The 72,089-nt window shown below is 39.7% G+C and overlaps 1 non-coding gene across 1 annotated transcript; it reads right to left on the bottom strand.

Annotated features, from left to right (window-relative positions):
- Window positions 1-53,936: 53,936 nt before the first annotated feature.
- On the bottom strand, window positions 53,937-54,044 carry LOC112724788 (small nucleolar RNA R71). The gene has a single exon (XR_003163934.1). It is a non-coding gene; the product is annotated as a small nucleolar RNA R71 (small nucleolar RNA).
- Between the last annotated feature and the right edge of the window lie 18,045 nt (window positions 54,045-72,089).

The following is a 72,089-nucleotide window of genomic DNA, read 5'->3' as shown; positions in this document are numbered from 1 at the left end:
CAGATGCAATTGAATCAACAACAAGTTCAGCAAGCTCAACCTTCTCCAGCACAGCAAAGCCAACAGTTAGTCCCACACAGAATCTGCGGAATTTGTGCTGATTATAGCGATTATACTGATGAATGCCCGCAGCTCCAGCAGGAAGACAACATGGTGGCATCCACTCATAACTTCTATGACCGCCCCAACCAAGGGTACAATCAAGGTGGATATCATAACCATGGATGGCAGGATAATTCTAAAGAGAATTGGAGGGACAACAATAACAGAAGAGGCAGAGATAATCAGGGAAATCAGAGGTGGAATAATAACAACAACAGGCAGCAGAATCAACCTTACAGAGCACTTCACTTAAGGCAATCCCAAGGACCACAGAATACCCAACACCAGACCTCTCAATTTACTCATCCTTCTTCATCTTCTAATGAAGAGTTACTACAATCTTTTGAGCGGAGGCAACAGACCATAGAAAATAACATTATGAATAATATTAATGCCAGTCTGAATGGTCTGACCTCTACTTTGCAAGCTCTTCTCTCACAGATTGGATCAATACAAAATTCCAATAACCAACCTTCAAGTTCTACTGGAATTCCCTCTCAACCATTACCCAATCCAAAGGGAGGCATTAATGCCATCACCCTAAGGTCTGGAACCACACTGCAGGAGAGGAATCAGGAGGAGCCAAGCCCATCAGAACACGCCTCAGCTGAAGAGGTAGTAGAAATAGAAGATGTTGAAGAGGAAGAGGACATACAGGACATGGATGAAAAAGAAGAAGCCCAACCACAAGAGGAAGCACCAAAAGGCGCAGACACTGCAGAAAACACCACTCCCATTCCATTTCCACAACTTGCAAAAAAGCCCAGGAAGCAGCTGGAACCCGATCCCAAAATGGTAGAAATATTCAAAAAGGTTGAGGTAACTGTTCTTCTTTTTGATGTTATTCAACAGGTACCTAAATATGCAAAGTTTCTAAAAGATTTATGTAGACATAAAGACAAAATTAATGAATTAGAAACTATTCCTTTAGGTAGTTCCATATCTACTTTAATGGGAGGATTACCTGAAAAGTGTAGTGACCTAGGTTCTTGTATAGTTAGTTGTACTATTGGTAGAGTAGTAATTTATGATTGCATGTGTGATTTAGGAGCATGTGTTAGTATAATGCCTTTGTCTATATATGATATTTTGAGGCTCCCTCCCTTAAAAAGGTTGGCAGCTCGTTTTGTGTTAGCAGATAAAATCATTATTACAGTGGCTGGAGTTGCTGAAAATGTTTTAGTGAACATTAAAGGGCTTACATTTCCCACTGATTTTTATATCTTGGAGATGTCCCATAATGACTCAGATAAGCCATCTTCAATCCTACTTGGAAGACCATTCCTGAAGACATCAAAATTCAAATTGGATGCTTTTTCAGGAACATACTCTTTTGAAATAGATGGCCGAATAGTGATCTTCAATCTAAATGGAGTCATAAACAACCCTCCAGAAGATCATTTTATCTTCCAGGGTGATGTCATAGATGAAACTGTAGCTGAAGTTCACAAGGAAGAATTACAAGAGAGGCACACTGGACAAGGTCCAAGTGTGGGGACCCTCTTGACTGACAATGAGGGCACTTCGACATTTTCACAAGCTTCAGACAATCCAGAGCCTGCCCATGATCAGAAGTTGGAATTAAAACCTCTCCCTCCACATCTCAAATATGCTTATCTTGAAGATGAGCAGAAGTTTCTGATGCACAGAAAACTTGTCCCATAACAAATTTCCTTCGGCAAGTGTACCGAATTTGTCGTCAAGTAAAAACTCACAATAGAGTGTGGTCGAATCCCACAGGGATTGATTGATCAAGCAACTTTAATTAGAGGAATGTTCTAGTTGAGCGAATCAGAATTTGGGTTGAGAATTGCAGAAAATTAAATGGCGGAAAAGTAAATAACAGAAAAGTAAATGCTAGAAATAAAGAGCTGAATGTAGATGACGGAAAGTAAATTGCAGAATCTTAAATGGGAATGGGGTAATTGCTCATAAAAGTAAATGACAGAAATTAAAGAGAATGGGTAAGATCAGAAATGGGGAGTTCATTGGGCTCAGGAGATGTTGCATTCTCCGGATCAATTTCATTTTCATCTCTTCCTCAATCAATGCACTCATTGATCTCCTTGGCAATCTTAAGTGATCGAATTACAATTTCTTGTAATTCAATCTCTCAAATCTTGATCAATAGCCAATTCCTTGGTCAATTGCTCATGAGAAGAGATGAAGTATGGTCACTGATTATACCACATGCATTTCCCAAATCAGGTGTTGAGAGGATTATAGTCACATATCCATCCAAACCCAATTTGGTCCAGCATGAGAAAGCATTTCTAGCATGATCTCTTCATTCTTCTTTCAAGGTTCAGAAGAGATCTAAGTTTGAATAGCTTCTTTTCCAAGATAACTACCCAATTGGATGAAGATCAAAAGCTTTCAAGTAAAATCAAGAGAAAAGATAGAAGAAGAATAATGAAAACTAGTATTGATCCATCAAATTACAACAGAGCTCCCTAACCCAATGAAAGGGGTTTAGTTGTTCATAGCTCTGGAAAATGAAAATGAAGATGGAGAATACATGATGAAACTAGAAGTGCAGAGAAAGTAAAATACAGAGAGTAGTTCTATGCCAAGAGGCTCCCTATAATTTCCAACTCCTTTTTTAATTCAAAGCTACTCCTATATATACTACTCTTCTGATCTTCTAGTTGGCTCTTCAAGTCTTGGGTATGGGCCTTTGGATCTTGAGTTTGAAGCAGTTATCTTCTTCATTGGGCTTAGTTTTACTTGCAGAGAGAAAGTGTGAAGTGGGCAGAGACTTTAGCTCAGGACGTTAGTGGTGTTAACGTTCAGTGAAAATATGGGTTTGAGAACGTTAGTGACAATCACCTTTTTCACTAACGTTCCCCACCCAAGTAAGAGCCACGTTAACCTCAACGTTAGTGGCACAATCATTGCCACTAACGTTGCCTCTTTGTCCTTCACACACGTTATTGGTACTTACCTTTCCCAATAACGTTGAGAAGCCTCCTTGGGGCACAAATTGTGAATCACACTTTTCACAACTCGTACCACTGACCGGCAAGTGCACTGGTTCATCCAAGTAATACCTCACGTGAGTAAGGGTCGAATCCCACGGAGATTGTTGGTTTGAAGCAATCTATGGTTACTTGTAAATCTTAGTCAGGAAGTCAATTATGTTTATCAGTTGAATTGCAAATAAACAGGAGAGCATGGATTAAAGGCTACTTGTTATGCAGTAATGGAGAATATGTTGGAGTTTTGGAGATGCTTTGTCTTCTGAATCTCTGCTTTCCTCTGTCTTCTAATTCACGCACGCACATCCTCCTACGGCAAGCTGTATGTAGGGGATCACTGTCGTCAATGGCTACATCCCATCCTCTCAGTGAAGAATATGCTCACATGCTCTGTCACAGCACGGCTAATCATCTGTCGGTTCTCGATCATACTGGAATAGAATTCTTCATCCTTTTGCGTCTGTCACTAACGCCCAGCACTCGCGAGTTTGAAGCTCATCACAGTCATTCGATCATTGAATCCTACTCGGAATACCACAGACAAGGTTTAGACTTTCCAGATTCTCATGAATGCCGCCATCAGTTCTAGCTTATACCACGGAGACTCTGAATAAGGAATCTAAGAGATATTCATTCAATCGGACATAGAACGGAGGTGGTTGTCAGGCACACGTTCATGGTTTGAGGAAGGTGATGAGTGTCACGGATCATCACCTTCATCACAGTTAAGCACGAATGAACATCTTAGATAGGAACAAGCGTGTTTGAGTGGAAAACAGAAATACTTGCATTAATTCATCGAGACACAGCAGAGCTCCTCACCCCCAACAATGGAGTTTAGAGACTCATGCCGTCAAAGAGTACAAAGTTCAGATCTAAAATGTCATGAGATGCAAAATAAGTCTCTAAAAGTTGTTTAAATACTAAACTAGTAGCCTAGGTTTACAAAAAATGAGTAAACTATCATGGATGATGCAGAGATCCACTTATGGGGCCCACTTGGTGTGTGCTGGGGCTGAGATTTAAGCAATTCACGTGTAGAGGCCATTTGTGGAGTTGAACGCCAGTTTTTGTGCCAGTTTGGGCGTTCAACTCCAGCTTTTGATCCTTTTCTGGCGCTGGACACCAGAATTGGACAGAGAACTGGCGTTGAACGCCAGTTTACATCCTCTATCCTTGTGCAAAGTATAAACTATTATATATTTCTGGAAAGCCCTTGATGTCTACTTTCCAACGCAATTAGAAGCATGCCATTTTGAGTTCTGTAGCTCCAGAAAATTCACTTTGAGTGCAGGGAGGTCAGAATCCAACAGCATCAGCAGTCCTTTTTCAGCCTGAATCAGATTTTTGCTCAGCTCCTTCAATTTCAGCCAGAAAAATACCTGAAATTATAGAAAAACACACAACTCATAGTAAAGTCCAGAAATATGAATTTTTCCTAAAAACTAATGAAAATAGACTAAAAACTAACTAGAACATACTCAAAACTATATGAAATTAACCCCAAAAAGCGTATAAAATATCCGCTCATCACAACACCAAACTTAAACTATTGCTTGTCCTCAGGCAACTAGACAAATAAAATAGAAGACTAATAAGTTGAGAAGCAATAATATCTCAGAGTTTTTGAGTGAAGCTCGGATTCTAATTAGATGAGCGGGATTAGTAGCTTTTTATTTGCCCTTGCCTTTTGGTTTTAAGGGTTATTGGCTTTTTGCTCTTGCCTCTTGGTTTTAAGAGCTTTTGGCTTTTTCTGCTTGCTTTTTCTTTTTCTTTCTATTTTTTTCACCTATTTTATTATATATATATTTTTTTTTCTGCAAGCTTTGTTCTTTGCTGCTTTTTCTTGCTTCAAGAATCATTTTTATGATTTTTCAGATTATCAATAACATGTCTCATGTTCATCATTCTTTCAAGAGCCAACATATTTAACAGTCTTAAACAACAAATTCAAAAGACATATGCACTATTCAAGCATTCATTCAGAAGACAGAAAGCATTGCCACCACATTTAACTAATTAGAATTTCTCTTATTAAAACTCAAAATTTTATTGCCTCTTATTCAAAAGATCTACTACTTTATTCATGTTTGCTGATGATGAGAAAAATAAACTATAGCTTAATTGGAGATAAAATCAAAATAGATACTAATTACTACTATATGACTCCTAAGGTAAACTTCTATAAGGACACTGTCACAGAGTTAAGGCAGAAATTGGAAATTAACAACCTTTATTCTGGGGGAACGGGGGTTCCTCTGATCCTTGGGGTGCTTAGTCCTGCAAGAGAAGACTTTTGGCGCTTCAATTCCCTTAAGTCACGCCCTTGCTCCTCTTGTTCTTTAAACATATAGGTCAACATTTGACTGTGTTCCTTCTGTTCTTTTATTATTTGCTCCATAGCTTCCCGTATCTTGGTAACAGACATCTCAAGATACTCCCAGTATTCAGATTGAGGGATCTCTGGGAGGAATTCCTGTGCTCTCTTCTTGATGAGATCATCCTGTTCTTGTTGTTTTTCCATTGATGCTTTGGTGATTGACTTCTCAACTGAGATATACTCAGTTATTCCCATCCTTACTCCAGCGTCCTTACAGAGCAGAGAAATCACGCTTGGATAAGCCAACCTGGCCTCTTTAGAATTTTTGTTAGCAATTTTGTAGAGTTCAGCTGAAATCAGCTGATGAACCTCCACTTCCTTTCCCATCATGATGCAATGGATCATCACTGCTCTTTTAACTGTGACTTCAGAACGGTTGCTAGTAGGCAACAGAGAATGCCCAATGAAGTCTAGCCATCCTCTGGCGACTGGTTTGAGATCCTCTCTCTTGAGTTGATTTGGGACACCCTTTGTGTTGGTGGTCCACCTGGCTCCAGGGATACATATATCCTCTAGAATCTTATCCAGGCCCTTGTCTGCTCTCATCATCCTCCTGTTGAAGGAGTCTGGATCATCCTTCAGCTGAAGTAGCTTTAAGATCTCCCTGATCCTATCAGGGTGGGTATGAACAATCTTCCCTCTGACCACGGTCCGATAGTCATAGAGAGCAGTCCCAGATAGTTTCTGCTTGTCAGTTTGCCACATATTAGCATAGAACTCCTGGACCATGTTCCTTCCCACTTTCGTCTCATGATTAGCTAGGACTTTCCAGCTCCTGATTCGAATTTGCTCTTGGATCTCCGGGTATTCATCTTCTTTCAGATCGAATCTAACTTCCGGGATCACTGATCTCAGACCCATTATTTTGTTATAATGGTCCGAATGTTCTTTAGATAAGATCTTCCCTTGATTCCAAAGTGGTTTTGGAACGCTCTCTTTCTTGCCTCTTGGAGTGGGTTGTTTTCCTTTGGGGGGACATGATCTTAGTGATCGCGGATAAACACAGCAAACTTAGAGGTTTGCTTGTCCTCAAGCAAAAGAAAAGAAAGGAAAGGGATAGAAGGAGAGCTAGGGGCAATTGTTGATGGGAGAGGAGGGAGGCCGAACTCAAATTTATAAGGGGGGAGGGTGGGTTTTTCGAAAAAAGAGATAAAGATATGATAAAAAGATTTATTTGGAAAAGATAAGATAGAAGATATGATAAGAGAAGATATAGTTTAAAATTGAGAGGATATGAAAGATTTTTGAGAAAGATAGATTTAATTTTTGAAAAAGATAAAGTGGAGGTTTTGAAAAGGATATTGATGAGTTGAAAAAGATAGATTTGTAAAAAAAAATTTTGAAAAGAGTTGGATTGAATTTGCAAAGATGCCTGGTGCTTATGGATTAAAATACATTTGATATTTTTAGTGGTAGGGTTTTTAGAAATTATGGAATTTAGAAATCAGGGTTCTTGACATGTTTATGTAAGAAATCATGAATTGAAGTATGAAAATCATGATTTAGAATGAAAAATTTTGAACAAAAATGAGTTTTGTCTCCTCCCTGCCATCCTGGCGTTTGAACGCCCAAACACTGCTTGTTTTGGGCGTTCAGCGCCCAATTGCTGCTCTCCTGGGCGTTCAACACCCAGCTGCTGCCATCACTGGCGTTCAACGCCCAGTGGGTGCCCATTTTTGGCGTTGAACGCCCAGATTGCTACCATTATTGGCGTTTTCTTGCCAGTGAGCTTGTTTTCTCTGTTTTGTGTGCTGAGATCTTCTGTAAATGATTCCTCACCTTAGTGTCAGTGAACTTTATATAAACAAATAAAAATAAAAATAAAAAATAGGGCAAAATGCTTAGAGGATTGTTGCCCCATGGCTGGGTTGCCTCCCAGCAAGCGCTTCTTTATTGTCTTTAGCTGGACCTTGCTGAGCTTTTAATCTAGCTTCAGCCTTGAGCATTCTTGCTCAATGTTGCCTTCAAGATAATGCTTGATTCTCTGTCCATTGACAATGAACTTCTTATCAGAATCAATATCTTGAAGCTCCACATAACCATATGGTGATACACTTGTAATCACGTATGATCCCCTCCACCGGGATTTCAGTTTCCCAGGGAATAGCCTGAGTCTAGAGTTAAACAATAGAACCTTCTGTCCTGATTCAAAGATTCTAGATGACAGCTTTCTGTCATGCCACTTTTTTTATTTTTCTTTATAAAGCTTGGCATTTTCGAAAGCTGTGAATCTGAATTCCTCTAGCTCATTTAGCTGGAGCAATCGTTTTTCTCCTGCTAGTTTGGCATCAAAGTTTAGGAATCTGGTTGCCCAGTAGGCCTTATGTTCCAGTTCCACGGGCAGGTGACATGCCTTACTATACACGAGTTGGTATGGAGAGGTCCCTATAGGGGTCTTGAATGCTGTCCTGTAAGCCCACAGAGCATCATCCAAGCTCCGTGCCCAATCCTTTCTACGGGTATTTATTGTCCGTTCCAGGATTCTCTTTAATTCTCTATTAGAGACTTCAGCTTGCCCATTGGTTTGTGGATGATATGGAGTGGCCACCTTGTGGCGAATTCCATACCGAACCATGGCAGAGTAAAGCTGTTTATTGCAGAAGTGAGTGCCCCCATCACTGATTAGTACTCTAGGGACACCAAATCTGCTAAAGATATGTTTCTAGAGGAATTTCAGCACTGTCTTAGTATCATTGGTGGGTGTGGCAATGGCCTCAACCCATTTTGATACATAATCAACTGCCACCAGAATATAAGTGTTTGAGTATGATGGTGGGAAAGGTCCCATGAAGTCAATTCCCCATACGTCAAACAACTCAATCTCCAAGATTCCTTGTTGAGGCATGGCGTAACCATGAGGCAGATTGCCAGCTCTTTGGCAACTGTCACAGTTACGTACAAACTCTCGAGAATCTTTATAGAGTGTGGGCCAATAGAAGCCACATTGGAGGACCTTGGTGGTTGTTCGCTCACCTCCGAAATGGCCTCCATATTGAGATCCATGGCAATGCCAAAGGATCCTCTGTGCTTCTTCTCTAGGCACGCACCTACGGATTATTCTGTCTGCACATCTCTTAAAGAGATAAGGTTCATCCCACAAGTAATACTTTGCATCAGTAATTAATTTCTTCTTTTGTATCCTGTTGTACTCCTTGGGTATGAACCTTGCAGCTTTATAGTTTGCAATATCGGCAAACGATGGTGCTTCCTGAATGGCAAATAAATGCTCATCAGGAAACGTCTCAGAGATCTCAAGAAAGGGGAGGGACGTCCCTTCCACTGGCTCTATCCGGGACAGATGATCAGCCACTTGGTTTTCTGTCCCTTTTCTGTCTCTTATTTCTATATCAAACTCTTGCAGAAGCAATACCCATCTGATGAGCCTGGTTTTTGAATCCTGCTTTGTGAGTAGATATTTAAGAGCAGCATGGTCAGTATACACAATCACTTTTGATCCTACTAAGTATGATCTGAACTTGTCAATGGCGTAAACCACTGCAAGTAATTCTTTTTCTGTGGTTGTGTAATTTTTCTGGGCATCATTTAGAATGCGACTGGCATAATAAATGACATGCAGAAGCTTGTCATGCCTCTATCCCAATACTGCACCCATGGCATGATCACTGGCATCACACATTAGCTCAAATGGTAACGTCCAGTCTGGTGCAGAAATGACTGGTGCTGTTACCAGCTTAGCTTTCAGCGTTTCAAACGCCTGCAGGCACTCTGTGTCAAACACAAATGGCGTGTCAGCAGCTAGCAGATTGCTTAGAGGTTTTGAGAATTTTGAAAAATCCTTTATAAACCTCCTATAGAATCCTGCATGCCCCAGAAAGCTTCTGATTGCCTTAACATTGGCAGGTGGTGGTAATTTTTCAATTACCTCTATTTTTGCTTGATCCACCTCTATTCCCTTGTTTGAGATTTTATGCCCAAGGACAATTCCTTCAGTCACCATGAAGTGACACTTTTCCCAGTTTAAAACTAGGTTGGTTTCTTGGCATCTTTTCAGAACAAGTTTCAGATGATCAAGACAGGAGCTGAATGAGTCTCCATATACTGAGAAGTCATCCATGAAGACTTCCAGAAATTTTTTCACCATATCAGAGAAAATAGAGAGCATGCATCTCTGGAAGGTTGCAGGCGCATTACATAGCCCAAATGGCATCCTTCTGTAAGCAAACACTCCAGATGGACATGTGAATGCTGTTTTTTCTCGATCCTGGGGATCTACTGCAATCTGGTTATAGCCTGAGTAGCCATCCAAAAAGCAGTAATAATCATGACCTGCTAGTCTTTCTAGCATCTGGTCTATGAATGGTAAAGGAAAATGATCCTTTCTGGTGGCTGTATTGAGCCTTCTGTAGTCAATACACATGCGCCACCCTGTAACTGTTCTTGTAGGAACCAGTTCATTTTTTTCATTATAAATCACTGTCATGCCTCCCTTTTTTGGGACGACTTGAACAGGGCTCACCCAGGGGCTATCAGAAATAGGATAAATAATCCCAGCCTCCAGTAATTTGGTGACCTCTTTCTGCACCACTTCTTTCATGGCTGGATTTAGCTGCCTCTGTGGTTGCACCACTGGTTTGGGATTATCCTCCAATAAGATTTTGTGCATGCATCTAGCTGGGCTTATGCCCTTAAGGTCACCTATAGACCACCCAAGAGCTGTCTTGTGTGTTCTTAGCACTTGAATAAGTGCCTCCTCTTCCTGTGAATTTAAAGCAGAGCTTATGATCACTGGAAAAGTGTCACCTTCTCCCAGAAACGCATATTTCAAGGATGGTGGTAATGGCTTGATCTCTGGTTTAGGAGGTTTCTCCTCTTCCAAAAGAAATTTAGAGGCTCTTTCATGTCCTCTGAATCTTCTAAATCAGGCTGAACATCTTTAAAGATGTTTTCCAACTCTGATTCAAGACTCTCAGCCATGTTGATCTCTTCTACCAAAGAGTCAATAAGATCAACTTTCATGCAGTCTTTTGATGTGTTTGGATGCTGCATGGCTTTGACAGCGTTCAGCTTGAACTCATCATCATTGACTCTCAGGGTTATTTCTCCCTGTTGGACGTCAATGAGGGATCGTCCAGTTTTTAGGAAGGGTCTTCCTAGAATGAGAGTAGCACTCTTGTGCTCCTCCATTTCCAGCACAACAAAGTCAGTGGGAAAGGCGAATGGCACAACTCTGACAATCATGTCTTCAATCACGCCTGATGGGTATTTAGTGGAACCATCAGCAAGTTGGAGACATATCCGGGTTGATTTAACTTCTTCAGTTAAGCCAAGCTTCCCGATAGTGGATGCAGGTATTAGGTTGATGCTTGCCCCAAGATCACATAAAGCTGTCTTGGTGCAATTATCTTCTAATATGCATGGTATCAGAAAACTCCCAGGGTCTTTAAGCTTTTCAGGAAAGCTCTTCAGAATGACTGCACTGCATTCTTCAGTGAGGAGAACTTTTTCTGTTTCTCTCCAATCCTTTTTATGACTCAAGATCTCTTTCATGAACTTGGCATAAGAAGGTATTTGCTCAAGTGCTTCTGCAAATGGAATCTTTATTTCAAGAGTCCTGAGATAATCTGCAAAGTGAGCAAATTGCTTATCCTGCTCCTCTTTCCGGAGTTTTTGAGGATAAGGTATCTTGGCTTTATATTCTTCAACCTTAGTTGCTGCAGGTTTATTGCCTACAGAAGTGGTTGAAGAAGCCTTTTTAGAGGGGTTGTCATCAGCACTTGTGTGTGTCTGATCCCTCACTGGCAATTGAGTGCCAGAGTTCGAAGCTGGAGTGACGTGAGAAGCCAACTCCTTGTCTGTTCCTGGCGTTTGAACGCCAGAATTGTGCCCCTTTTGGGCGTTCAGCGCCAGATCCTGCCCATTTTGGGCGTTCAACGCCAGATCCTTGCCCATTTCTGGCGTTGAACGCCAATCCTGCTTTGTTTCTGGCGTTGTACGCCAGTTTTGGCCATGGTCTGGGCGTTCAGCGCCAGCCTTCCACCATTTTTCTGGCCTTTTAGCGCCAGAATTATTTTTCCCTGGGCTCTTACTGTCCTCAGGTGAATTTTGGGTGGTTTGCTCATTTCTAAGCTTTTTGCTGCCTTGAGGTGGGGTATTTAATGTTTTCCCACTTCTTAGTTGAACTGCTTGGCATTCTTCTGCTATTTGCCTTGACAGCTGCTGCTTTGTTTGCTTAAACTGTTCGTCCATATGTATATTAGCCATCCTTGTCTCTTGTAACCTGTCTTTAAATTTGGCTAGCTGCTTTGTTAGAAAGTCCAATTGCTGATTGAATTTAGCAGCTTGTTTTACAGGACTGAGTTCAGCAGTTACTGTTTTAACCCCTTCATTCATGGAAGGGTTGCTGCTTAGGTACAGATGCTGATTCCTGGCAACTGTATCAATGAGCTCTTGAGCCTCTTCAATTTTCTTTCTCATGTGGATAGATCCACCAGCTGAGTAATCTAGAGACATCTGGGCTCCTTCTGCAAGCCCATAGTAGAAGATGTCTAATTGAACCCACTCTGAAAACATTTCAGAGGGGAATTTTCGTAGCATCTCTCTGTATCTCTCCCAGGCATCATAAAGAGATTCATTATCTCCTTGTTTAAAGCCTTGGATGTCCAGCCTTAGCTGTGTCATCCTTTTTGGAGGGAAATATTGATTCAGGAATTTTTCTGTCAGCTGTTTCCATGTCCTTATGCTGGCCTTAGGTTGGTTATTCAACCACCTCTTAGCTTGATCTTATACAGCAAATGGAAACAGTAATAGTCTGTAGACATCCTGATCTATTTCTTTATCATGTACTGTGTCAGCAATTTGTAAAAACTGTGCCAGAAACTTTGTAGGTTCTTCCTGTGGAAGACCGGAATACTGGCAACTTTGCTGCACCATGATAATGAGCTGAGGATTCAACTCAAAGCTACTGACTCCAATGGAGGGTATGCAGATACTACTCCCATATGAAGCAGTAGAGGGGTTAGAATATGACCCCAGAGTCCTCCTGGACTGTTCATTTCCGCTTAGGTCCATGATGGAGAAAGGGAGATGATGTAAAATAGAAAAAATATTTTTATTTATTTATTATATATTTATTTCGAAAATGAAATAAATTAAAATAAAATAAATAAAAATTGAGTGAAGATTTTCGAAAAACTGAGGAGAGAGAAAGTGGTTAGGAAGTTTTGAAAAGGATATGATGATTTTGAAGAAAAAAAAATTTTAAATTTTGAAATAAAAATCTGAATTTTAGAAATATATTTCGAAAATTTGTTTTTAAAATAGAGAGAAAAGATATTTTTAATTTTTAAGAGGAAAGAAAAAAACAATAAGATAGCACAAGATTTAAAATTTTTAGATCTAATGCTCCTTACTTTCGAAAATTTTGGAGGGAAAACACCAAGGAACACCAAACTTAAAAATTTTAAGATCAAGACACAAGAAAACTCAAGAACACTTTGATGACTAACAAGAACACAAGAACATGAAGGAAGAACACCAAACTTAAAATTTTTTTGAAAACCAAAATAAATTTTTGAAAATTTTAAGAAAAATCAACAAGAAAACACCAAACTTAAAGTTTGGCACAGGATCTAATAGAAAAGTTATTTTTGAAAAAGGTTTTAATAAGAAAATAAGGATTCTAAAATTTTAACACGACAATAATACGAGACTCTAAACAAAAAGAGAAATTTTTCCTAATCTAAGCAACAAAATAAACCGTTAGTTGTCCAAACACGAACAATCCTCGGCAACGGCGCCAAAAACTTGGTGCACAAATTGTGAATCACACTTTTCACAACTCGTACCACTGACCAGCAAGTGCACTGGGTCGTCCAAGTAATACCTCACGTGAGTAAGGGTCGAATCCCACGGAGATTGTTGGTTTGAAGCAATCTATGGTTATCTTGTAAATCTTAGTCAGGAAGTCAATTATGTTTATCAGTTGAATTGCAAATAAACAGGAGAGCATGGATTAAAGGTTACTTGTTATGCAGTAATGGAGAATATGTTGGAGTTTTGGAGATGCTTTGTCTTCTGAATCTCTGCTTTCCTCTGTCTTCTAATTCACGCACGCACATCCTCCTACGGCAAGCTGTATGTAGGGGATCACTGTCGTCAATGGCTACATCCCATCCTCTCAGTGAAGAATATGCTCACATGCTCTGTCACAGCACGGCTAATCATCTGTCGGTTCTCGATCATACTGGAATAGAATTCTTCATCCTTTTGCGTCTGTCACTAACGCCCAGCACTCGCGAGTTTGAAGCTCATCACAGTCATTCGATCATTGAATCCTACTCGGAATACCACAGACAAGGTTTAGACTTTCCGGATTCTCATGAATGCCGCCATCAGTTCTAGCTTATACCACGGAGACTCTGAATAAGGAATCTAAGAGATATTCATTCAATCGGACATAGAACGGAGGTGGTTGTCAGGCACACGTTCATGGTTTGAGGAAGGTGATGAGTGTCACGGATCATCACCTTCATCACAGTTAAGCACGAATGAACATCTTAGATAGGAACAAGCGTGTTTGAGTGGAAAACAGAAATACTTGCATTAATTCATCGAGACACAGCAGAGCTCCTCACCCCCAACAATGGAGTTTAGAGACTCATGCCGTCAAAGAGTACAAAGTTCAGATCTAAAATGTCATGAGATGCAAAATAAGTCTCTAAAAGTTGTTTAAATACTAAACTAGTAGCCTAGGTTTACAAAAAATGAGTAAACTATCATGGATGATGCAGAGATCCACTTCTGGGGCCCACTTGGTGTGTGCTAGGGCTGAGATTTAAGCAATTTACGTGCAGAGGCCATTTGTGGAGTTGAACGCCAGTTTTTGTGCCAGTTTGGGCGTTCAACTCCAGCTTTTGATCCTTTTCTGGCGCTGGACGCCAGAATTGGGCAGAGAACTGGCGTTGAACGCCAGTTTACGTCGTCTATCCTTGTGCAAAGTATGGACTATTATATATTTCTGGAAAGCCCTGGATGTCTACTTTCCAACGCAATTGAAAACATGCCATTTCGAGTTCTGTAGCTCCAGAAAATCCACTTTGAGTTCAGGGAGGTCAGAATCCAACAGCATCAGCAGTCCTTTTTCAGCCTGAATCAGATTTTTGCTCAGCTCCTTCAATTTCAGCCAGAAAAATACCTGAAACTACAGAAAAACACACAATTCATAGTAAAGTCCAGAAATATGAATTTTTCCTAAAAACTAATGAAAATAGACTAAAAACTAACTAGAACATACTCAAAACTATATGAAATTAACCCCAAAAAGCATATAAAATATCCGCTCATCACTCCTCCTTCCCTACGTTAGAGTCCACGTTAACTTAGTTAACTTGGCTCCTTAACGTAGGCTTGCCAACCTTCGAGAAAGTTAGTGACACTTACCTTTGTCACTAACGTTCCAATGTGCCCCTAGCTCCCACGTTAGAGTCCACGTTAACTAGGTTAACGTGACCTTTAACGTGGCTGTGCTAGCCATCTCCAATGTTAGTGACAAAGGTGAATGTCACTAACGTTGGCTCATCATCTCTCCTCCTCACGTTAGCTTCCACGTTAACTAAGTTAACATGGGAGTTAACGTGGCTCATTGTGGCTTGTGTGGGCTCCTTCCAACGTTAGTGACAATGTTAGGTGTCACTAACGTTGGCGATCACCTTCCTTCTTCACGTTAGCTTCCACGTTAACTAGGTTAACGTGGAAGTTAACGTGGCTTATTGTGACTTGGCCAACGTTAGTGACAAAGTTGAATGTCACTAACGTTGGCTTCCCCTTTACTTCTTAACGTTAGAGGCCACGTTAACTAAGTTAACGTGGCTCTTAACGTGGCCACTTATGAGCTTGGTCCAACGTTAGTGACAAAGGTAAGTGTCACTAACGTTGGCTCCATTTCCTTTCCTCTACGTTAGAGTTCACGTTAACTTAGTTAACGTGACTCTTAACGTGGGCAATGATGGTTTCGAGAGCGTTATTGGCGATTACTTTTCTCATTAACTTTGCAAGTTACTCCCATTCCACGTTAGGAGTTACGTTAATTAGATTAACGTGGCTGCTAACGTGGTTCTTCCTTGCTTCCTTTGTCCTGAAATCAAGCAATAGAGTGCATCAAAGTTCTAGTCCAAGTCATGGGAAATACAACATCCAATTTGTCATTAAATTCATGTGAAATCCTCATGAAATCATGTAAAGTGCACAATGTATGCTTGAGTCAAGATGTAAGTGAATATCTACCCAAAACTAGCTTATTTTCTAAGGAAATGCATGAAACTACCCTAAAAACAGTAAAGAAAAGGTTAGTGAAATTGGCCAAAATGTCCTGGTATCACAACACCAAACTTAAAGCTTGCTTGTCCCTAAGCAAGTACTGGAACAAGAGAATGATGAATGGAATGCCAAGAGAAATGAGTCATTCTTGTGGAGGTCATGTCCCTGGTTTTATGGTGGTTTCATGCATAGCAACTTAGATTCATTCCTTTACTGGCTTTCAGACCTTTATCATGTCCTAGAATACTCACTGTGATTGCATCCCATGAGACTTTTATTCATTGATCCTTTTGTTGTTATTTCAGGGCTTATTTGTGTTCTTAGGCTAAATGCTCTGTAAGGGGGCGACTCTTTAAGATAAGCTTTCAGCCAACACTCCCGAACCAGTTGGTTCAAGGTGCTAGGTGTTAAGACACCCCTACGGACTTACTCCCTCAAGTCTCTTTTCCCCATACATACACACCACAGGCATATAGTTTATTTATTTTCTTTTCTTGAGACCTTGGTGTCCAGCACCTTTTTGGGTTACTAAATGCTCTGTAGTGAAGGTTACTCTTGATAGTGGACTTTCAGCTGATAATCCCGAGTTAGTTAACCCAAGTTACCAAGTGATAAGGCACCCCTAAGAGCTTATTCATCTAAGTAGATCCCTCACACAGGAGAACCACAGACACATGCCTCAAAATTAAAACCATTGGTGCCTAGCCTTATTGCTTACTCTTTTTTCTTTTATTTTTCAACCTTTATTTGTTCTTTCCCTTTTTCTTATTAGGATCTTCTTATTTAGCTAGTCTCATGGGGTGTATTCAAAGCATAGTATTCATGACAGATAGTTGTCTTCCCACCTGGTGGTTGAACCAACTTAGCTAACTTATGACTATACCATAAACTCATGAACTTACTCTATAGTATGAACTCCTCTCTGGTCTTTTGAAAACACTCATTCTCTTTTTATTTGATTTAAAGGAACAAGCATACAAGTAAGCCTAGTGATGATGCAGTGACATAAAGACTAGCAAGCATAGACCTCTTCAACACAAAACTTAAAAGACAAAATTGAAAAAGGTTCCAATTAATGAGTCACTATTGATCAAAAGTGCATTCGGACTTCCAATTTTCAACATTCTAAGTACAATGGAATTAAGTAATAATACAACCTTCGGGTGATGATTTCTAGTTCCCCTCTTTTTTTTGTCATCATCCTAGTCCTTGCTACCTCACTTCCTTGGGTGAAGGTGCACCATTTCCTCATAAGATTCCTGCAAAGTTATTGGAAGTTGCTTGTTCCCAAAGCACTTGAGAAATAGTTAGCTTGCATGTATGCTTGTGACTTCTGACTTTAATTTGGTGTGTGAACACCAAACTTAGTTCCTTGCTCGGTGCAAAACATTGCATATATGCAGAGAACCTCATATCTTGTTATTAACAAAACAATGATTACCTAAAGTCTAACTACATCTAAGTGGTTTCCCTTGATTGGTTGGAGCTGGCAATGTTCTTTGGGAGTGGGGTGTGATTCTAACTAATATCCTTTGGTGGAACACCAAACTTAGAATTACACTTTCACTCTTGGATTGTGTTGGTGTGAAACACCAAACTTAGCTCCTCGCAATACAGGGGAAACAGCTTGTGACCTTTATTGAAATAAAGCTGAAAAGAAAACTACCTGAGGTTGGGTTGCCTCCCAACAGAGCGCTCTTTTACCATCGCTAGCTCGAAGATTCCTCCTTTACCTGAGATGATACTGTACTCTGGGGTTTTCTCCCATGTTGCCCAGATAATGCTTGAGTCTTTGTCTGTTCACTGTAAAAGTCCTCTCTGAACCTTCATCCATGATTTCGATGTGTCCATATGGCGAAACTTTTGTGACAAGAAAAAGGGCGGACCACCTTGATTTGAGTTTTCCTGGGAACAGTCTCAATTTGGAATTGTAAAGAAGTACTCGCTGCCCCTTTTCGAAACTCCTGGGTGCAAGATGCAGGTCATGTCTTTTCTTTGCCTTCTCTTTATACATCTTGGTATTTTCATAGGCTTGTTACCTGAATTCCTCCATCTCTTGTAGCTGCAAGATCCTCTTTGCACTAGCAGCAATGCTGTCAAAATTTAGTATCTTGATAGCCCAGAGAGCTTTGTGTTCCAGCTCCAGTGGTAAATGACAAGCTTTCCCATACACTAGTTGATATGGGGACATTCCAAGTGGTGTTTTGAATGCTGTTCTGTATGCCCAAAGAGCATCATCCAGCTTCTTCGACCAATCCTTTCTTGATGCACCCACAGTCTTTTCCAGAATCCTCTTTAGCTCTCTGTTGGATATCTCAGTTTGTCCACTTGTTTGGGGATGGTAAGGCATGGCTACCTTGTGTTTTACCCCATATCGTAGGAGAAGAGCTTCTAGTGGTCTGTTACAAAAATGGCTCCCTCCATCACTGATGAGTGCTCGTGGGACTCCAAATCGGCTAAAGATATTCTTCCTGAGGAAGTTCATGACCACCCTGTTATCATTCATTGGGGTTGTAATAGCCTCTACCTACTTGGAAACGTAATCCACTGCTACCAAGATGTACTTGTTTGCATATGAGGTTGGGAATGGTCCCATGAAATCGATTCCCCACACATCAAATAATTCCAATTCCAAGATGAAATTTTGTGGCATCTCATTTCTTTTGGGCAAGTTTCCAGATCTTTGGCATTCATTGCAGCTCTTTACTAGTTCTTTGGCATCCTTGAAAAGGGTGGGCCAAAAGAATCCGCTTTGTAACACCTTTGTTGCAGTTCTGTCCCCTCCAAAGTGGCCTCCATAGCATGAGCCGTGGCAATTCCATAGGACCTCTCGTCCTTCTTCTTCCGAAACACATCTCCTAAGGATTCCATCTGAACACTTCTTGAAGAGATATGGCTCATCCCAGACAAAGTATTTTGCATCATTCATGAGCTTCCTTTTTTGATGTTTATTGATCTCTGGAGGTAAGGCCCCAGTTGCCTTGAAGTTGGCAATGTCTGCGAACAATGGTACTTTGTGAACTGTCATCAACTGCTCATTAGGGAAGAGCTCGTTCACACTTGTATCATGTGCTCCATCTTTATCATGAGGAATCCTGGAGAGGTGATCTGCTACCTTGTTCTCCACTCTTTTCTTGTCTCTGATTTCAATATTGAATTCCTGCAGCAATAAGATCCATCTTATTAGTCTTGGTTTTGATTCTTTCTTAGCAAACAAATATTTAAGTGCTGTGTGATCTGTAAAAACAATCACTTTAGTACCAATGAGGTATGATCTAAACTTGTCAAATGCAAAAACTATTGCTAGTAACTCCTTTTCAGTAGTGGTATAATTTCTTTGAGTATCATTAAGGACTTTGCTAGCATAGTATATCACATGGACTAAGTTGTCTCTCCTCTGTCCTAACACTGCCCCAACTGCAAAATCAGATGCATCACACATCAATTCAAATGGTAAATTCCAATCAGGTGGGGAAATGATAGGAGCAGAGGACAACCTCATTTTCAAATTTTCAAAGGCTAACATGCATGTTTCATCAAAGATAAATGGTGTATCAGATACAAGGAGATTGCTTAAGGGCTTGGCTATCTTTGAAAAATCTTTAATAAACCTTCTATAAAAACTAGCATGCCCCAAAAAGCTCCTAATTGCCTTGACATCACTGGGTGGAGGCAATTTTTTAATAAGTTCTACTTTAGCTCTGTCAACCTCAATGCCTTGGTTAGAAACTTTGTGACCAAGGACTATTCCTCCTGTCACCATAAAGTGACATTTCTCCTAGTTCAAGACCAGATTGGTCTCTTGGCATCTTTTCAATACCAAGGCGAGGTGATGTAGGCAACTAGGGAAGGAATCTCCGAATACCGAGAAATCATCCATAAAAACTTCAATGAATTTTTCTATCATATCTAAAAAGATAGAAAGCATGCAGCGTTAGAAAGTCACAGGTGCATTACATAGCCCAAATGGCATGCGCCTGTAGGCAAACACTCCATATGGGCAAGTGAATGAGGTTTTCTCTTTATCCCTGGGATCAACCACTATTTGGTTATATCCTGAATAACCATCGAGAAAACAATAATATGCGTGCTCTGCGAGTCTTTCCAACATCTGATCCATGAATGGAAGGGGGAAATGATCTTTTCGTGTAGCCTCATTGAGCTTCTTGTAGTCTATGCACATCCGCCATCATGTGACTGTCCTTGTAGGAATTAGTTCGTTCTTCTCATTGGGAACCACGGTAATTCCTCCCTTTTTTGGGACGACATGCACGGGGCTGACCCAGGGGCTGTCCGAGATTGGGTAGATGACTCCTTCCTGCCATAGCTTCATAACCTCCTTCTGTACCACTTCCTTCATGATTGGGTTCAGCCTTCTCTGGGATTGAATGGATGGTTTGGCATCATCTTCCAACAGTATCTTATGCATGCATATGGCTGAACTGAGTCCCTTCAAGTCAGCAAGGGTCCATCCAATGGCATCCTTGTGCTGTCGCAGTACTTTGATCAGTTCATCCTCTTGATCTTTGTTGAGGCATGAGCTTATGATCACTGGGTAATTTTCATTTTCTCCTAAGTATGCATATTTGAGAGTGGGTGGCAGTGCTTTGAGTTCAAGTTTAGGTTCTTCTGACTTTTCGTTCTCTTCCTTTGGTGCACCTGGTATGCCAATTTCTGTTGTTGTAACCTCTTTACTTGATGTACACTCTTCCTCTATTACTCTTTCGGGCTCTTCAGACTCTTCTTCTTCAAAACTCTCCTTCACTTCCTCTTCAAGTGAGTCCAACCTCATACATTCCCCCAGTTGTTCTTGTGGGTAACTCATGGCCTTGAACACATTGATTGTCATCTTTTCATTGTGTAATCTCAGGGTGAGATCACCTTTTTGGACATCAATGACAGCTCCAGCAGTGGCCAAGAACGGCCTTCCCAGGATAATGGAGGTCTTGGCTTCCTCCTGCATGTCCAGCACTACGAAGTCTGTCGGGAATAGGAAGTCTCTCACTTTCACCAGCAAATCCTCTACTACGCCATGAGGGAACTTGAACGATCTGTCTGCCAACTGTAAGGCCATTTTTGTTGGTTTAGCCTCCTCTATCTTCATCTTCCTCATCATAGCTACTGACATCAAATTGAAGCTGGCTCCTAAGTCACAAAGAGCTTTCTCCACTGTGATTTCCCCTATAATACAAGGGATCTGAAAACTCCCAGGATCCTACAATTTCTGGGGCAGTTTGTGCTGAATGATAGCACTACATTCTTTGGTTAGTATCACAGTCTCGTTGTTCTTCCAGCTTCTCTTCTTAGTCATGAGCTCTTTCAAGAATTTGGCGTAGAGTGGCATTTGTTCTATTGCTTCAGCAAAGGGTATGTTGATTTGCAGTTTCTTGAAGATTTCCAAAAATCTCGAAAACTGATTGTCATCTCCCTTCTTCTTTAATTGCTGAGGGTATGGGACTCTTGGGACGTCTGGCTTCAGCACTTCTTCCCCTTTTTGTGAACTCAAAGTGGGAACTCGAGCTTCGTCTTGCTCTTTTTCCTCTTTATTTGAGTCCTCTTTTTGTGGTTTCTAGGGGATTTCCTTCAGTTCCTTCCCACTCCGAAGGGTAATAGCCTGACACTCCTCCCTTTTAGTTGAGTTAGTATTACTGCGAAGGTTGTGGCTGGGGATTTGCTTGAATAAGTAGCCAATTTGTGTCTCAAGTTTCTTGATGGCAGCATCCTGGTTCTGCATATTGGACATCACTTCTTCTCAGAACGCTTTACTGTCTTGAATCTCTTTACCTATGTCTTCAAGTAGATTCTCAATCCTTGAGAGTCTGTCATCAAATGATGGTAGATTGGGATTAGAGGTGGAAGGATGAGGTAAGTTATTTTGGTTTTGATATGAATGTGGAGAGGTGTTGTTATGGGGGTGTTGATATGGTCTAGATGTGAAATGTTGGTGGGCTGCATTGTTGTTGGGATTTGAACGTCTTTGATCTAGGCCTTGGTCTTGTTGATTTCCCCACCCAAAGTTTGGGTGATTCCTCCATCCAGGGTTATAGGTCTTAGAGTATGGATCATGGTTTTGCCTAGGTGAATTCCCAATGTAGTTGGCTTGCTCCTGACTACCCTCTGCTTCTTCATTCACTCCTTCTTGGGTTGTTGATGAATTAGTGATTGCTGCTACTTGCTTCCTCTCCATCTTCTTGGTGAGGTCAATCAGCTGCTGGGTAATGAGCTTGTTTTGGGCCAGCAGAGCATCTACATTGTTTATCTCCATTACTCCTCTAGTGTTGCCTCTTTCAGAAGCATAGAAATAATCATTCTCTGCTACTGTTTCAATGACATTTATGGCTTCCTCAATGGTCTTCTTCTTGTTCAAAGATCCTCCGGATGAATGGTCTACTGCCTTCTTTAATTCATATGACAGGCCATCATAGAAAATGTGCAGCTGCACCCATTCGTTGAACATATCTGGTGGGCACCTCCTTGTTAGGTCCTTAAACCTCTCCCATGCTTCATAAAGAGTCTCACCATCTTGTTGCCTGAAAGTTTGGACCTAAGCTCTCAGCCTATTGATTCGTTGAGGAGGGTAAAATCTTGCTAAGAATTTATTCACCACATCTTCCCAGGTTGTCAAGCTCTCATTCGGGAAAGACTCCAGCCACTTGGCTGCCTTATCCTTGAGTGAGAATGGAAATAAGAGCAGTCTATAGGCGTTAGGATGAACACCATTAGACTTTACTGTGTCACATATTCTCAGGAAGGTGGTTAGATGTTGATTGGGGTCTTCTTGGACACCTCCTCCGAACGAACAGTTGTTCTGAACAAGGGTGATGAACTGTGGCTTCAGTTCAAAATTGTTGGCATGGATGGTTGGCTTTTGAATGCTACTTCCACAGTTTCCTGGGTTTGGATTGATGTAAGAGCCTAAAACTCTTCTATCCTTCCCAGCATGATTTGCTCGACCTCCTCCACCATGGTTGTGAGCCTCTTCTTCATGATGGTTTTCCATGTTGTCTTCCATGTTTGGTTCAAAGTATTCCTCCTCTTCCTCGGCACCAACTACTCTTTTTCCTCTTGCTTCCCTCCTTAATCTAAAGAAGGTTCTCTCAGTTTCAGAATCAAAGGAAGTTGAAGCCCCGCTTCTTCTCCCTGTCATACAACCAACAAAGCACAAGCAAGGAAAGTAAATGCAGAAAGTATTCTGTTAGAATTACTGTTAGTGTGAGTGATGCAATATATCAAACAGTTAGTGGGTTAGTGAAATGAATGGTAAATAACTAAAAACGAAAAAGTAGGGGGAAGGGAAGGAATTAACTAAAACTAAAAGTAAATTACTCAAATAGAAAATTAAATCAAACAAAACAAAAATGCTCAATCTAGTTATCTTCTAATTTAATCATTGTTGATGCACAATCAATCCCCGGCAACGGCGCCATAAACTTGATGCACGGAAAACTTGTCTCATAACAAATTTCCTTCGGCAAGTGTACCGAATTTGTTGTCAAGTAAAAACTCACAATAGAGTGAGGTCGAATCCCACAGGGATTGATTGATCAAGCAACTTTAATTAGAGGAATGTTCTAGTTGAGCGAATCAGAATTTGGGTTGAGAATTGTAGAAAATTAAATGGCGGGAAAGTAAATAACAGAAAAGTAAATGCTAGAAATAAAGAGCTGAATGTAGATGACGGAAAGTAAATTGCAGAATCTTAAATGGGAATGGGGTAATTGGTCATAAAAGTAAATGACAGAAATTAAAGAGAATGGGTAAGATCAGAAATGGGGAGTTCATTGGGCTCAGGAGATGTTGCATTCTCCGGATCAATTTCATTTTCATCTCTTCCTCAATCAATGCACTCATTGATCTCCTTGGCAATCTTAAGTGATTGAATTACAATTCCTTGTAATTCAATCTCTCAAATCTTGATCAATAGCCAATTCCTTGGTCAATTGCTCATGAGAAGAGATGAAGTATGATCACTGATTATACCACATGCATTTCCCAAATCAGGTGTTGAGAGGATTATAGTCACATATCCATCCAAACCCAATTTGGTCCAGCATGAGAAAGCATTTCTAGCATGATCTCTTCATTCCTCTTTCAAGGTTCAGAAGAGATCCAAGTTTGAATAGCTTCTTTTCCAAGATAACTACCCAATTGGATGAAGATCGAAAGCTTTCAAGTAAAATCAAGAGAAAAGATAGAAGAAGAATAATGAAAACTAGTATTGATCCATCAAATTACAACAGAGCTCCCTAACCCAATGAAAGGGGTTTAGTTGTTCATAGCTCTGGAAAATGAAAATGAAGATGGAGAATACATGATGAAACTAGAAGTGCAGAGAAAGTAAAATATAGAGTGTAGTTCTATGCCAAGAGGCTCCCTATAATTTCCAAATCCTTTTTTAATTCAAAGCTACTCCTATATATACTACTCTTCTGATCTTCTAGTTGGCTCTTCAAGTCTTGGGTATGGGCCTTTGGATCTTGAGTTTGAAGCAGTTATCTTCTTCATTGGGCTTAGTTTTACTTGCAGAGAGAAAGTGTGAAGTGGGCAGAGACTTTAGCTCAGGACGTTAGTGGTGTTAACGTTCAGTGAAAATATGGGTTCTAGAACGTTAGTGACAATCACCTTTTTCACTAACGTTCCTCACCCAAGTAAGAGCCACGTTAACCTCAACGTTAGTAGCACAAACGTTACCACTAACGTTGCCTCTTTGTCCTTCGCACACGTTATTGGGACTTACCTTTCCCAATAACGTTGAGAAGCTTCCTCCTTCCCTATGTTAGAGTCCACGTTAACTTAGTTAACGTGGCTCCTTAACGTAGGCTTGCCAATCTTCGAGAACGTTAGTGACACTTACCTTTGTCACTAACGTTCCAATGTGCCCCTAGCTCCCACGTTAGAGTCCACGTTAACTAGGTTAATGTGCCCTTTAACGTGGCTGTGCTAGCCATCTCCAACGTTAGTGACAAAGGTGAATGTCACTAACGTTGGCTTATCATCTCTCCTCCTCACGTTAGCTTCCACGTTAACTAAGTTAACATGGGAGTTAACGTGGCTCACTGTGGCTTGTGTGGGCTCCTTCCAACGTTAGTGACAATGTTAGGTGTCACTAACGTTGGCGATCACCTTTCTTCTTCACGTTAGCTTCCACGTTAACTAGGTTAACGTGGGAGTCAACATGGCTTATTGGGGCTTGTGTGCGTTAATCCCAACGTTAGTGACAATGTTTGGTGTCACTAACGTTGTCGATCACCTACTTTCTTCACATTAGCTTCCACTTTAACTAGGTTAACGTGGAAGTTAACGTGGCTTATTGTGACTTGGCCAACGTTAGTGACAAAGTTGAATGTCACTAACGTTGGCTTCCTCTTTACTTCTTAACGATAGAGGCCACGTTAACTAAGTTAACGTGGCTCTTAACGTGGCCACTTATGAGCTTGGTCCAACGTTAGTGACAAAGGTAAGTGTCACTAATGTTGGCTCCATTTCCTTTCCTCCACGTTAGAGTTCACGTTAACTTAGTTAACGTGACTCTTAACGTGGGCAATGATAGTTTCAAAAGCGTTATTGGCGATTTCTTTTCTCATTAACTTTGCAAGTTAATCCCATTCCACGTTAGGAGTTACGTTAATTAGATTAACGTGGCTGCTAACGTGGTTCTTCCTTGCTTCCTTTGTCCTAAAATCAAGCAATAGAGTGCATCAAAGTTCTAGTCCAAGTCATGGGAAATACAACATCCAATTTGTCATTAAATTCATGTAAAATGCTCATGAAATCATGTAAAGTGCACAATGTATGCTTGAGTCAAGATATAAGTGAATATCTACCCAAAACTAGCTTATTTTCTAAGGAAATGCATGAAACTACCCTAAAAATAGTAAAGAAAAGGTCAGTGAAACTGGCCAAAATGCCCTGGCATCAGTTTCCCGTTATCATTGCAAGGGAACTCACTTCTCAACAAGAAGAGCAGTTACTTGATGTACTGAGGAGGCACAAGAAGGCAATTGGGTGGAGTTTGGCAGACATAGTAGGCATCAACCCTCAAGTATGTGAGCACAGAATATTTTTAGAAGAGGGAGCAAGACCTGTCCGTCAACCCCAAAGAAGATTGAATTTCACTATCTTGGAAGTTGTCAAAAAGGAAGTGACCAGACTGTTGGAAGCAGGTATCATCCATCCTATTTCAGATAGTGAATGGGTTAGCCCAGTACAAGTGGTGCCCAAGAAGTCTGGAGTCACTACAGTGAAGAATGAGCATGGAGAGCTCATAGCAACTAGAGTTCAGAATGCTTGGAGAGTCTGCATTGATTACAAGCGTCTCAACCAAGCCACCCGTAAGGATCACTACCCACTTCCATTCATTGATCAAATGCTGGATCGCCTGTCAGGTAAATCACATTATTGTTTTTTAGATGGTTACACAGGTTATTTTCAGATTCATATAGCTCCTGAGGATCAGGAAAAGACCACTTTTACATGTCCTTTTGGGACTTATGCTTACAAGAGAATGCCCTTTGGCTTGTGCAATGCACCAGCTACTTTCCAACAGTGCATGATGAGTCTTTTCTCTGATCTTATTGAGGACTATATGGAGGTTTTTATGGATGATTTTAGCGTTTATGGTGATTCTTTTAGCCTTTGCTTAGATGGATTATCTAGAGTATTAGATAGATGTGTTAATACAAACCTTGTATTGAATTTTGAAAAATGTCATTTTATGGTAAAACAAGGGATTGTATTAGCACATGTGGTATCTAATAATGGCATTTCTGTAGACCCAGCAAAGGTGAATGTTATTTATAGTTTACCTTACCCCTCCTCTGTGAGGGAAGTCTGTTTGTTCCTTGGCCATGCAGGTTTTTACAGGAGATTTATTAAGGATTTTAGTAAGGTAGCACTTCCCTTGTCCAGATTACTGCAGAAAGATATTGAGTTCGAGTTCATTGAGGATTGCAAACAAGCGTTTGATAAGCTGAAGGCCGCCCTGACTCAAGCCCCAATTGTAAGAGGACCAGACTGGAGCCAGCCGTTTGAAATCATGTGCGATGCTTCCAACCATGCAGTAGGAGTAGCGCTGGCTCAGCGTGAAGGTAAGGATCCTTTTGTTATTGCTTATGCGTCTAAGACTTTAGACACTGCCCAGTCCAATTATACTACTACTGAGAAAGAGCTTCTTGCTATTGTTTTTGCTCTGGATAAATTCCGAGCTTATTTACTTGGTACTAGAGTAGTAGTGTATTCGGACCATGCAGCTTTAAAGTATCTATTAGCTAAAAAGGAGTCCAAACCAAGGCTTATACGTTGGTTACTGCTATTACAAGAATTTGATTTAGAAATAAAGGATAGGAGTGGTAACCAGAATTTAGTGGCAGACCACTTGAGTCGCCTTGAGCACATTAAGGATGATTCTACTCCTATAGATGATAATTTTCCATTTGATAACCTGCAAGCAGTATCTGAGGTATTCCCTTGGTATGCACCTGTAGCTAATTATCTAGTTAGCCGCACATTTCCTCCAAACTTTTCTAAGCATCAAAGAGACAAGCTGAAAAGTGAGTCTAAATATTATATATGGGATGACCCATATTTATGGAGATGTGGCACTGATCAGGTAATTAGACATTGTGTGTCTCAATCAGAATTCCAGTCCATTTTAGAGGCATGTCACTCATCTGAGAGTGGAGAGCATTTTGGCCCTCAATGAACAGCTAGAAAGATCTTAGACTGTAGATTCTGGTGGCCTACTCTTTTTAGAGATGCTGCTGAGTTTTGTAAATCCTGTCTCCCATGCCAAAAATTTGGTAATATATCCAGGAGGGATGAGATGCCTCAACAAATTATGCTTTTCTGTGAAATTTTTTATGTTTGGGGCATTTACAAATTCTAATGGTTATTTTTATATATTGTTAGCTATATATTACGTTTCCAAATGGGTGGAAGCAATTCCTACCCGCACTGATGATGCTAACACTGTTGTTTCCTTTGTGAGAAACCATATTATTTGTCGCTTTGGATCACCACGAGCAATCGTGAGCGATCAAGGCACCCATTTTTGTAACAGGAGACTAACAAGATTGATGAAGAAGCATGGGATAATTCATAAGGTTGCGACAGCATACCATCCTCAGACCAATGGGCAAGCCGAGGTGTCAAACAGAGAAATAAAGCGTATCTTGCAGAAGATGGTCAAACCTCATAGAAAATACTAGAGCACCAGGCTACAAGATGCACTCTGGGCATATAGAACAGCATACAAAACACCCATTGGGATGAGTTCTTTCCACTTAGTTTATGGAAAAGCTTGTCATCTCCTAGTTGAAGTAGAGCACAGAGCCTTTTGGGCAGTCAAGGAGTGCAATATGGGAATTGAGAAAGCCGGAGCTGAAAGGAAGTTGCAACTGCAAGAACTGGAGAGCCTTCGCCTAGAACCTTATGAGAACTCAAGACTATACAAAGAGAAGATGAAGGCTGCACATGATCAGCACATCAAGAAAAAAGAGTTCCAACCTGGAGATTTAGTCCTCCTTTACAAATCTTGACTGAGGCTCATGCCAGGTAAGTTGAGATCAAGATGGGAAGGTCCATACAGAGTAGAGAAGGCCGAACCGTACGAAGTTTATCACCTAAGTCATCCTTCAAGTTCTGAACTTATCAAAGTTAATGGACAACGCCTGAAGCTATACCATGGCGAGAAGATGCCGAAAAACAAGGAGCTTGAGATCTTCCTCTTGGAAGATCCCCACATAGCAGAAGATTGAGCTAGTGGAGCGTCCAACTTACGGACGTTAAAGCAAAGTGCTAGATGGGAGACAACCCACCATGGTATGATCGTTCTTTTCTTTATTTTTAGTTTTTCATATTCAATAACTCTTCTCTTTATCAGTACTTTCGTGCATCTGCATTTGCATATTCTTAATTAATAATAATAATTAAAAAAAAGCCACGCGACGCGACCGCATCAGCGACACGTCCGCGTCGCAAGGAGAGGGGAGAAAAAAAACGAACAGAGAGTCACGCTGGAGCGTGGCTGAAGGCGTGCCAGTGGCACAATTCGACCCATGCGGCCACGTCGTATGGGCATAATGGCCTCCCACGCGACCGCGTGACCCACGCGGTCCCGTGCCCTGATTTTCGACAAAAAAAGGGTGCACAACGAATTATTGTGCGAGAGTGGTGCTGGATTGGTGCTGAATGCACAATTCTACCCAGGTGGACGCATGGCCCACGCGTCCACGTCGTTCCCTTCTGAAGCCCACTCATGCGATCGCATGCCCCACGCGATCGCGTCACCCCAAATTTGGCAAATATACCAATTCGAACAGAGAGTTGTGTAGGCGCGAGGTTGCACTCGCGCCAGAAGCACAACATGGGTCACGCGACCGCGTGACCGACGCGACTGCTTCACTTGAACTAAAGCGCAATCGCGCGAACGCGTGCCCCATGCGGCCGCGTCGCTTGCGCCGCACAGCTCAACCTTAATTGCCAAAATATCTTATCTTTCTCCTCTCCAAATCCTAATTTTCTTTTCCCTCCTTATTTCTTCCTTCTCCCTTCTTCCTTCTATCTCCTCTTTCTCTCTCTCTCTCTCTCTTTCACCTCCATTAACAAGGTTTTATTTTCTTCTTCCCTCTTTCCTTTTCTATCATTCTTCTTATTTTATATGTTATTTTCTTTTCTTTCAAAAATTAGTCTTTTCATTATCCATATTTTCTTTCTTCTTCTTTCCTTTTTACATGGTGTTAGAATTTTATTTGAGTCATTATTCTTCATTATATGCTTGTGGATTGTTGCAAATTGTTTGGCAATTATATATTATTTTCTTTAAAAGGGTTGCTTGCATGTTCACTTTAATACTTTCTATACCTTATTCACCATGCATGTTATGTGTTTGTGAAAAAGCCCATATGGCATTATGCACTTCTCTATGTTATTCTACTATTCAATGCTGCTTTTCATAAACTCCCTTTACTGTTGTATTAATTACAATTAATTGTCAATACAAACGTGATAGTTTGCTACAACGTGATGCTTGATCTATGCTACTCATGCCCTTTGCCGGCATGCCAATAAACACCTTGCATTCACTTGTCATTATATGCACTAGCTATTTTCCATTGATGACTTTTCACATGAACTCATGAGCGTGTGTTAATGTCAGTTACCTCTTAATGTGCATCCATCACCACCTTTTCCGTTCTCTTCCTTGCTATATATCTCTTTGAATTTAATTTACTTTCTCTTCCCTTTTTCAGGATGGCCACCAAGAAAGGAAAAGAGAAAGCTACTCCCAAACCCCCAGCAAGAAGAGGAACTAAAAGAGCACTAGTGGCAGAGCCTTCTTCAACTACAGTCAAGCCCTCAACAAAAAGAGTTAAGAGGATCATAAAGGTTGATGAAAAAGAGAAAGCCTTTCAAGCAAAGGACACTGCGCGATTTCCCAATCGCTACTATGAGCAGATGTTCCCCATCCTGGCTGAAAGGAGCTACAACAACGAACACCTTCTTATCCTCCCGCCCAATATTGCTACTTTTGTTGAGCCGCAAATTGAACAAAGACATTGGGGTTTCCTACAGAGACAACCAAGGCAGGTCAATCTTTCTTGGGTAGTCGAGTTCTACTCTAACTTCTACCTGCCTACCCTGCAGTCTGTCTTTGTCCGTCAGAAGCAAATCCCTATTACAGAAGAGGCCATTCAAAAAGCTTTAGGTCTTCCCCCTATTCCAGAAGGCTTTGACGCCTTTCAAGAAGCCGCACTCAAGCGCCAGATGTACCAATTTGACTGGAAAGCTGTTCTCAGAGTTATCGCACTACCTGGCAGCCGTTGGATCTACGGATACCATCGTACCCGCCCTAAGGGAATATCGGCTTCAGCACTTACCTTGGAGGCTCGCGTATGGGCATAGATCATGTTCCATTACGTCTTTCCGAGCACTCACGGGTCCTCTTTCACTGCGGACATGGCCATTCTACTATGGTGCATCTTTACAGACCAGCCTCTGAATCTACCAAGACATATCCGGAATGCCATGGGACACGTACAAATTGCGGGCAACTTACCTTTTCTCGCTTTAGTCTCAGATCTTGTCTCAGCAGCCGGAGTCTCCTACAGAGCTGGGGACACCAAAGCCATGCTTTCGCGGGATGATCAGTATGTCCCTAACGGGAAATACCTCAGCCCTCCAGCAGCCACTACAAGCCTTCCTACTGCACTGGTTGAAGATATTCCTTCTTCAACAACACAAGCACCTGCAACAGACACACTGCTCCAGCAGATAATCGAAAGGTTGGATCGGCAAGAACAGAAAGCGCAGTTAAGAGAGTGCCGTAACGAGCGCCGATTCAAACACCTCAAGGAGCTACTCAAGGGACACTTCAAGGACTCAGACACCCCAGACTCCACTTCCTTTACCAGCACAGGGAGCTATGATGGTCCCGACCGTGGAGATACTACCGCCAGCCCACCCCTGTTCCTGACAGATGGCACCGAGGACGGTGCAAAGCCTTAAGTGTGGGGAGGTCGGTCAGTACCTAACTTCCGGAGGTAATTTCTCTTCCCTAGCACCAATAAATTAGGATATTTTAGTTAGATTTTCTTTCTTTTATAGAATAGGATAAATTGCATAGTAATAGGTTAGTTGCATGCATGTTCTACTTGATTATAAAGACAATAAGTTTCTTCTAAGACTCTATCTTTGGAACAAAATTTCACTAATTTTTAAAATTTTTTTATGATAAATCTGCTTGAAGTTGTATTTGGAACATGATTTTTGAGCTAAAGAACACACAACCTGTGAAGATTTGAGCCTTTATGCATGGTTACGTTATTTAACCATAAATATTTTATTCTTGTGTGTTTACTTCTCTATGATTGTAATCTATATTTTGTTTCATCCTATATGTCCAATATTTATTATATTTGTATGCTTGCATATGATTGAGGCCATTTTTTGTTTAAACTCACTTATCCAAATTAAGCCGACCCTTTTCAATTACCTTTGTTAACCACTTTGAGCCTTTAAATCCCGTTGTTCTATATTTCACCACATTACTAGCCTTAAGCAGAAAAACAATTGTATATCCCAAATTGAATCTTTGGTTAGCTTAAGATAGAATTGTGAGTGCCAGTTAAATATGGGAAATTGTGGGAACAAAAGTTATTAAGGGAATGTGTCATGATAATACAATGGGACTTTGGATACCTACTCATGTGAAACTATAAGAATTAAAATTCTCTGTGCATTGATAAGCTATGTTTATTTTTATTTTTATGTCTAACAAAAAATAATATTAATAAATAAATAAGGGGACAAAATCACCCCAATGCTGAATTAAGAATTCAAAGATCAATGCACATATGATAAAATTAAAATAAAAAGTTGATACATGAGTATGGAATGAAAAAGAGAATTCTGGGTAGCTAGGTATGAATTCTAAGGTTACATTAAATATATATAGGTTGGGTTAAAGCTTGGGTTAATTAAAGATTCAATTTATAAGCTCACTTAACCATATAGGTATCCCTACCCCTACCTTGGCCCCATTACAACCTTGAAAAGACCTCATGATGTTTGCATTGGTATATTAACTATTGTTGATTGGTTAGGAGAAAAACAAAAGTTAGAGAGCATGATTAAAGAAGGATAGAGTGATTACCCTATACACTAGAGAGATTAGAGCGTACATACATCATTAGTGAGGGTTCAATGCTTGAATTTCCATGTTCCCTGCTTTCATGAGCTATCTTCTTGCACCTTTATCTGTCTTACTGTATAATGATAGAATTAGTGGAATTTGATTTGTAATTATTTTGAAGAGCTTATTTACTTTTGATCAAGTGGGCAAGAATCATATAGTTGCATTCATATATATAGGATTGCATTACATTGCAGGAGTTTCTACATGTTCATACTTATTTATTTTATCTCCTTCAATTAAGCATGAGGACATGCTAATGTTTAAGTGTGGGGAGGTTGATAAACCACTATTTTATGGTTTATATTATGTTTAATTGTGTGGTTTTATCATGATACTTACCCACTTATTCATTAAAATAGCATGCATTTATATTTCCTTCCTGAAATTATTACATGATTGAAAACTGCTTCCTAGAGACTTTTAATTATACATTTTACTTCTCCTTTATTCCATTCGATGCAGTGATCTGTGTGTTAAGCATTTCAGGCTTTATAGGGCATGAATGAGTTGGAGATTGGAAAGGAAGCTAGCAAAAATGGAAAGAACACAAGAAATTGAGGAGACAACCAGCGAGAAGTGACGCGGCCGCATGGTTCACGAGACTGCGTGGAAGAGGAGAAATCGCAGTGACGCGGCCGCATGGCTCACGCGACCGCGCGGAATGGAAAAGCACAAGCGACGTGGAGGCGTGGACGACGCGACCGCGCGGCATGGAATAGCGCGAATGATGCGTCCGCATGAGCGACGCGATCGCGTGACATGCGCGATCTGCATAATCTGCAGAATTTGCTGGGGGCGATTTTGGACCCTATTTTGACCCAGTTTTCGGCCCAGAACAGCAGACTAGAGCCAGAGAACATGCAGAAACCAACGACAACACTCATTCTACACAGTTTTAGTTTTAGATCTAGTTTTTATTCCTCCCCTAGGTTTTTTCTCTGCACATTCATAGTTCTTAGGATTTTAATGTTCTCTCACTTTTGCATTGGGATATTGAGAAGAGTTATTACCTCATCAAGACTTCGTCATTCTAGTTTGTTTTCTTTACTTGGCTTTACTCTTCCATGTCCTTTGCTTTTTTTAATTTTACCATTGGAATATTTTTAGGATTATTTAATACAAGGATCACTTTTATTTTTATTGACTATTTGATTTTTATTTACAATGTCTTTCCTTAATTCCTTTTCATATGCTATGAATTTTATATTCACAATGAGCGAGTAGTTCTCTAACTTGATGGGGAGTTGATTGAAAGGAACCTTTAAGTTGGAAAGCTTGAAAGAAAAATTGTAATTGGGTTTATGGTTGGATTGCCTTCTAGTCACTAACACCATTCTCTTTTAATTAAGTGGATTGCAACTTGTGAACAGACGCAGCATTCCAACTTGTTTGACTTTCCCTTACCTAGTAAAGGATAACTAAACATGACAACCTTTAATTGTCAATTAATCTTGAGAGTATTCCAACAATAATAGGGATTCCAACTAATCAACTCCTAGTCAAGGCTTTTATTTACATTATTCAAATTCACCAATTTAATTTCCTGTTTACTCAACTCAAACCTTTTTGAAAACCTCTGATTGATAAAATAGCACATTTTTCTGCAACCCGTTGGGAGACAACCTGGGATTCATACTCCTAGTATTTTAATTTTATATTTCTGTGACATCTTTCTAAATTGATAGGCAGATTTCTGGCGAGTTAGGAACTATACTTGCAACGTATATAAATCAACAATTTTTAATTCGCCAATTTCTGCACGCATCATCCACCTCTATTCCCTAGTTCGAGATTTTGTACCCAAGGACAATTCTTTCAGTCACCATAAAGTGACATTTCTCCCAGTTTAGAACCAGGTTAGTCTCTTGGCATCTTTTCAGAACAAGTACTAGATGGTCAAGACATGAGCTGAATGAGTCTCCAAATACTAAGAAGTCATCCATGAAGACTTCCAGAAATTTCTCTATCATATCAGAGAAGATAGAGAGCATGCACCTCTGAAAGGTTGCAGGTGCATTGCACAGACCAAATGGCATCCTTCTGTAGGCAAATACTCTAGATGGACATGTGAATGCTGTTTTCTCTTAGTCTGGAGGATCTACTGCAATTTGGTTGTAACCTAAATAGCCATCCAAAAAGCAGTAATATTCATGACCTGCTAGTCTCTCTAGCATCTGGTCTATGAATGGTAAAGGAAAATGATCCTTTCTGGTGGCTGTATTGAGCCTTCTGTAGTCAATACACATACGCCACCCTGTATCTGTTCTTGTAGGAACCAGTTCATTCTTTTCATTATGAACCACAGTTATGCCTCCCTTCTTGGGGACAACTTGGACAGGACTCACCCAGGGGCTATCAGAAATGGGATAAATAATCCCAGCCTCTAGTAGCTTAGTGACCTCTTTCTGCACCACCTCCTTCATGGCTGGATTCAGCTGCCTCTGTGGTTGAACCACTGGCTTATCATCGTCCTCCAATAGAATCTTGTGCATTCATCTGGCTGGGCTAATGCCCTTAAGATCACTTATGGACCACCCAAGAGTTGTCTTGTGTGTCCTTAGCACCTGAATTAATGCCTTCTCTTCCTGTGGTCCTAAAGTAGAGCTTATGATTACCGAAAAAGTGTCCTCTTCTCCCAGAAATGCATATTTCAGGGACGGTGGTAGTGGTTTGAGCTCGGGTTTAGGAGGCTTCTCCTCTTCCTAAGGAGTTTTCAGAGGTTCTTTTGTTTTCTCTGGTTCCTCCAGATCAGGCTGAACTTCTTTAAAAATGTCCTATATCTCTGATTCGAGACTCTCAGTCATATTGACATCTTCCATCAGGGAGTCAATGATATCAGCGCTCATGCAGTCTTTTGATGTGTCTGGATGCTGCATAGCTTTGACAGCATTCAACTTAAACTCATCCTCATTGACTCTTAGGGTTATCTCCCCTTTTTGGACGTCAATGAGGGTTCATCCAGTTGCTAGGAAATGTCTTCCTAGAATGAGAGTTGCACTTTTGTGCTCCTCCATTTCCAGAACTACAGAGTCAGCGGGAAAGGTAAATGGCCCAACCTTCACAATCATGTCCTCAATTACGCCTGATGGTATTTTAATAGAGCCATCAGCAAGTTCGAGACATATTCGGGTTGGTTTAACTTCTTCAGTCAAACCAATCTTTTTGATAGTGGATGCAGGTATTAGGTTGATACTTGCCCCAAGATCACATAGAGCTGTCTTGGTACAAGCATCCTCTAATGTGCAAGGTATCATAAAGCTTCCGGGATCTTTAAGCTTTTCTGGTAAGCTTTTCAGAATGACTGCACTGCATTCTTCAATGAGGAAAACTTTTTCAGTTTCTCTCCAATACTAATTATGACTTAAGATCTCTTTCATGAACTTAGCATAAGAGTGTATTTGCTCAAGTGCCTCTGCAAACGGAATTTTTATTTCAAGAGTCCTGAGATAGTCTGCAAAGCGGGCAAATTGTTTATCCTGTTCCGCTTGGCGGAGTTTTTGAGGATAAGGCATCTTGGCTTTATATTCTTCAACCTTAGTTGCTGCATGCTTACTTCCTACAGAAGTCGTTGGAGAAGCCTGCCTAAGGGGGTTGTTATCAGCACTTATAGGTGTCTGATCCCCCATTGGCGTTTGAACGCCAGAATTGGGTGCTGTATGGGTGTTTAACGCCAGATTGCCACCCTTTTCTGGCGTTTGGACGCCAGAATTGGCCATCCATTGGGCGTTTAACGCCAATTTTTCACCCTTTTCTGGCGTTTGAACACCAGAATCATTCCTCTCTGGGCTCCTACTATCCTCAGAGGGATTTTGGGCAGTGGTTTGGTCATCCTCTGTCAGATGTTCCTTCCTTGGATTCCTGCTACTTTGAGTTGAGACATACAATGTCTTTCCACTTCTTAAATGAACAACTTGGCATTCTTCTGTTATCTGTTTAGATAACTGCTGTCTTGTTTGATTCAAGTGTTTTTCCATATTCTGGTTAGCATCTTTAGTTTCTTGTAGCATCTCTTTAAATTCTGCTAACTATTTTGTTATAGAAAATAGTTGCTGATTGAGCTCAGCAATTTGTTTTGGAGGACTAAGTTCAGTGGATACTGCCTCAGCCTCTTCTTTTATGGAGGATCACTACTTAAGTACAGATGCTGATTGCTAGCAACTGTATCAATGAGCTCTTGAGCCTCTTCAATTGTCTTCCTCATGTGTATAGATCCACCAGCTAGGTGGTCTAGAGACATCTAGGCCTTTTTTGTAAGCCCGTAGTAGAAGATGTCTAACTGTACCCATTCTAAAAACATTTCAGAGGGGTATTTCCTTAGCATCTCTCTGTACTTCTCCCAGGCATTATAAAGAGATTCATTATCCTCGTGTTTATAGCCTTGGATGTCTAGCCTTAGCTGTGTCACCATTTTTGGAGGGAAATATTAATTCAGGAATTTGTCTGATAACTGTTTCCATGTTCTTATGCTTGCTGTAGGTTGGTTACTAACCACCTCTTAGCTTGATCTTTTATAGCAAATGGAAACAGTAATAATCTGTAGACATCCTGATCTACTTCTTTATCACGTACTCTGTCAGCAATTTGTAAGAACTATGCCAAAAACTCAGTAGGTTCTTCCTGTGGAAGACCGGAATACTAGCAGTTTTGCTGCACCATCATAATAAGCTGAGGGTTTAGCTCAAAATTGCTGGCTCTGATGGGAGGTATACAGATACTACTCTCATATGAAGCAGTAGTGGGGTTAGCATACGACCCCAGAGTCCTTTTGGACTGTTCATTTCCACTTAGGTCCATGATGGAGAAAGGGAGATGATGTGGGTTGTAAAATAAAAAAATTTTATTTATTATTTTTTTTGAAATTAAATAATTAAAATAAAGTAAATGGGCAAAATGGTATAAGTTTCGAAAATTGAAAGAAGAGATATCAAAGAAATTAGAAAACTAAATTAATTAATTAATTAAAAAGATTTGAAAAATTGTAGGTGAGGATTTTTGAAAAATGAAGAGAGAAAAAGTGGTTAGGAAGTTTTGAAAAGGATATATCTTAAAATCAAAGATACTTGTAAGAAAATAAATATAAGAAAAGATTTGAAAAAGATATGATTTTAAAATTTTAAAGATTGAAACTTTCTTAACAAGAAAACTCCAAACTTAAAATTTTTTTCAATCAAAATAATAAAATAGGACAAGTATCAAAAATAAAATAAAAAAAGAAAAAGATTTTGAAAAATTTTAGAAAAGATTTTTGAAAAATATAAAAAGAAAATTGAAAAAGAATTTGTTCTGAAAAGGATTTAAAAAGATAAAATTTTTTAAAATTGAAATTTTGACTTGACTAATAAGAAACTACCAAATTTTAAAAATTTTGACTAAGTCAACCTAAGGAATTCTAAAATGATGAGTAAATAAAGGAAAAGATATTTTTTTTGAATTTAATGAGGAAAGAGAAAAATAATAAAATGACACTAAACTTAGAATTTTTAGATCAAAATAAAGAAAATAAACAAGAAAGCTTTGAATGTCAAGATGAACACCAAGAACAAATTTTGGAAATCTTTAAGAAAATAAAAACACAAAGGACACCAAACTTAAAGATTTTTATACCTTGGACACTAATAATTCGAAAATGCACAAGAAAAACAAGGAAAGACACAAAACAAGAAAAACTAAAGATCAAACAAGAAAAATAAACAAGAACAACTTGAAGATCAAGAAAGAACAAGGAACATAAAACTCAAAAATATAAAGAATAAAAAGAACATATAATTCAAAAAATTGAAAGAAAAGAAAAACATGCAATTGACACCAAACTTAGAACATGAAACTAAACTCAAACAGAAGACTCAATTATTAGTTTATTGGTTTTTTTTTCTATTTATTAAAAATTTTAGAAGAAAAAAATCTAAAAAAAAAAGAAAACAAGGATTTTAAAATTTTAACAAAAACAATAATAGAAGACTCAATTTTAGTGACTCTAAACCAACCAAAAAAGTTAAATTTTTCCTAATCTAAGCAACAAGATGAACTGTCAGTTATCCAAACTCGAACAATCCCCAGCAACGGCGCCAAAAACTTGGTGCACGAACTTGTGATTACACTTTTTACAACTCCGCACAACTAAACAGCAAGTGCACTAGGTCATCCAAGTAATAGCTTATGTGAGTAAGGGTCGATCCCACGAAGATTTTCAGCTTGAAGTAGGTTATGGTTATCTTGTAAATTTTAGTCAGGAGATTAATGAAAAAAATGATTTTGTTTATGAAAAGGAAATAACATGAAATAAATGGTACTCGTGATTCAGTAATGAGGAACAGGTTGAGGTTCCGGAGATACTCTGTCGTCTGAATCTTTGCTTTCCTACTGTCTTCTTCTCCAAACACGTATGGCTTCCTTCAATGGCAAGCTGTATATTGGTGGATCACCGTTGTCAATGGCTACCATCTGTCCATTCGGATAAAAAATACCAGGCACGGTTTCTGTACGGCTAATCAACTATCGGATCTCTCGTCTCGAATGAAAAATACCAGGTACATCTACCGCACAGCTAATCATCTGTCGGTTATCACTTGTGTCAGAATAGGAAATCTCTATCCTTTTGCACACTATCACTGCACCCGACATTCGCGAGTTTGAAGCTCGTCACAGTCATCCCATTCCAGATCCAACTTGGAATACCACAGAAAAGGTTTAGACTTTCTGGATCTCAGAAATGTTGCCAATTGGTTCTAGCCTCTACCATGAAGGCTCTAATCTCACGGACTTGGTCTGTGGATTAGAGACCCAAGAGATAGGCACTCAAACTGTCGCCCAATGACTACGTTGAGCTCAGGTAGAACGAGAGTGGTTGTCAAGCACGCGTTCATAAATTTGAGAATGATAATGAGTGTCACGAATCATCATATTCTCTATATTGAAGTACGAGTGAGTATCTTAGAACAGAATCAAGTGTGATTGAATAGAAAACAATAGTAATTGCAATAATCTATTGAGACACAGCAGAGCTCCTCACCCCCACCTATGGGGTTTAGAGATTCATGTCGTAGAAAATATAATATGAGATGTAAAATGTCATGAGTTACCCAAAATGAATCTCTAAAAGTAGTTTTTATACTAAACTAGTAACTTAGGTTTACAGAAAATGAGTAACTAAGTGCAGATAGTACAGAAATCCACTTCCGGGGCCCACTTGGTGTGTGCTTGGGCTGAGCATTGAAGCTTTCACGTGCATATGCCTCAAATTGGAGTTAAACACCACCCTGGGTGCCAAAATGGGCGCTTAACGCCAAGAAGTGTGCCAGCTCTAGCGTTTTACGCCATAAAAGGGTCTCTGGCTGGCATTTAACACCAGTTTAGGCCATTAAATCTCGGGCAAAGTATGAAGTATTATATATTTCTGGAAATCCCAAGATGTCTACTTTCCAACGCAATTAAGGCGCACCAATTGCGCTTCTATAGCTCTAGAAAATCCATTTCGAGTGCAGGAGGGTCAGAATCCAATAGCATCTGCAGTCCTTTCTTAGCCTCTGAATCAGATTTTTGCTCAGGTTCCTCAATTTCAGCCAGAAAATACCTAAAATTACAGAAAAATGCACAAACTCATAGTAAAGTCTAGAAATGTGATTTTTTCATAAAAACTAATAAAAATATAATAAAAAGTAACTAAAACATACTAAAAACTACCTAAAAACAATGCCAAAAAGGGTATAAACTATCCGCTTATCAACCCTACAGTTTGGAATGGAGAGAGTGAGGGAGATACTTTAACTACCCCCATCCAGAAATGACCCTCACTCCTACAATAGGAGAGTCAGAGCTGATCAGAGGTTGGATCGAGCCCTCAAGGATATATGCTTACCTGGAACACAGTGGAGGAAGGCTGCCAAAGGCCAGCCATGCCAGCTGAGAAGGAACGATCTAAAGCCAGTAGCTAGAGGATGGCTGGAGTTTATTCAACGCTCCATCCTCCCCACTAGTAAACGGTCTGAGGTTACCATAGGTCGAGCCATGATGATTCACTGCATCATGCTTGGCAATAAAGTGGACGTCCAGTATGTGGTCCCTCTGGAGATATACAACATCACAGCAAAGCCCTCTACCCTCTCTAAATTGGCCTTTCCTCACCTCATCTCCCGCTTATCTGGGGCTGCTAATGTCTAGATTGATAGAGATATGCTTATTGTAGTGTACAATCCACTCACTAAGAAGGGTATAGAGTACACTCGAGAACTTGGACAAGTACCACCTCAAGAGCCGGTTTCCCCTCCTCAGAAGAAGCAGCCTGAAATACCACAGGGACAAGATCTCCCTCTGTGCGAGTGCTGGACTCAGCTAGCAGTATCTATCGGACAGCTGATATCTGCTATGGATCAGCTGAAATAAGAGCATAAGAGCCAGTCTATCATCCTCCATAAGCTAACAGAGGAGCAGCAGAAGGAAGGACGTGAGCTGGAAGAGCTTAAGCGCTGGAGTGGATCCTCAGGGGAAGCAGCAACCACCAGGACTGAGGTGGTTGAGTTTCATTCTCCTCTCCCTTATCTTATTTCTATTTTCCAGTATCTCATTCTATTTTCTGTTTTCTATTCTGAGTTGCATGATCACTAAGTAGGATTTCCTTGCTTTCTGGTTAGTTGCTTATTTTAGTACTTTATATTTATTTTTAAAAAGATGTTTCATATGTTGCTCACTGAGCTTAAAAAAATAAAAATCAAAAGAAAAAGGAGTAGTAAAATGCAAGAGCTTTTGAGTTATATTCATTGAGTTTTCTAGTTACTTTGATGTGGTGGCACTATCTCTATTTTTAAATGTATGAATTAACTGTGCATATTTGATATTGGAGTTAAGAATATTGGTTCTTGAGGAACAGGAACTTAGAAAAGTATTATTAATTCTCTAAAATAAGTAAAAAGTTGATTCTTGAAGCAAAACAAACAGCAAAAAGTACTAAAAAGAAAAAGCAAAAGAAAAAAGGTCCAAGGCTTTAAGCATCAATGGGTAGGAGGGTCAAAAGTGATCTAAAAGCTCAAAAGAGTGGTTTTCCCTAACCGTATGCTTGTGGTGTGAAAGTATCAAGTAACCCTTGAGACTGAACACTTAAAGTCGTGACCAATTGTTGTTACAGAAAATGCCTAAGGCTTTGAGCACCACTATTTGGGAGAAATAAAAAGAAAAACTAGAACCCAAAGAGTTCCGGAGTTAAGTATGGTGTTGTTGTATCAAGTAAGCTTAAAGACAAAACACTAAGAGTCACAGCTAGGCTTGAGGTGCAAAGAACCAAGGAAAAGAAAGAGCTGTGTTCAAGAATCAATTAGAGCCTAAAGAAGAGAATCTATAATATCATCTGAGTTCTAGTTTTGAAGGATACTAATATTTCTGAGCTTCAAATGATAGTGAGATGTTGAAACTATTTAAAATTAGAGTGTCATTAGCCCCCATTCAGTATCTAGACCTGAGCTTAAATGACAACTCAAGTCTTAGACATTTTCTCTTCTTGGCCCTACAATGTTTTTGGTTGCTTGTGAACAAGCAACAGTTTAATTTTGGTGTTGTGATGTGTGAGCATCTTGTACCTTTTTCTTATCATTTTCCAGTTGTTTTAGTGAGATTTTATTTAGTTTTATCTTATTTTAGTGCAAAAATTCTCTTTGGATGCTACTTTGAGTTGGTTTAGTATTTTTATGATTTCAGGTAAATTTGGAGTAGTTTGGCAGAGTTTGAGGCTAAAAATAGAAAAGCTGGCAGACCTCCACCCCCTAGGGCACTAAATGCCAAGCTGGCGTTTAGCGCCAGAAGCGTGCACGAGTTTACTCCCTTTACGGCATTAAGTTCCCAATATGGCATTTAGTGCCAGCAAGCCTGGTTCGAATGTGAAAGACCCAATCTTGGAGCATCTCTAGTGAATTTAGCATCTAGTTGATGAGGGAAAATCGATTCCACACAAACTCACCGGCAAGTGTACCGGGTCGCATCAAGTAGTAAAACTCATGAAAGTGATTGATGGATTAAGCAACTTTAGTATGGTGATGGATTTAGTTAAGCTAATATTTTGATAAATTGAGTCAAATTTGATTAACAGAAAGTAAATTGCAAGAAAGCTAGAGTGCAGAATGTAAATTAACAGAAAAGTAAATGGCAAGAAGCTTAAATGATTGAAACTTAAAGTGCAAGAAATTAAAAGAGCTGAAATTTAAACTGCAAGAAAGGTAAATAACTGAATCTTGAATTGCAGGAAAGTAGAAGTGCAGAAACTTAAATGACAAGGAAACTTAAATTTCATGAATTATAAAGGGAATTGGGTGCAGGAAATTAAAACAAAAGTGGACAAGGTAAATTGCAGTGAAATCAGAAAGCTCTAATGTGAAGAAATTCAAAGAAAGTGATTCATCAGGGATTGGAGATACTGTAATCCATCATGAATCAAATTGGTCTCAACTCCTTTCTCAATCATATGAGTAGATCTATGGCAGATTGAAATTGATTGGATCCCAATTTCTTGGCAATCCAATCTCTCTAATCACAATCAATCTTGCCAATTCCTTGATCTAATTGTCATGAGAAGAGGTTAAGTGCATAATATCATCCATAAGCCACACTAACTCTCAAGATCTCAATTCCTCTCGAATAGTGTTGATCAAGAGAGTAGTGAAGGAAAGAGCTCCAATTCTAATACAAGTGATTCTCCTTCCGAGGCTCACACAAGCATTCACTGAATTAAACCCCCTTCCGGAGTGAGTAATTCACAATCAAAACAGAAGATACCCAATATCGACAAAAATGAATAGAAAAGAAGAAGAATTTCGTTGATTCATTGAAATTACAATAAAGCTCCTCCCCCTAATAAAATTGGGATTTAGTTCATCATTGCTCTAGTACAAAACAGAAAAAGAAAATAAATGCAGAAGTGCAGAAGATAAAGACAGAAGGAAAAAGAAAAATGAAATTAAATGCCAAGTTTCCCAATCTGCTAGCTAACCTCCTACTAGCCAATTCCTAATGAAATCAAATTTTCCTCTATTTGTACACTTTCCAATTCAATCATCAAGTACTTGGAGTGGGCTTTTTGGCCATTGTTGAAGTGGGTCAGAAAAGGTCTGTACTGGTGCTTCCGTTTAGCTTCAGGAGAACGTAGCATTCTCAAAGAGAGCGCAACGCTCGTTCACCAACGCGCACGCATCTCCTGCACGTGTGCGTCCTTGATCGCTAAGTACTCATCATCCGTACGCGTGCTGCATGCCCACGCGTCCCTTTGCATTTTTGGCCATCGACGCGTACGCGTAACATACGCGTGCGCGTCATCGCCATCTTCAACCTCTATCATGCTTACGCGTACCATACATGCATGCGCATCCTTTGGTAGCGCTCTTTAAACGACTGCTACGTTCGTGCCACGAGCACTACCCATGCGTGCGCGTCCTCTACGCGTACGCGTGGATGTCAAATAAGCATTTCCACGCTGCAGCATCATACATGTGTTCGCGCCGTTCATCACCATTTTTGCATCCACGTGTATGCGTCATGTACACGTGCGCGTCGATGGAGAATCTTCAATCCCAATTTCGAAAGTGTCACAGGCGCTCGTTTGAAGAGAACATAGCGCTCTCTTTCTAAAGAGCGTAGATCACACCCACGCGTACGCGTCATGCACGCATACGCGTGGATTTTCCAAAAAGCTTGTTCTACGCGTAAGCGTCCTATACGTGTGCGCATCGCTAGAGAGTGTATCGTTCTTTGAAATAGAGCGTGGCACCAATTTTCAAGTTGCAGGAGAACGTAGCGTTCTCTTAATGAGCGCTACGTTCTTCTGCCCTGCCTCTTTCTGTGGATTTCCTTTTCATCTTTTCACCTGCCATCAATCAAACATGCAATCAAAGCCTTGCCAAAATCATAAAATTTTGCATCATTCATAATAATCACATAATTCTTGCAGAAATCTCATGATAATGCACAAAATTAAAATTGTTTGATTGAATCAAGACAAACATGAAATTCCCACTCAAACACTTACTTTTTGCTTAAGAAATGCATGAAACCTAATGAAAACAGGTAAAAATGGCTAGTAAAACATGCAAAAAATGACATGTCATCACAACACCAAACTTAAATCTTGCTTGTCCCCAAGCAAGCAGTAGAACATTAGAAGAAATGAAAGAAAATAGAAAAGTATATTTGTCCTTATTTGAAAGCATTCAGCTTAAGTTCATGGGGTTTCATGCAGACTGATGACAAGTCATCATATGATAGTTTTTCAAGCACTTTTGCACTTGTTTCATTAGGTTTTATGTACTTTCTTGCATTGTAAGTTAGTAATTTGGATTGGTATTGCATGGTTTCTTTGAATCAATCAACCACCCTTTAATTGATATTAAATCATGAGGTTTAAGCTAAATTTAATTGATTTTTAAATGATTTATAAACCTTGTGAATTTGGTGATACTTTGATTGATTGTTTTGATTACTTGTAGGTGAAGAAAACAAGAAAACAAGAAAGCATAGCCTAAGAAGCGTGGCCCAAGGAAGAGAAAAGCGTGGGAAGAGAAACAAGGAAGAGTGGCACAATGAATGAAGAAAGCCATAGCGCTCTCTCCAAGAGCTCAATGCTCTCCAAAGGAGCACAACAATGAACCAAGGAAACAAAGGCTTGGATGCTACGCTCCCCTTGAGAGATGAGCACTATTTTGAACCAAGAAAGAAAGGGGAGAAGCATAATGCTCCACTCTTGTCAAGAGCATTATCGGGCTTCACCCAAAATAAATTCAAGGAAAAAGCTTACCAATGCTTGCCACAAGGTTCAAACTCATGAGCAAGGGGGAGTGGGGGAGCGCTACTCACAAAGGAAAATAAGCCAAAAATGGCTAAAATGCTACCCCCAAGGATCGAACAAAGCACCTGAAGGAAGCAAGAAGCAAGGCGCCACTTTGTGCACAAAAGAAATTGGCCAGCGCATGCCTCCAGCAAGATTCAAACCAGGAGCCCTTCCTTTGGAGCACCAATGCTGCGCTCTCAAGGAGAGCTGAGTGCTACTTTCCTTGCATGCGCGCAACATTAACACGGCCAGGGAGAATTGGTGTGCACAAGACACGCCAAGACAAGGCAATGCTGCGCTCTTGCCAAGAGCAGAGCACTACCCTGGTGCTACCCAAGCTTGGCACGCTACCAAGGGCCAAGGACACAAGCCATGATGCTGCGCTCTCACCAGGAGCAGAGCACACTACTTGGAGCAAACACTCATGGGCCAAAATTGGACCAAAATTTAATTTAAATTCAATTCTTCACCAAATTAAAAAGCCCACTCCAAATTCAAAAATCCAAAAATAGGAAGTGTATAAATAGAAGCTAGTTTGATTTAGATAGGACTTTTACTTTCTTTTAGAATTTTAACTTGTAATTTTGAGAGCTTTGCTTTGATTTTGGATCTCTGAGTTTATTTTGGAGAATTGGGAAGGAGAATTGATCTCTCTTCTTCCTTGTTCTTGCCTTTGCATTCTCTACTTCTTGTCTTGGATCTTGGGTGAAGAATTGAAGAAATTCTGTTTCAATCTCACCTTGAGATCTCTTTGTTTGTTTACTGCATAATTCTAGAAGCTGTGATTTGAATCCAAATTCTGTGGAGTGCTTTCTTTTACTTCTTCTGCAATTTACTCTTCTATTTCTTTAGCAATTGTTCTCATTAGATCAAGGAAGGGTTTGAGATCTAGACTTGTTTTCTAGTTTCCTTCACCCTTGAGATCTTCAATTTCCCTTTAATTACTGCAATTGAGCTGCATTCTACTTTCTGTTTGGTTTTCAAAGTAGTTTTCCCTTTTCTTGTTTAAATCTGCTGCATCTTAATTCTTCTTCTATTTCTTTACTGATTGTCATTTACTTTTTCTTGCTTAAATTCTGCACTCCCAGCTCCCAATCCCTTTTATGATTCAAGCCATTTACATTCTTTGCACTTTAAGTTTCAGTTATTTACGTTTCTTGCAATCTAAGTTTCTGCCATTTATATTACTTGCACTTTAAGATTCAGCTCTTTTAATTCTTCTGCACTTTAAATTCTTTTCAATTGTCCCTCTCCCTTTAAATTTCATGCAATTTAGCTTCTGTTGAATACAAATCACTCAAATCAACTCTTATTCGCTTGACTAAATCAATCACCTAACTAAAATTGCTCAATCCTTCAATCCCTGTGGGATCGACCTCACTCATGTGAGTTATTATTACTTGATGCGACCCGATCCACTTGCCGGTGAGTTTTAAGGTGTTGGAAATTCGTTTTCAACCTATCATGTTTTTGCCGCCGTTGCCAGGGATTGATTAGATTGACAATGATTAAGTAAGGTGGTGATCTAGATTAAGCAATTTTTCTTTATTTTTGCCTAACATATTAATTGTTTGTATTTTTGCCTAAGCTAACCAAAACTTCACTCTGGTAATGGATTGAAGTGTTACTGTTTTTCTGGTTTTGTGTAATTTTCTTTGTTTTGGTTGTATGTTAGGAACAAGGGGAGCTATACCCACTTTTTGTGAACAAGACGAAAGAACTCTCAGGAGATTAAGAAGAGCAGAAAGAGGGAAAGGCATTGTTGGAGAAGAGGATTCAGAAGAAGAATTCCAGGACATGGAGGAACACTCAATAAACCCAATAAATCCACCAGGAGGAGCAGCCAACAACAACAACAATCCACTACAGATAAGAGTTTTGGCTTCCTACACATTTGCAAATCCTAGACATTGTGGGAGTAGCATCCTTACCCCAAATGTCAATGCAAACAACTTTGAACTGAAGCCACAACTCATCACTTTGGTTCAAAACAACTGCTCCTATGGAGGAGGACCACTTGAAGACCCAAACCAACACTTATCCACCTTTCTGAGGATTTGTGATACTGTCAAAACCAATGGTGTACATCCTGACATTTACAAGCTGCTGTTATTTCCATTTTCCCTCAGAGACAAAGCTACTCAATGGTTGGAATTTTTCTCAGGAGACAGCATCAACAATTGGGAAGATCTAGTGAGCAAGTTCCTTGCCAAATTCTACCCACCTCAAAGGATTATTAGGTTGAAGACTGAAGTACAAACATTCACACAGATGGATACTGAACCCATTTATGAGGCATGTGGAGATACAAGACTCTAATCAGGAAGTTCCCTCCTAAAATGTTCAATGAATGGGACGTATTGCAGAATTTTTATGAAGGCTTGATATTGAAATCTTAAGAGGCTCTGGATCACTCAGCAGGAGGCTCTTTACAATTGATGAAGACTGCAGAGGAGGCCCAAAATCTCATTGACATGGTGGCTAACAACCAGTATTTCTTTGCTCACCAAAGGCAATGCCAACCATCACAAAGGAAAGGAGTAATGGAGTTGGAAGGAGTGGACTCAATCCTAGCTCAAAACAAAATGATGCAGCAGCAGATTCAGCAACAATTTAAGCAAATGGCAAAAAGGATTGATAGCCTTCAAGTTGCACCAGTAAACACAAGCCAGCCATCAATCACATGGGGGACAAATGAAGAAACTCAAGAGGATCAATAGCAGGAACAAGTCTAGTATATGCACAACCAAAATTCTGGGCCAAATGAGGTTTATGGTGACACTTATAACCCCTCCTAGAAGAACCACCCCAACCTCAGATGGGGAGACAATCACAATCAAACTCAACAGCCATGGCAAAGGAACTCAAATCAAAACAGTTGGAAAAACATAAACCACAACAACCAGCAGAATAATACCAAAACACATACAGAAAACCACAAAACACTTATCCCAACTTTAACCATCATCCATCCAATAACCAAGCCACCAATCAAAACACTTACCATCAACCCTCAACACCTCACAACCAACCAATCTCACAAGACTCTCAGAGGATCACCAACTTGGAGCTCTTAATGGAGAAAATGATAAAGCACCAAGAGATGACAACTAAAAATCAGGAAGCTTCCATGAAGAATATGGAGAGGTAGATTGGGCAGCTTTCCGAGCAAATTGCCATTGAGAGACCATCAAGTTCATTTCCAAGCGACACCATTCCTAACCCAAAAGAGGAATGCACAGCCATACAGCTAAGGAGTGGGAAGATTTTGGTGAAAGATGAAGGAGCAACCAAGAAGCCACAGGAAAATAACAAGAAGCAGGTTGAAAAAGAGAAAGCCAATGACAAGGATGTAACAACAGGAAAACAGGCTCAAGAAAAGGAAGACCATCCATAAATCTCAAGAAAGGGGAAGGAAGCAATTGAAGAACCAACCAAGGATCACAGGCAGGGAGTAAATTTCACACCTCTATTGCCATATCCCCAAAGGTTCAACAAGGAGACTAAGGACCAACACTTCCCTAAATTTCTTGAAGTCTTCAAGAAATTGGAGATAAACATTCCACTGGCTGAGGCACTAGAGCAAATGCCCCTATATGCAAAGTTCTTGAAAGAGCTCATCAACAAAAAGAGAAGCTGGCAAGAGAAGGAGACCATTATGCTCACTGAAGAATGTAGTGCTGTGATCCAAAGGGGTATCCCACCAAAGCTCAAAGATCCAGGGAGTTTTGTGGTTTCATGCACCATAGGCAAGATGACATTGGAAAACGCTCTATGCGATTTAGGTGCCAGCATCAACTTGATGCCCCTCTCAATGATGAGAAAGCTTGCTATAGAAGAAATCAAACCTACTAAGATGTCACTAGTGATGGCTGATAGATCAATCAAGACACCCAATGGAATTGTGGAAAATTTACTAGTGAAGGTTGGAGAGTTTATCTTCCCTGCAGACTTTGTGATCCTGGACACAGAATGGGAGGGAAACAACTCAATCATCTTGGGAAGACCATTTCTAGCTACGGCAAGAACTACTATTGATGTATAGAAGGGAGAAATGACCTTCAGGGTGCATAACGAGTGAATGGTCATCAACGTCTTCAAATCAATGCAACATCCCTCTGAGCAAAAAAATTACATGAAGGTGGATGTGATAGAAAGCTTGGTAGAAGAAATGTTTGAGGACAACTATCAAAAGCACCAGGAGGAGCAAGAAGAGGAAGTGGTAGAATTATCCATTGAAGACAAGGAAGAGGATAAGCCAAAACAGGAGTTGAAGCCTCTCCCATCTCACCTCAAATATGTATTTCTTGGGGAAGCAGAAGCCTTGCCAGTATTCATAAACTCATCCTTGAACATAGAAGAGGAAACAAAGTTGATTGAGGTATTAAAGGCTCACAAAACAGCCTTGGGTTGGACAATTGAGGATATCAAAGGCATCAGCCCTGCCATCTGTATGCACAAAATTTTATTGGAAGAAGAGTCAAAACCTATGGTTCAACCTCAGAGAAGACTCAACCCAACCATGAAAGAGGTGGTTCAAAAAGAAGTGATGAAGCTATGGAATGCTGGGATAATCTTTCCAATCTCTGACAGCTCATGGGTGAGTCCGGTTCAAGTTGTACCAAAAAAAGGAGGAATGACAGTCATCACCAATGAGAAGAATGAGTTGATCCCCACCAGGACAGTGACTGGGTGGAGAATGTGCATAGATTACAGGAGACTGAATGATGCTACAAGAAAAGATCATTTCCCTCTGCCCTTCATTGATCAAACGTTGGAAAGATTGGCAGGCCATGCCTACTACTGCTTCCTGGATGGATACTCTGGATAAAATTAAATAGTGGTGGATCCCAAGGATCAAGAGAAGACTTCTTTCACATGCCCATTTGGAGTTTTCGCCTACAGGAGGATGCCCTTTGGGCTATTGATAAGCGGATAATTTATACGCTTTTGGCATTGTTTTTAGTATGTTTTTAGTATATTTTAGTTCGTTTTTATTATGTTTTTATTAGTTTTAAATAAAAATCACTCTTCTGGACTTTACTATGAGTTTGTGTGTTTTTCTGTGAGTTCAGGTATTTTCTGGCTGAAATTGAGGGACCTGAGCAAAAATCTGATTCAGAGGCTAAAAAAGGACTGCAGATGCTATTAGATTCTGACCTCCCTGCACTCAAAGTAGATTTTCCGGAGCTACGGAAGCCCAATTGGTGCGCTCTCAATTGAGTTGGAAAGTAGACATTCTGGGCTTTCCAGTAATATATAATAGTTTATACTTTGCCCAAGATTTGATGGCCCAAACAGGCATTCCAAGTCAGCTCAAGAATTCTGGCGTTTAACTCCAAAACTGGCACAAAAGCTGGAGTTAAACGCCCAAACTGGCACAAAAGCTGGCGTTTAATTCCAAGAAAAGTATCTACACATGGAAGCTTCAATGCTCAGCCCAAGCACATACCAAGTGAGCCCGGAAGAAGATTTCTGCATTAATTACTCATTTCTGTAACCCTAGGCTACTAGTTTTCTATAAATAGGACCTTTTGCTATTGTATTTGCAGATCTTTGATAAGTCTTATGCTATCTTAGACACGTTTGGAGGCTGGCCATTCGGCCATACCTAGACCTTGTTCTTATGTATTTTCAACGGTGGAGTTTCTACACACCATAGATTAAGGTGTGGAGCTCTGCTGTTCTTCATGAATTAATACAAAGTACTATTGTTTTTCTATTCAACTTAAGTCTATTTCTTCTCCAAGATATTCATTCGCACCCAAGAACATGATGAATGTGATGATTATGTGACACTCATCACCATTCTCACATATGAACGCGTGATTGACAACCACTTCCGTTCTACATGCAAACAAGCTTGAATGCATATCTCTTGGGTTTCTAATCTAAGATTGGAACCTTCGTGGTATAGGCTAGAATTATTGGCGGCCATTCCTGAGATCCGGAATGTCTAAACCTTGTCTGTGGTATTCTGAGTGGGATCTGGGAAGGGATGGCTGTGACGAGCTTCAAACTCGTGATTGTTGGGCGTGTGACAGACGCAAAAGGATCAATGGATCCTATTCTAACATGATCGAGAACCGACAGATGATCAGCCGTGCAGTGACAGCGCATTTGGAACGTTTTCACTGAGAGGACGGGAAGTAGCCATTAACAACGGTGATGCCCAACATAAAGCTTGCCATGGAAAGGAGTATGAATGATTGGAAGAAGGCAATAGGAAAGTAGAGGTTCAGGAGGAACAAAGCATCTTCATACGCTTATCTGAAATTCCAACCAAAGAATTACATAAGTATCTCTATCTTTATGTTTTATTTATCTTTTAATTATCAATTCTCCATCACCTTCTGAATTAAGCCTGACTGAGATTTACAAGGTGACCATAGCTTGCTTCAAGCCGACAGTCTCCGTGGGATCGACCCTTACTCACGTAAGGTTTATTACTTGGACGACCCAGTGCACTTGCTGGTTAGTTGTGCGGAATTGTGACAAAGTGTGATTCATGTTTAAGAGCTCCAAGTCCTTTGGCGCCATTGTTGATGATCACAATTTTGTGCACTAAGTTTTTGGCGCCGTTGCCGGGGATTGTTCGAGTTTGGACAACTGACGGTTCATCTTGTTGCTTAGATTAGGTACTTTTCTTTTTATTTTTCAGAATTTTTAAGAATGAATTCTAGAGTTTCAAGGTGATGTTCTTATCATCACAAAAGCTGATTGATTCTCATCAATTTAGCTGCTGAATGTAATGTCCTGCTGAAGCTTGGCCAACCATGTCTAATCTTTTTAGATTGAAGCTTTAGACTAACATTGCATGATTCCTGGAATTCTTATTAAAAGTTTTGAATCCCTTTATTTTCTTTTCCACATAAGTTTCAAAAATCACAAAAAAATTTATAAAATCATAAAAATCAAAAATATTTTATGTTTCTTGTTTGAGTCTAGTATCAATTTTTAAGTTTGGTGTCAATTGCATTCTTCTTGCATTTTTCGAAAACATGCAATATGTTCTTCATTAATCTTCAAGTTGTTCTTGATGATTTCATTGCTCTGATCTTTAAATTCTCTTGTTTTGTGTGTTTTGTTGTTTCTCATATGCATTCTCAATTTGTTAGTGTCTCCTATATGAAAATTTTTAAGTTTGGTGTCCTGCATGCATTGTCTGTTTGATTTGAGTTTCTTAAGATTAATTATATTTTGATTGTTTCTCATCATTAAAAAATTCAAAAAAAAATCTCAAAACTATGTCTTTTCAAGTCAATAATACAGAGAATTGAAGATTCAGAACATTCAGCAGAGGAATCAAACAGAAAAAGCTGGGCGTTCAAAACACCCAGTGAAGAAGGAAAACTTGCGTTTAAACGCCAGCCAGGGTACCTGGATGGGCGTTTAACGCCCAAAAAGGTAGCATTTTGGGCGTTAAATGCCAGAATGGATGCCATTCTGGGCGTTTAACACCAGGATGACACTAGAGGGAAGATTTTGTTTTTAACTCAAATTTTTTTTCAAATTTTCATAATTTTTCAAAATCAAATCTTTTTCAAATCATATCTTTTCAATCATATCTCTTCAAAATCAATTTCTTTCCATTTTTTATTATTTTCGAAAATCCTTACTATAATTAATGATTTACTTCAAAATTTTCAAGTTGTTACTTGCCTATTAAGAAAGGATCAAAAGTTTTAATTCTAGAATCATATCTTCTAATTTCTTGTTAGTCAAGTAATCAACTTTAATTTTAAAAACTTTTTTTTAAATTGATTTTCAATCATATCTTCTCAATCATATCTTTTCAATCACATCTTTTTCAAAATCAACTCTCAATCATATCTTTTTTATTTCTAATTTCAAAATCTTTTTCAAAAATCACTTAATTTCTTTCCCTATCTTAATTTTCGAAAATATCAATCAAATTTTCAAATTTCTTTTTATTATTTCAAAATCTTCTTAATTTATTTTCAAAAATTCTTCCCCTCTTCTCACATCCTTCTATTTAAGGGACTAACACTCCTCCTCAAGGTGCAATTCGAACTCTATCCTTCTTTATATGTTCGAATTCTCTTCTATCTACCTCCTCCTTCTATTCTTCTTTTCCTCTGACACCTCAAGGAATCTCTATACTGTGACATAGAGGATTCCCTACTTTCTTGTTCTCTTCTCTTTCATATGAGCAGGAACAAAGATAAAGGCATACTTGTTCAAGCTGATCCTGAACCTAAAAGGACTATGAAGAGAAAACTAAGAGAAGCTAAAGTACAATTCTCTCTGGAGGGCCTAACAGAGCTTTTCAAAGAAGAAGAAACCATGGCAGCCGAAAACAACAATGCCAACAATACAAGGAAGGTGCTTGGTGACTTTACTGCACCTACTCCCGACTTCTATGGGAGAAGCATCTCAATCCCTGCCATTGGAGGAAACAACTTTGAGCTTAAACCTCAATTAGTTTCTCTAATGCAACAGAATTGCAAGTTTCATGGACTTCCATTGGAAGATCCTCATCAGTTCTTAGCTGAATTCTTGCAAATTTGTGACACTGTCAAGACCAATGGGGTTGACCCTGAAGTCTATAGACTTATGCTTTTTCCTTTTGCTGTAAGAGACATAGCTAGGACATGGTTGGATTCACAACCTAAAGAAAGCCTGAACTCTTGGGAAAAGCGAGTCAATGCCTTCTTGGAAAAGTTCTTTCCACCTCAAAAATTGAGCAAGCTTAGAGTGGAAGTCCAAACCTTCAGACAGAAGGAAGGTGAATCCCTCTATGAAGCTTGGGAAAGATACAAGCAATTGATCAGAAGGTGCCCTTCTGACATGCTTTCAGAATGGAGCATCATAGGTATTTTCTATAATGGTCTGTCTGAACTATCCAAGATGTCATTGGATAGCTCTACTAGAGGATCTCTTCATCTGAAGAAGACGCCTGCAGAAGCTCAGGAACTCATTAAAATGGTTGCAAATAACCAATTCAGGTACACTTCTGAAAGGAATTCTGTGAATAATAGGACAAATCAGAAGAAAGGAGTTCTTGAAATTGATACTCTGAATGCCATATTGGCTCAGAATAAAATATTGACTCAGCAAGTCAATATGATTTCTCAGAGTCTGTCTGGAATGCAAGCTGCACCAGGGAGTACTAAGGAAGCTTCCTCTAAAGAAGAAGCTTATGATCTTGAGAACCCAGCAATGGAAGAGGTGAATTACATGGGAGAACCCTATGGAAACACCTATAATCCTTCATGGAGAAATCATCCAAATCTCTCATGGAAGGATCAACAGAGACCTCAACAAGGTTTCAACAACAATAATGGTGGAAGAAACAGGTTTAGCAATAGCAAGCCTTTTCCATCATCTTCTCAGCAACAAACAGAGAATTCTAAGCAAAGCCACTCTGACTTAGCAACTATTGTCTCTGATCTAATTAAAACCACTCAAAGTTTCATGACTAAAACAAGGTCCTCATTAGAAATTTGGAGGCACAAGTAGGTCAACCGAGTAAGAAAATTACTGAACTCCCTCCTAGTACTCTCCCAAGCAATACAGAAGAGAATCCAAAGAGAGAGTGCAAGACCATAAACACCTCTCACATGGACGAACCTGGAGAGGAGGAAGAGGCAGTGATCTCCACCGAGGAAGACCTCAATGGACTTCCACTGACCTCCATGGAGTTCCCTAATGAGGAACCATGGGAATATGAGGCTCACACTGAGACCATAGAGATTCCATTGAATTTACTTCTGTCATTCATGAGCTCTGATGAATATTCCTCCTCTGAAGAGGATGAAGATGTTACTGAAGAGCAAGTTGCTAAGTACCTTGGAGCAATCATGAAGCTAAATGCCAGGTTGTTTGGTAATGAGACTTGGGAATATGAACCTCCAATGCTCATCAAAGAACTGGATGACTTGACTAGGCAGAGATTACCTCTGAAGAGACAAGACCCTGGAAAGTACTCAATACCTTGTACCATAGGCACCATGACCTTTGAGAAGGCTCTGTGTGACCTGGGATCAAGTATAAACCTTATGCCTCTCTCTGTAATGGAGAAGCTAGGGATTATTGAGGTACAAACTACAAGAATCTCACTGGAGATGGCAGACAATTCAAAGAAATAGGCTTATGGACTTGTAGAGGATGTCTTGGTAAAGGTTGAAGACCATTACATCCCTGCTGATTTTATAATCCTAGAGACTGGGAAGTGTATGGATGAATCCATCTTCCTTGGCAGACCCTTCCTAGCCACAGCAAAAGCTGTGATTGATATTGACAGAGGAGAATTGATCATTCAAGTGAATGAAGACTCCCTTGTGTTTAAAGCTCAAGGATACCCCTCTGTCACCATGGAGAGAAAGCATGAAGAGCTTCTCTCAATACAAAGTCAAACAGAGCACCCACAGTCAAACTCTAAGTTTGGTGTTGGGAGGCCACAACCAAACTTTAAGTTTGGTGTTGAACCCCCACATTCAAACTCTAAGTTTGGTGTTGGGAGGTTCCAACATTGCTCTGAACATCTGTGAGGCTCCATGAGAGCCCACTATCAAGCTATTGACATTAAAGAAGCGCTTGTTGGGAGGCAACCCAATCTTTAATTATCTATGTTAAATTTCTATTTTCTTTTGTTATTTTATATTTTCTATAGGTTGATGATCATGTGAAGTCACAAAAATAATTGAAAAAGCAAAAACAAAAGGAAAAATAGAATGAAAAATAGAACACCCTGGAGGAGAAACTTACTGGCATTTAAACGCCAGTAAGGGTAGTAGAATGGGCGTTAAACGCACAGTCTGGCACCATTCTGAGCGTTTAACACCAGAAATGGGCACCAGACTGGCGTTTAACGCCAGGAATGGGCAAGAAGCTGGCGTTAAACGCCAGAAATGGGCAGCAGCCTGGCGTTTAACGCCAGGATTGGCAGCAAGGGGCATTTTGCATGCCACATGGTGCAGGGATGAGAAATCCTTGACACCTCAGGATTCGTAGACCCCACAGGATTCCCACCTACCCCACCTCTCTCTCTCTTCTTCACCCATTCACCAATCACCTTAATACATCTTCCCCAAACACCCCTCACCTATCAAATCCCACCATTCTCTTCACCACTCACATCCATCCTTCACAAAACCCCACCTACCTCACCATTCAAATTCAAACCACTTTCCCACCCAAACCCACCCATAATGGCCGAACCATACCCCCATCTCCACTCCTATATAAACCCATCTTCACTCCTTCATTTTCACACAACCTAAACACTACTTCTCCCCCTTGGCTAAAACACAAAGCCCCCTCCATCTCCTCTATTTCTTCTTCTTCTACTCTCTTCTTTCTTCTTTTGCTCGAGGACGAGCAACATTCTAAGTTTGGTGTGGTAAAAGCTAAAGCTTTTTGTTTTTCCATAACCATTTATGGCACCAAAGGCCGGAGAAACCTCTAGAAAGAGGAAAGGGAAGGCAAAAGCTTCCACCTCCGAGTCATGGGAGATGGAGAGATTCCTCTCAAAGGTGCATCAAGACCACTTCTATGAAGTTGTGGCCAAGAAGAAGGTGATCCCCGAGGTCCCTTTTAAGCTCAAAAAGGGCGAATATCCGGAGATTCGACATGAGATCCGAAGAAGAGGTTGGAAAGTTCTCACCAACCCCATTCAACAAGTCGGAATCTTAATGGTTCAAGAGTTCTATGCCAATGCATGGATCACCAAGAACCATGATCAAAGTGTGAACCCGGATCCTAAGAATTGGCTTACAATGGTCTGGGGGAAATACTTAGATTTTAGTCCGGAAAATGTAAAGTTAGCGTTTAACTTGCCCATGATGCAAGGAGATGCACACCCATACACTAGAAGGGTCAACTTTGATCAAAGGTTAGACCAAGTCCTCATGGATATATGTGAAGAGGGCGCTCAATGGAAGAGAGATTCAAGAGGGAAGCCGGTTCAACTAAGAAGGCATGACCTCAAGCCCGTGGCTACGGGATGGTTGGAGTTCATCCAACGCTCAGTCATTCCTACTAACAACCGGTCTAAAGTTACTATAGACCGGGCTATCATGATTCATAGCATCATGATTAGAGAGGAAGTAGAAGTTCATGAGGTTATATCCCAAGAACTCTACAAGGTGGCGGACAAGTCCTCTACTATGGCAAGGTTAGCCTTCCCTCATCTCATTTGTCACCTCTGCAATTCAGCTGGAATTGACATAGAGAAAGACATCCTCATTGATGAAGACAAGCCCATCACTAAGAAAAGGATGGAGCAAGTGAGAGAACCTCACCAAGAGCATGAGGAAACTCCTCATCATGAAATCCCTGAGATACCTCAAGGGATGCATTTTCCTCCACAAAACTATTGGGAGCAATTCAACACCTCCCTAGGAGAATTAAGTTCCAACATGGGACAACTAAGGGTGGAGCACCAAGAGCATTCCATCCTCCTCTATGAAATTAGGGAAGACCAAAGAACCATGAGAGAGGAACAACAAAGGCAAGAGAGAGACATTGAGGATCTCAAGCACTCCATAAGATCTTCAAGAGGAAGAACAAGCCGCCATCACTAAGGTGGACCCGTTCTTTAATTTCCTTGTTCTTTATTTTCTGTTTTTCGAAAATTGTGCTTTATGTTTATTTATGTTTGTGTCTTTATTACATGATCATTAGTGTCTAAGTGTCTATGCCTCAAAGCTATGAAAATGAATCCGTCACCTTTCTTAAATGAAAAATGTTTTTAATTGAAAAAGAAAAAGAAGTGCATGAATTTCAAATTTTAAAACAGTTTAGTTATTTTGATGTGGTGGCAATACTATTGTTTTTCTGAATGAATGCTTGAATAGTGCATATTTTTGAATTTATTGTTTAAAGAATGTTAAAATTGTTGGCTCTTGAAAGAATGATGGGAAAAGGAGAAATGTTATCTGATGATTTGAAAAATCATAAAATTGATTCTTGAAGCAAGAAAAAGCAGTGAAAAGCTTGCAAAAAAAAAAAAAAGAAAGAGAAAGAAAAAGAAAAAGCAAGCAGAAAAAGCCAATACCCCTTTAAACCAAAAGGCAAGGGTGATAGAAAAGGATCCAAGGCTTTGAGCATCAGTGGATAGGAGGGCCCACAGGAATAAAATCCTGGCCTAAGCGGCTAAACCAAGTTGTCCCTAACCATATGCTTGTGGCATAAAGGTGTCAAGTGAAAACTTGAGACTGAGCGGTTAAAGTCGTGGTCCAAAAGTAAAAAGAGTGTGCTTAAGAGCTCTGGACACCTCTAATTGGGGACTCTAGCAAAGCTGAGTCACAATCTAAAAAGGTTCACCCAGTTATGTGTCTGTGGCATTTATGTATCCGGTGGTAATATTGGAAAACAAAATGCTTACGGTCACGGCCAAGACTCATAAAGTAGCTGTGTTCAAGAATCAACATACTTAACTAGGAGAATCAATAACACTATCTGGATTCTGAGTTCCTATAGAAGCCAATCATTCTGAACTTCAAAGGGTAAAGTGAGATGCCAAAACTGTTCAGAAGCAAAAAGCTAAAAGCCCCGCTCATCTAATTAATACTGATCTTTGTAGATGTTTTTGGAATTCATTGTACATTCTATTCTTTTTATCCTATATGATCTTCAGTTGCTTGGGGACAAGCAACAATTTAAGTTTGGTGTTGTGATGAGCGGATAATTTATACGCTTTTTGGCATTATTTTTAGTATGTTTTTAGTATATTTTAGTTAGTTTTTATTATGTTTTTATTAGTTTTAAATAAAAATCACTCTTTTGGACTTTACTATGAGTTTGTGTGTTTTTCTGTGATTTCAGGTATTTTTTGGCTAAAATCGAGGGACCTGAGCGAAAATCTGATTCAGAGGCTGAAAAAGGACTGCAGATGCTGTTGGATTCTGACCTCCCTGCACTCAAAGTAGATTTTCTAGAGCTACAGAAGCCAATTGGCGCGCTCTCAATTGTGTTGGAAAGTAGACATCCTGGGCTTTCCAGCAATAAATAATAATCCATACTTTGCCCAAGATTTGATGGCTCAAACAGGCGTTCCAAGTCAGCTCAAGAATTCTGGCGTTTAACTCCAAAACTGGCACAAAAGCTGGCGTTTAATTCCAACAAAAGTCTCTACACATGGAAGCTTCAATGCTCAGCCCAAGCACACACCAAGTGGGCCCAGAAGAAGATTTCTGCATTAATTACTCATTTCTGTAACCCTAGGCTACTAGTTTTCTATAAATAGGACCTTTTACTATTGTATTTTGCAGATCTTTGATAAGTCTTATGCTATCTTAGACACGTTGGAGGCTGGCCATTTGGCCATGCCTAGACCTTGTTCTTATGTATTTTCAACGGTGGAGTTTCTACATACCATAGATTAAGGTGTGGAGCTCTGCTATTCTTCATGAATTAATACAAAATACTATTGTTTTTCTATTCAACTCAAGTCTATTTCTTCTCCAAGATATTCATTCGCACCCAAGAACATGATGAATGTGATGATTATGTGACACTCATCACCATTCTCACCTATGAACGCGTGACTGACAACTACTTCCGTTCTACATGCAAACAAGCTTGAATGCATATCTCTTGGGTTTCTAATCTAAGATTGGAACCTTCGTGGTATAGGCTAGAATTATTGGTGGCCATTCCTGATATCCGGAACGTCTAAACCTTGTCTGTGGTATTCTGAGTAGGATCTGGGAAGGGATGGCTGTGATGAGCTTCAAACTCGCGATTGTTGGGCGTGTGACAGACGCAAAAGGATCAATGGATCCTATTCCAACATGATCGAGAACCGACAGATGATTAGCCGTGTGGTGATAGCGCATTTGGAACGTTTTCACTGAGAGGACGGGAAGTGGCCATTGACAACGGTGATGCCCAACATAAAGCTTGCCATGGAAAGTAGTATGAATGATTGGAAGAAGGCAATAGGAAAGCAGAGGTTCAGGAGGAACAAAGCATCTTCATACGCTTATCTGAAATTCCAACCAAAGAATTACATAAGTATCTCTATCTTTATGTTTTATTTATCTTTTAATTATCAATTTTCCATCACCATCTGAATTAAGCCTGACTGAGATTTACAAGGTGACCATAGCTTGCTTCAAGCCGACAGTCTCCGTGGGATCGACCCTTACTCACGTAAGGTTTATTACTTGGATGACCCAGTGCACTTGCTGGTTAGTTGTGCGGAATTGTGACAAAGTGTGATTCATGTTTAAGAGCTCCAAGTCCTTTGGCGCCATTGTTGATGATCACAATTTCGTGCACCAGCTATGCAATGCCCCAGCCACTTTTCAAAGGTGTATGCTTTCCATTTTTTCTGATATGGTGGAAAAATTCTTAGAAGTCTTCATGGATGATTTTTCTGTCTTTGGCAATTCATTTAACACTTTCTTGCATCATTTAACTCTTGTTCTGAAAAGATGCCAAGAAACTAACCTGGTATTGAATTGGGAGAAATGCCGTTTCATGGTTCCGGAAGGAATAGTTCTTGGGCATAAAGTGTCATGAAAAGGTATAGAAGTTGATAAAGCTAAAATAGAAATTATTGAAAAACTCCCTATACCTGTTAATGTGAAAGCAGTAAGGAGTTTTCTTGGGCATGCTGGCTTTTACAGGAGGTTCATCAAAGATTTCTCAAAAATAGCAAAACCATTGAGCAATTTACTAATGATTGATACCCCTTTCATCTTTGATGACAACTGTAAATATGCCTTTGAAACTCTAAAGAGAAAACTCATTACAGCACCAATTATCACACCCCCTGATTGGAACCTACCTTTTGAACTTATGTGTGATGCAAGTAACCTTGCTATTGGTGCTGTGTTGGGGCAAAAGAAAGACAAGTTGCACCATGTCATATATTATGCCAGCAAGGTGTTAAATGAAACACATAAAAATTATACCACCACTGAGAAAAAACTTTTGGCAATTGTATATGCATTTGATAAGTTTAGGCAATACTTGATTGGTTCAAAGGTTACAGTGTATACTGACCATGCTGCTCTCAAGTATTTAATGTCTAAACATGATTCAAAGCCAAGGCTTATTAGGTGGGTGCTGCTGCTACAAGAATTTGATATTGAAGTGAGAGATAGAAAGGGAAGTGAAAATCAAGTAGCAGATCATTTATCAAGAGTGCCACAAGAAGCCAATCAAGAGAGACCACAGCAAGTAAATGAGAATTTCCCTGATGAGCACCTTCTCCAAGTTCAACAAGTACCTTGGTTTGCTGACATAGAAAATTACAAAGTAGGAAGGAAGATACCTCAAGAATTCTCCAAGCAACAAGTAAAGAAGCTACTCAATGAAGCAAGGAAGTTCTTGTGGGACGAACCTTTTTTATTCAAGAGATGCTCTGATGGAATGATTAGGAGGTGTGTCCCTGAAAATGAAATGAAAGATATATTGTGGCATTGTCATGGTTCAGTATATAGTGGACACTTTGGACCAGAGAGAACAACTGCTAAAATACTGCAGAGTGGATTTTACTGGCCAACCATCTTCAAGGATGCCAGGGAGTTTGTTCACCAGCGTAATGAATGCCAAAGGGTCGGAGGATTGACAAGAAGGAATGAAATGCCTCAAAATTTCATTCTTGAAGTGGAGCTATTTGATCTTTGGGGCATAGATTTCGTGGGACCCTTCCCCCCTTCCTATTCCTTCAAATACATTTTGGTAGTAGTGGAATATGTCTCAAAATGGGTGGAAGTAATAGCCACAACCACATGTGATGCACAAATTGTTCTTCAATTCTTAAAGAAGCACATCTTCACCAGATATGGAGTACCTAAGGGACTTATAAGTGATGGTGGTGGTCATTTTTATAACAAACAGATGGAGAAACTCCTTCACAAATATGGGGTAATGCATAAAGTAGCCATACCATATCACCCACAGACCAATGGCCAAGCAGAGCTTGCAAATAGGGAATTGAAGAGGATTTTGGAGAAGACTGTAGGAGCAACTAGGAAAGATTGGGCCAGGAAGCTTGAGGATGCACTCTGGGCATATAGGACAGCATTCAAAAATCCTATTGGGAAGTCCCCATTTCAGATGTTATATGGAAAATCTTGTCATCTCCCTGTAGAGCTTGAACATAAAGCTTTTTGGGCCACTAAACTCCTCAACCTTGATTCTCAAGCAGCAGGAGAGAAGAGGCTGCTACAACTAAATGAGTTGGATGAGTTTAGGCTAGAAGCTTATGAGAGTGCTAAGATATACAAGGAAAGAGCTAAGAGGTGGCACGACAAGAAGATCTCAAAGAAGGAGTTCAAACCAGGACAACAAGTACTGCTATATAATTCAAGACTCAAGATCTTCCCTGGCAAGTTCAAATCAAAGTGGACTGGTCCATATGTGGTGACAAGGTTTTTCCTTATGGAACCCTGGAATTATTAGATGAAGTAACAAAGAGTCATTTCACAGCCAATGGTCACAGGGCAAAGCACTATTTGGGAGGCCAATGGGACAAAGAAAAGGAGGTTCAAAACCTGAATTGATTAAAGAATGGAGGATGTCAAGCTAGTGACAATAAAAGAGCGCTTGTTGGGAGGCAACCCAACCTGAGGTAGTGTTCTTTTCATAGATATTTTAATAAAAAGGTCAATTAGTTTTATCTATATTGCAAGAAGTTAAGTTTGGTGTTGCACACCAAAACAATCTAAGGGAGAATGAAGGATTCTAAGTTTGGTGTTCCACCAAAAACTTCATCATAAAACACATTCTCACCTTCTGCATAATGCTAGCCTCAAGTAATCAGATAAACTAGTTAACCAATCTGCTGTTTCATAGTTTTTAGTCTTATCACCTTTAGCAAGGAAAAAGGATTTCACATATGGTTAATTTGCTGCATGAGAAACACTGGCAAGGAACTAAATTTGGTGTTCACACACCAAAGTAAGTTCAAAAGCCCACAAATAAGCTTTGCATATTAACCGGGTACCTAAAGGGCTTGAAAAGCAAGCAACTTTTGAGGAGTATGCAGGAAAATAGCCAATAAATTAAAGAACGTCTACATTATGACTCAGAAGGGGCACAACAGAAGGAAGAATGAAAAGCTGCAACCCAACAGGTTGTATTTACACTTGATCCTTGTTGTTGTGAAATGTTTCAATTCAGGGATTCCTTTATGTCTAGCTAGAAGGTTCATTCAGTGGCAAGTGGAAGTACATGCTAAAGAAAGCTATCTGCATAATAATTGTCATCCTTCATTAGCTTGAGTATTTTGTTTTGTTCCCCTTGCTGTTTGAATAAAAGAAAAAAATGTTTGATTTAGAAAAGTAATTGTTCAATGTTGCAAAAGTTAGGATGAAAGTTAGTGGTGGTATGTGTTTGATTCAATTGTTAGCTCACAAAATAAATGTTGCATAATGCCATGTTCTTTGAAGTCTAAGCTAGTTTGCTGCTATGAAGCCTTGTATTATTGAAAATCCCTTGAAAATGAATCAAAACAGAAAGAAAAAGAAATAGAAAAGCCAAAAAGTGGCAAAGAAATAAACAATAAGGCTAGACACCAATAGCTTGGACCCTAGGACACATGCCTGTGGTGTTTTTGTACTAGGATATGCTTGGACAAGTAAGTTCTAAGGAGTATTTCAAAACTTGGCCACTTAGATCAACTGATTTGGGATTACCAACTGAAAGTCCACAATAAAGAGCAACCTAGCTACAAAACACTTAGTTAATCAAAGAGATGCTGGGCACCAATGATCCTAGGAAGAAAAAGATGAGCCATGTGTCTGTGGTGAAGGAATGTTGAGTACAATTAAGCCAAAGGCTGCTGTAACATTTGTCACTAAGCCTTCAATAAGTAATAAGCTCTCTAAGCAAAAGAAAGAAGGAAAAAGCTAACAAGGGAAGTAAGCAGAAAGCAAGGCATTGTAGCAGCAACTTTAGTGAACCCTTGAGGAAACATTGTTTATTTAGCAGAAAGTAATAAATGAGCCACCATTGATCTACATAAAACCCCATGAACCAAGTTCAACTATCTGCTAAATAAGGACATGCATACTTCTCTATTTCATTCTATCTTCTCTTATGTTTAATTCTTGCTTGGGGACAAGCAAGTTTTAATTTTGGTGTTGTGATGACAAGTCATCATATGATAGTTTTTCAAGCACTTTTGCACTTGTTTCATTAGGTTTTATGCACTTTCTTGCATTGTAAGTTAGTAATTTGGATTGCTATTACATGGTTTCTTTGAATCAATCAACCACCTTTTAATTGATATTAAATCATGAGGTTTAAGCTAAATTTAATTGATTTTTAAATGATTTATAAACCTTGTGAATTTGGTGATACCTTGATTGGTTGTTTTGATTACTTGTAGGTGAAGAAAACAAGGAAACAAGAAAGCATAGCCTAAGAAGCGTGTTCCAAGGAAGAGAAAAGCGTGGGAAGAGAAACAAGGAAGAGTGGCACAATGAAAGAGGAAAGCCACAGTGCTCTCTCCAAGAGCTCAATGCTCTCCAAAGGAGCACAACAATGAACCAAGGAAACAAAGGCTTGGATATTGCGCTCCCCTTGAGAGCTGAGCACTATTTTGAACCAAGAAAGAAAGGGGAGAAGCATAATGCTCCACTCTTGTAAAGAGCATTATCGGGCTTCACCCAAAAATCAATTCAAGGAAAAAGGTTACCAATTCTTGCCACAAGGTTCGAACTCATGAGCAAGGGGGAGTGGGGGAGCGCTACTCACAAAGGAAAATAAGCCAAAAATGGCTAAAATGCTACCCCCAAGGATCGAACAAAGCACCTCAAGGAAGAAAGAAGCAAGGCGCCACTTTGTGCACAAAAGAAATTGGCCAGCGCATGCCTCCAGCAAGATTCGAACCAGGAGCCCCTCCTTTGGAGCACCAATGCTGTGCTCTCAAGGAGAGCTGAGCGCTACTTTCCTTGCATGCGCACAACATTGACACGGCCAGGGAGAATTGGTGCGCACAAGACACGCCAAGACAAGGCAATGCTGCGCTCTTGCCAAGAGCAGAGCACTACCCTGGTGCTACCCAAGCTTGGCACGCTACCAAGGGCCAAGGACACAAGCCATGATGCTGCGCTCTCACCAGGAGCAGAGCACACTACTGGGAGCAAACACTCATGGGCCAAAATTGGACCAAAATTCAATTTAAATTCAATTCTTCACCAAATTAAAAAGCCCACTCCAAATTCAAAAATCCAAAAATAGGAAGTGTATAAATAGAAGCTAGTTTGATTTAGATAGGACTTTTACTTTCTTTTAGAATTTTAACTTGTAATTTTGAGAGCTTTGCTTTGATTTTGGATCTCTGAGTTTATTTTGGAGAATTGGGAAGGAGAATTGATCTCTCTTCTTCCTTGTTCTTGCCTTTGCATTCTCTACTTCTTGTCTTGGATCTTGGGTGAAGAATTGAAGAAATTCTGTTTCCATCTCACCTTGAGATCTCTTTGTTTGTTTACTGCATAATTCTATAAGCTGTGATTTGAATCCAAATTCTGTGGAGTGCTTTCTTTTACTTCTTCTGCAATTTACTCTTCTATTTCTTTAGCAATTGTTCTCATTAGATCAAGGAAGGGTTTGAGATCTAGACTTGTTTTCTAGTCTCCTTCACCCCTGAGATCTTCAATTTCCCGTTAATTACTGCAATTGAGCTGCATTCTACTTTCTGTTTGGTTTTCAAAGTAGTTTTCCCTTTTCTTGTTTAAATCTGCTGCATCTTAATTCTTTTTCTATTTCTTTACTGATTGTCATTTACTTTTTCTTGCTTAAATTCTGCACTCCCAGCTCCCAATCCCTTTTATGATTCAAGCCACTTACATTCCTTGCACTTTAAGTTTCAGTTATTTACGTTTCTTGCAATCTAAGTTTCTGCCATTTATATTACTTGCACTTTAAGATTCAGCTCTTTTAATTCTTCTGCACTTTAAATTCTTGTCAATTGTCCCTCTCCCTTTAAATTTCATGCAATTTAGCTTCTGTTGAATACAAATCACTCAAATTAACTCTTATTCGCTTGACTAAATCAATCACCTAACTAAAATTGCTCAATACTTCAATCCCTGTGGGATCGACCTCACTCATGTGAGTTATTATTACTTGATGCGACCCGGTCCACTTGCCGGTGAGTTTTAAGGTGTTGAAAATTCGTTTTCAACCCATCACAAACTGTAATTGAAGCTCTACTTTTATTAGTTTTCAGGATTGAGATATCTCTTCAAGTGCTAACTAAGTTGCTGCTGTGAACCTTGTTATTCATCCATCCTTGGTGTTTGTTTTTTTTTTCCTGTTTTTCTTTTGCTGAGAAGCTTACACTTTTATTTGCAGCTAAGTGTTATGTGTTGCAGCAGCTTTTTAGCTTTATTTTTTGAGCAACACATACACACCATAGGCACTTGGCTTACAATTCTACTTCAGAACATTGATGCCCAGCACCTCTTTGGGTTACTAAATGCCTTGTAGTTAGTTTGCTCTTGATAGTGGATTTTCGGTTGATAATCCCGAATTAGTTAATCCAAGTTATCAAGTTTTAAAATACTCCTCAGAACCTAATTATCCAAGCAGATCCTAATACAAAAGTATCACAGGCATGTATCTTAAGGTCCAAGCCATTGGTGTCTAGCTTTATTATTTGTTTCTTTCATCTTTTGTTGCCAATTCTTGGCTTTTCTTCCTTTCCTTCTTACTCTTTCTTTTTTCAAGGATCTTTATTTACCAAGATTACACAGATAGCAGCCAAGTTTATACTCAAAAGAACACTCTATCCCTCTTCTTTATTAGTGAGCTTACTTGAACAATCTAGCACATACCACCACTGAACTTTATTCTTCTTCCTATAAAATTGGATGGTTTCACTTTCTGTTTCAACATTTTCTTTTATTTATGCAGAGGGGAACAAGACATATATTCAAGTAGGATGAGTGATGCACAAGAAAACTATCATAATAATGCAGAACATGAAAACTTATTCAAAAACATAAAGGTGCAGAACATATAAGCTTAATCATAGAAGTGTAGAACATGAAAACTTGGAAGGCATATCATTTTTCAGATGTGCATCTTCCTTATTTGCTACGATTATGAAAGGAACTCCACCACCTCTAATTTTTGTGCTCTTTTCCTTTGCTAGACTCTCCTTTCTTCTTTGGCTCCTGCTTCTTCCTCTTTTTTGTTTCTTGTTGTTCTTCAGCAGGGTATCTTTGATCCCAAGAATGGTCTATCTGATCTCAGAGTCCAACCTCCTTCAACCTTTCCTCCATTCTTTCTATATTTCTTTGAGCTCTTGCTTTTTGATTGTTTACTAATTCCTGACACTGGACAAATGGTTTGATCTCTCGGTTCACCACTGGCATGCCACAGGCTATGTAGTTTAGATTTAATTTAGTCCCTGTCTAGATACCTTTGCTCTCCAGCTGTGTAGTATATGTTCTTCCATTGATAAAGATTTTGGATGTACTTCTCCTGCTTAGCTTGTTGTTGAAATAATTTGTTGAATGATTCTTGAGATTGATCAAATTGTTCCCTTTGTTGTTCCAAAAATCTTGCTTGGAATTCTCTTTGCTGATCCATCATCTTCAACTGGAAATTTTCTTGTTGCTCCATCATCTTCTGCTACCGGTTCTCTTGCTACTCCTGAGCCCTAATGTATTGCTCTTATTGTTGTTCCTGATCCCTCATATATTGCCGAGACATTTTTTCAATGGCACTTTGAATTTGGCTTAAATCCATTGTGCTAGAAGCTTGTCCCTCTTCCATTTGTGGTCTCCTCCTTTTTTCTTGAGGTCTTTTTTCCTTCTGAGTGTCAGTAGCACCTTCCATCCTTTGCTTGGATCGCCCTGCCATCCTTTACCCAGTCTGTGTCTGCATCCTCAAAGAGCACCCCTGCTCTATTGTACAGATGCAATATGGTACTTGGGTGACCAAGTCTGCTTGATTTGCTACTTTCCTCAGCCATCTCTTGGATGCTATCTGCTATAAGTTGTGGGACATTTATTTCTCCTCCCTTGAGTATGTAGTGCACCATGATTGCTCTCTTCACTGTAACTTCTGAAGTATTTCTAGTAGGGAGTATGGATCTTCTTACTATCTCATACCAACCCTTGGCCTCAGGTGAGAGATCAATTCTCCTCAAGTGGCTTAGATCCCCATTTAAATCTCTTTTTCAGTCTTTGCCTTCCAGACATATATCATTTACTAGCTCATCAAGGTCATTCTCGCCCTTCATTATTTCGTCAAAACTGGGCTCTCTGAAAGGGATTGTTCTTATTTGTAAAACCCTCGTGATTGTTGCTGGGCTGAAGTCTACTTCAACTCCCCTAACAAAACTTTTGTAGGGGAGGCTAGTTTTCCTTTACCTTACTGCATTTGCATAGAACTCCCTTATCATAGTTGCACTTATGTCTGTGAGTGCTCACACAGGAGTTCCCATCTTCTCTTTTCAATTTCGTTCCTTATCATGGGGTATTCACCTTCCTTCAATTTGAATCCAATCTCTGGAATAACTTCTTTCTCCTCCATCCACCCATGATATTGTAACTCATGAAATTGAGATTTAAATCTCTTGCCATCATAGGTGGTTGGTTCAGCTTCAGCCAGTTGCTTTCTTTTTCTTCTTCTGGAGCTTGATGAATCCATTGAATGGGGGAGCAATGAGGTGTGATAAGAAGACCTTGGATATAGCACGACTTAGGATGAAAAAGAAGGAAAGTGGGCACAGTGTGATGTTCTTGGTTGGAAGAAGAGTGATGTAGATTGTATGAAAAGGTTATATGAATAAGGCAAAGGTGTGTGAATAAAGGAGGTGTTACTTGCCAATTTATAGTAAGGAAATGAGTTATTGAAGCAAGACAAAGGCGTTGGTGGTTCGGTCATATTGAAATGAAGGGTAAGGATTGAGCAAGTATTGGTGAAGATATTGTTGAGAAAGTGGGAATGAACGGTGTGCATGTAGAATTGGGTAAGGACAAGGATCACCTCTTCATTGGGCACATGGGTTCAGTTTTCTAGGTGATGAGCTTTCCCCACCATTGTATAGATTTGTGCTTCCCAAGGAGCCATTTCCAAGCACATATGACCTGTTCTCTACCCTTGTAATAACCATACTGCATGGTCTTGTCATTTCTCTCAATCTTCTCTTCTTCATACTTATCCACCTTAACAAAACAACAAAATTTGAGTTCAAAGAGGTGGCGGTGAGAAAGTGAAAATTAATAACTAGATAAAGAAAATTGAAAATTTTGGCCACATGTTCCTTATATATGAATAACTAACCGTGCCACATGTAAGTAAACATAGCTTTGGTGGACACCAAACTTGTTTTTCATCAAATAGTTCATGTGAAATTTTTATTTTTGTCACTGTTAGTTTATTCATCACAAGGAACATTTTATTTTCTACTTTAACAAGATAGATTCACAAAATGATGCAAGACATGGTTTTTCTTTTCATGAATTTTAGCCTTAGAGCAAATGTGACTTTCTTGAAACTCATAGCACATGTAGAACACCAAACTTGATGTTTGGCTATATACTTCAATAAAATTAATGATTGAGTATATATCCTAAGATGGTTATATGATCATCATGCTTGGAAAGCCATTTTAGAGTGACTTTAGGCATACCAAACTTAGGAATCAGACATATGCTTTAAAATAATGTATGCAGCTATCAAATCTACCCATGAGAGCTTAAATTCATGCTAGAAGAACCATTGATTATTGACATTAAAATAAAAGCAAGAATACTAAATCATGGGCTACCTCCCATGGAGCGCTCTTTTACTGTCACTAGCTTGACATTGGTTCTTTGTTAGGGTGGCTGATGATCATAGTGCCTCAACATGTCCCCTCTCACTGTGAGCCTTTTTCCTGTGTTTTGATGAACAATCTCTATATACTCCAACGAGAATATCTTATTGACAGTGTAATAATCATCAGATTGTGAAAATGCCTCCAACTGTTGGTAGATTAGTTTCACTTTGTTTCCCTTTGAGAACTCTTCAGTTAGAATTTTCTTCTTTCTCCACCCTTTTGAAACCTTTTTCTTGCTCTTCTTTCCTTTCTTTGGTGACCCTTCTTTCTTGGCAACAGGCCTTATGTCAGGAGCTTTCTTAATGATCAATTTTGTAACCTCTTTTTGCAATCCCTTCTCAGCCTTCTTATCCTCATCACCCTTTTATTTTTCTTCAATATCAGTCTTCTGCACCAAGGGTGAGTTGATGAGTGCTTCCTTGGATATTTCATTCTAGTTTAAATCTTCCTCCTCAATTCTCATGCAGCCTTTCTTTTCAGTAGGATGCTGCATCTCCTTAAAGACATTTAGAATGATCTGCTCATCATGTGCTCTCAAGATCATTTCTCCTTTCTCCACATCACTGATGGCTCTTACTGTGGCTAGGAAAGGCCGTCCTAATATGATAGAATCACTTCCTTCTTCATCTAGATCCAGGATTACAAAATCCGCTGGAAATATGAACTTACCCACCTTGACTAAGAGATTCTCAACCATTCCATTGGGGATTACCATTGATCTATCAGCAAGTTGCAAGGACATCCGTGTAGGCTTTACTTCTTCTATAGACAACCTTCTCATCATAGATAAAGGCATCAGATTGATACTTAATCCTAGATCACACAATGCTTTATCAATGGACATATTGCCAATGGTGCAAGGCAAAAAGAAACTCCCAGGGTCTTTGAGTTTCGGTAGGAGACCTTTTTGAACTACAGCACTACATTCTTGTGTCAAGATCACAGTCTCTTTTTCATTCCAGCTTCTCTTCTTGTTAATAAGTTCTTTGAGGAATTTTGCATATAAAGGCATCTGCTCCAATGCTTCAGCAAGGGCGAGGTTGATTTCCAGCTAATTAAAAACCTCCAGAAACTTGGAAAATTGTTGGTCCTTGAGCTCTCTTTGCAACCTTTGAGGGTATGGTAGAGGAGGGATGTAAGGCTTCACCTCCTTCCTCTGTTCTTGTGGATGCTCTTCCATGACTTGCTTTTCCTTCCTTGGAGCTTGTGGCTCTTTCTCCTTCTTCTTGGGCTTCTCCTGGTCCTTCTCTTCAATTGCCACTTTATTATCATCCTTGTAATTTTCCAATGTCCTTCCACAACTTAATTGGATTGCTTTGCATTCTTCTTTGGGATTTGGAATGGTATCACTTGAAAAAGTGTTGGTTGGTCTCTCAGCTGTCTGCTTGGATAATTGTCCAATTTGTCTTTCGAGGTTTCTCAGTGAAGCTTCATGATTCTTGTTGGCTAATTCTTGATGCTTTATCCTTTTTTCCATCATCATCTCCAAGTTGGAGATTCTTTGGGATTCTTGTGGTGGTTGTGGCTGAGTGTGGGATGTAGATGATGGATGAAAGTTATTTTGGTTAGTTGATGGGTTATTAGGTGGATAAAAATTAGATGGGGGTTGATTATTTTGTGGTTTTCTGTATAGGGTTTGGTTAGTGGTTTGATGGTTTTGATGGTTTGTATTGCGGGAGTTGCTTTGATTCGAGTTTCTTTACCATGAATTTTGGTTCTCTTCCCACATTAAATTGGGGTGGTTCCTCCAAGATGAATTGTAAGTGTCTCCATGGAACTCATTCTGTCCAGCACATTGGTTGTGCATATATTGAACTTGTTCTGGCTGCTGCTCTTCATAGCTCTCTTCATGTTGTCCCCACACCACTGGTGGTTGATGTGTAGTGCCCACTGCTGCAAGTTGTAAGCCATCCATCCTTTTTGACATCATTTTTATTTGTTGTTGAAGTTGCTGATGCATGAGTTTGTTTTGAGCCAATATTGTATCAACTCATTTAAGCTCAAATACACCTTTCTTGGGGGCTTCTTGTCTTTCAGAGGAGTAGAAATACTCATTGTTGGCCACCATGTCTATGAGATCATGTACCTCTTGAGCAATT

Source organism: Arachis hypogaea, chromosome 11, assembly GCF_003086295.3.
Source record: "Arachis hypogaea cultivar Tifrunner chromosome 11, arahy.Tifrunner.gnm2.J5K5, whole genome shotgun sequence".
In the NCBI taxonomy this organism is placed as follows: Eukaryota; Viridiplantae; Streptophyta; class Magnoliopsida; order Fabales; family Fabaceae; genus Arachis; species Arachis hypogaea.
This window is presented reverse-complemented; position numbering and strand designations above follow the sequence as displayed.